Here is a 56,102-nt window from a genome sequence, read left to right on the forward strand (position 1 = left end):
AAGAAAAGGAGACAAACAAAATGAAAAAGAGTCTTAAGTTAAAGCAACAAAAAAAACATCATTTCAACGAGACCACTTAACCATCGCAATCAGAAACAACTTCCAACAAAACATCATAGCATCGTAAAACGTTTACGTATATGCGGGATGATCAGTGTAATGAAAGTATAAAAATTAGGGAATGTTTGTATAAGTGTAAAGTGAGGAATGGTTGGTGTAATTTCACTACTACTCAGGGGTGTGAGTGTAATTAACTCTAATATTATTATTAAATGTTTACATTTAGAGTATTGAAGTAATTAAAGAAATAAATTGTTGAGTAATGGTTATCATGATTAGATGGCTTCCCTAGGTCCTTTGTTTGGTTGAAACTTGAAATGAAAGTTGTAATATTCGGGTCATCCACCCTAACCCTTGTCTAGTCATCTAGGCCTAAAGTCTTACATGTGAGTTGGGCCCTTGGGGCAGCTAAGCCCGATAATAGGTAGAGCTGAGCAATCGTGTACCCTCAAAATTCACATCAAATTTTATAGTGGAATAATAATTTTGGACTTTCGTTTCTCACTTAATATATCACATTTTATTTTTTCCATAAGAAAAGTACAAAAAATTAGTGTCAACTTTGAATGTACATATAATATTGAGTGAACTCAAAATTATTGATTTGGAGTGAACTCTTCACTTATCAAATCTAACTTTGTAGACTCTTTACTGGAGAGAATCTCATCAAATGTCTGGTATGTACGTTAAGAAAGTGTTATATTGCAGCTTTGAGCTTTACCCTAAGCATTAATTTGTGGAGAACACTTGACACAACATCCATAAATTTAAAACATGGGACACTTGATATGTAAAGATTTATAAACACACACTATATCATTCGCCATTCATTTGTATCAATTAAATGTACCTAGTCTGTCATCTACTGAGTACCTCTGTTTGAATGTCTGTGCTATAGAATTGAGAACAATGAAAAGAACCACTATAAAATTTCAGAATACGCTTAAGCATATAAAACTTGAAGATAGCAGCACACCAAAATGAATGGTCATGACCTCTACCAATTGAGTGTGAGCAATTAAAAATGGGTGAGGATCCTTTTGAGTAGCGGGGACTACATCAATTTAGCTCAATTCTAATGGTTTGAGATCTTGCTATAAGGGAATTTGCAACCAAATGGATGAAACGGTCCACATGTCATAAAATCATTGTCAACATAAACTATACAATAACTAAGAAGAAAAGTGAAACAACAAAAAGTAGGGGAAAGTTAAAGAAATAAATCCGAAGAAAAAGCAAACTAAGAATAATATAGAATTATCCCATTCTAACTACATCGATCTTAGTCAAGACCGCAAGACGAAGAAAAGGAGACAAACAAAATGAAAAAGAGTCTTAAGTTAAAGCAACAAAAAAAACATCATTTCAACGAGACCACTTAACCATCGCAATCAGAAACAACTTCCAACAAAACATCATAGCATCGTAAAACGTTTACGTATAACTAGTTGATCTTGACCGTCCACATTGTGAACTTCTCTTGTAACATATATTCTATTATCATATGATTCTTATGGTTACTCAATGTTCTTCTTCATCATGTAAAGTCGTGAACGAAGTTTGTTCTGTCTGTGACGTTAAGTCTCCAAGACAGAAAGGGAATGCCATTATCGGAATCTTGATCCCCGTCATCCATGAACCGGAAATCGTTCCCCATCGCCGGCGAGAGGCACTGCATCTTCTGGCTCTGCGAGTGTGCGTACCATGAGTTGTTATGGTGGCTGTACATCTGCGATGAGTCCACTACACCGCCGGACGCCGCCGTGGGCGTGGCAGCAGCACTCGCTCTTCTCTCTTCTTTCTTGAATCTTATCCCACAGGCATTACAGAGTGACTGCAATTCAAGTCATATATAAGCATTCAGTATTCTTTAATCTTTACTATTAAAAGGTAGGAAGTAATCCGAAATGATTAGGCCTAAAAACATAAGAAGTTGAAATTTGAAACACGAAGCTTTAAAAACATTATTATCTTGTCTTGCTAAGTAGCACAATGGAACATGTATCATATATAACTTTGGAAGTTACGATATTGGAAATATATTCAAAGTGAAACAATTTTTTTATGATCAGTGAAAATTAATTTGATAACTCAAAAAACAAACAAAAAATTTAATGGTGGTTTAGATAGTTAATGCAATATCAAAATAAATGATTTATACTGACATATGGAAAATATCTAGACAAATCAGTATTTTTAGTAGTTCATAATTCTATGTATTAGTTGTAAAAAAAATGCTTGATATCAAACTAAAAAATGTAGTATGTTAGATTTTTGATATCAAACTACTAACATAGTTGTCTATACCTTTGGGCCTTGAGGTCCATTCCTCCAAAGAGGTGTTGAAGTAGTGTCGCAGTTGGCGCAGCGACGAGGAAGGAGAGAGTCATTGGTATTGTTACTACTGCTATCTTTCCTGGACTTGGTTTGTGACTGAGTGCTGTGGTTGGGTTGTACTAAATCCCAACAAAAATTTGAAACGGGTCGACAGCTTCTCTTCTCTTCATCTTCTGTGAAACGTGTAGAAGGGGTTCCAAGTGAGAGGGTGCAGTCCACATTAGATGAAGAGGGAGTAGCATTGTAGGAACACATATCAGGCTCATGCTGATCATAGTCATAGGGTTTGTGGTTTGGCATGGAGAATAGCATAGAGAATGAACTTGTTTGGCTATGGAACATACCACATGTGCAGTGTCCCATCACGTGTCCCTGATATGAGTCATTGCAAGAACGGTGCATCATTACCTTGTTGTTGTAATTGAAGATAGCAAAATGGATATGTGAAGGGCTATGGAGAAACAAGGGTAGTAATAGACCAATAGATAACAAATAAGTAATAATAAAATGTTTGAAATGTCAGTCAACACTTGCAGTCGACGTTGTCGTTAATCGCAAATGGAGCAATGTAGATACATTTATGATGAGAGTTATAAAGATTAAAAGACAAAGAGAGAGAAAGGGAATAAGTGTAGTGTAGGTGGTGTTGGCAGAGAGGGTAGAAGGGGAGTGTTTGAGTTAATATATAAGAATGGCAGTGTTTGTGACTTTGTATATATAGGCAAAAGAAAATGTTTTATTGGTAATTGAGGTAGTCAAAAGAGGCCACGTGAATCTATGGATCAGTCTTCTCCGATCACGAGGCTTTAATAGTGAATATATCTCTCAACTCAAACCCAATTCATCACAATGCTCTCGCAGTATCCGTATCTTTGCCACTCACATCCTTCGCAATAGGGAAATGGAATAGTCTCTCACTCTCCCATCTCTTTTCTTTACTCCACGCTCTAATCCTAGTACCTAAATTATTTTTTATTATAATAAAAATATTCATTGCTAAGGAATTATTTTTATTTTGTTTGTCTAACTGTCTCAACAAATATTTTTTTTACAAGAATTGAATAATTAACATTTTGATATACTTAAAGATTCAAAAGAGTCTTACACAACTAGATTAATATTTATTGATCTTGTAATTATAATTAGATTTGACTAAACAATAAATAGATATGATGGAAAAGTTTTAGTCCCAATTAGTTTTTTTAACTGTGCAATTAAATCAATACGAGTTTGATTTTTATGAACAACACTCTAAACACGATTAGTTCCTTACCTGTAAGATAAATTAATATATTTAACAGTACAAAAAAATTTAAGTACGGAAGTGAGTTTTAAATATTCCACATCTATTCCAAGTCATGTTTTTTCACTTTATTCCTTTTCAATTTCTTGGTGTAAGATCTACTTAATTGTATAAAGAGTACTTAAATGAGGAGGTGAAAGTTAGTTTCCCCATAATAAAACTATGTATACTTAGGATTATGTTTTCGGGTGTCACGTACATTGATGAGGGAGGGATATGTAGAAATTAGTGGTGGCTAGTGTCTCCGTCAATATGTGATGATGCAAGAGTAATTTCAATGGAACAATGACTACTCTCCAAACATCCGGCGTCCAATCCATCAAATCTGCAGCAACAACAACCAGTTTTTGGAGCTGAGCTTCCACCAATTGTGGCTGGCCGTACCGTGGTAATCACGTGATTCCAATACAAAGCCAAACTTGTCATGATAGTAACCTCATGCACCGAATCTAAACTTCATCACTACATTGCTTTTTAGGAGCAGGTTGCTTATGCTAGAACAGTATTAGTAGTTGTAGTAGAAGAGAACATCCCTTAGCTTTTTTATTCGATTTTAGATCACAACAAGATAAAGATAAAGGAGGGAGAGAAAGAGATAAAGGGTATCGCAAATGAGATATTCTGCAATCATTAAAGCAATCTTGCTTCATACATGGCTTACCGTGTTTGTCTAACCCACTAAATTCACGATTCTTTGGGTCAAGCATAGAAACAATACCTTAAAAGAGAGAGAGAAAAAGTTATATTAACCTGAGTACTGGATAACTTGGATAGATAAATGATACATTGAAATAATCAAAACGCTCATGTATTTACTATGTAGTTTTCTAATGAAGAGTGTCAGGAGATTAAATCTAATTCGATCTAAGATTAAAAAACATTGACGGACATTGAGATTGATGAAGCAGAGTTGGACATTCCAAAAGATGCTCTCTACTATTCTCTTCGTAAACTCCTCCGTACTACTACAACCCAAAACTCTCGTTACCCCAACACGCATAATGTTATTACGTTGTCATCTACTACTACAATTACAAACACACATTTTCTCTTAACTCTTCACGCGACATTTCATTACGTCAATATCACACACCTCCAATCACATTGCGCTTGTATTATAGATATTAGAGAGAATTACTAATATATAGTAATTAATTGAAATGAATATAGGAAACAAATTCCCAAGTCATTCATTATTAGTACAATCTCAAGTAGAGAAACTCTTAGATTTGCTTAACCAATAAAATCTCGTCCACCCACGTTCCATTCGTTGATTCAAATCAAACCCAATTGAGAGAGCGTGAGAGTGTGATCGCTGTACTAGTCACCGTCGCACAACCTCAGATTTGCACAGTCTCTTCGTTAATCATGATGTTACATGGCTCGTTGGATTTGGTGGGACTCACTTGCCATAGTGTTCCACTTTCCCAATGTATGGACCAAATACTAATAAAACTATAAAAGCCTTAGTAATTGGCAAAATGGTATCTAATGCCTAATCCTAAAATTAATCAATTCAATGATAATACTAAATAATATCATCAACCAAGATGCCAAGTGGGTATCGTGTAAGAGATGTTCTTGCATTGCATGCATGCAAATGTGTTCAACGATGCCTGGAGCCACACTTCCATATTTTATTTGAATATTGTATAGTATTATATAGTACTGGTAGTACCTATTGATACAAATCATACATTATAGTATAGCATATTCATATAAAAATTAAATTCGCAATTATTGTAAAATAAACTTCGGGAACGAATAAATTTGCATTCCTCAAAAGCAACAAGATACAACTGGAATGTTTGTCCCCCTCATACTTAGGGGTTTGAGATATTTTTACTTTTATCTTTGTGGGTTCCATTTGATTTAATCCAATCGAGATCAGAGAGGTTGAGACCTTTTCGTTAGAGATTGGATTGGTCCATTCACTAGTGATTTTATGGTTGACTGAATCTTCTTTGGCATAGCTAGGTAAGGTTTCTTTGAGAGTAAGTATAAACATTGAATAAATGGAATTTGAATAGGATTAAGGAAAAGAAGGAAGCACAAATTAAAGTAGAAAAGTAGAATGTATTGTAGGAATCGAAACCCTGATAAGCTGTCCCATCTAAGAAAAGTTAACTTCTTGTCAGTATCAATATTTGAGACTACACTCCGTAACCTCTAATTGTCTCCTCTATGCTGGTCTAACCTTTTTTGGTCAAAGGTTGGTCTTAAATCCATCCACTATATATATTTTATGCGCCTTCTTAAAAGAACATCTCTTTATCTTTTCGTTACTTATTTATTATTATTGTGATTTGTCGTACATGTTTGGAGTAATTGTGTTAAAAATAATCAAAGGAGTTCATTAGGACAAAAAGAAAAAGAAGATTTAAAACCTGGTGAAGCAATAATTAACTATTGGCGATGGTGGTGGATGTGCTAACTATCAAGTTACCAAAGAATGAAGCGTTGGATCCTATGTACTGTGTTATATAATCTTGATTTGAATCTCTTTTCAGGTGATCACGAGATTAAAGTCTATACTCTACTTCTCTACTATTGCTGAGTTTGGTCTTCCAAGTGCCTTATTCCAATCATTTTGAATATATTCGATTGACACATCTGGTACTGCTAATTAACTTTCAAAATCTACTTTTTTCTTCGGATACAAATATTTTTCAATGAAGCTATCGGCCTTGAAACTACAATTATTAAGGATTTTGAAATCACATCCATGTTGAAATCACCCAGAATCTATTTTTACTCTAAGTGATGTTGCACATGAATTCACTAATTACTTGAACTACAAACTCACATGCAGGAAACAATAAGAGAGAAAGAGAAACAACTCAATATATTAATTGAAATTGATATAGAGGCAATAGTGATAGAAAACATCTAATATCACTGCTATATTGATATTAATGTGATAGAAAACATCTAATTGTAACTCTTATTTATATGATAAAATAAATCATAAAAGACGACATTCTTAACTACTTTAAACTAATTTAAAGTACATTTGAGACATTCTTTCAATATCTAAATATTATCTAGATATCTTCTTAATCATAGATAATTGATAGATATTATCTTGCTTGCTTTATTTAATTACCTACATTGCCTCATGCAGTGACTAAAGCCTGAACTTCAAATATTAGGGCGAAGATAACCCACAACTACAAAAAGTGGGACAAAACCAACATATAAATACAAATGTGTATGGGTTAAAATAATAAATTATCATCATATAACAACTAAGTCCACAACTTTGTTTTAAAAAATTAAACATGTCACATCAATTAACCCCATTTAGTAGTATGTGGATTCTTCCTTAGCCTCATGTTCTAGTAGGGTAAAACCAAAAGTTGTTAGAGACATTAGTCTAGTATAAAAAAATTGGAAAGATTTTGTATAAGCTCAAGTGAATAAAAAGAATAAGGCTACAATTATGATTATGTATTTATATTTAAAGATGAAATTTTGTAGATTGGTATATGTATTTTCTTTTCCACCAACACAGCTCGGCAGCTTAAATAGGATGTAGGAGGTCTTGATTCTTTTTGATAAAGTTGATGTAGTATGGTATATTCTATGTACTTTTTATGGTATATTATTTATGTATACAAATTTGTCAAAGGAATGATTGAAATGCTGTGTTACGTTCTAAAAGAAATACCCTTTTGTTGTACCTAAACTTATACTGATATTTAATTTAATAATGTTTTCTTATGAACATAATATCTTGGTTTTTAATATGCATCTGAAATGCAGTTTTGTGAGGATTTACCTTTCACTGCTAAGTTGCATCTAGTAACTAACAGTTCTATCACTTGGCTATACTTGTTTACTCTTTCTTAATGCTCAAAACTTCTAGTCAAGTGTGATTTTCCTTTACAATTGATTTTGTGGCTCTGTACTCTGTAGCTATCATCTTAAACTGAAGTCAACAATAACTTCCTCTGTTCTCAACATTTAGCTAGTGTAGAATTTCAGTCCTTATGAATTATCGTATACTAAATGCTCAAATTGTCAAAATAAGATGTTGCAGTAATGCTTGATTAACCTTTTCCCCCACTCTTTATAACAAAAAGAGGTGATCCAAAACATTAGTGAATAGTATTTATTACATACACAGTCACTGATAGTTCATTGATACTCAAAATTCTAAAAATGGCTTCTCGAAAAATGTTGTTTCTCTTTGCTTCTAAGGTCCTTCCTCAATAGAGTTGTAAATCCCTCAGCCTGCATATACCAGAAAAATTAGAAATAGCAAAATAACAGGAAATATTATCCACTGGTCTTGCTTTTTCTCTTCTTAGGATGGTGTACTTATTAAACATCACCATGAAATAAATTGATCATTACTCCATTTAAAAGTACAAATGATGATGGGTGGAAAAGTTAGTCCTTCAGGCATAAATTTATAGATGGGTATTTGTAGAACTGGAAGATTCAAAAAGAGTTTTAAGATTACACTGAAAAAGAAAAGAAGTTTTTAAAAAGTGTGGTATAACAGTAATCAATAAACTCATACTTCACAGAAAGTAATAGTTTCATATTGTTTTTATTTTTTTTTATTTGGAAAGTTTCATACAATGTTGTCAATGGAAGAATCATGTTTATTACCTCTTCTCTGCAATGCTAATGTCATTTATCCTGTAAGAAGGGAGAGGAACCTTTCCTGACACGATGTTTTCGATTTCTTCCACAAGCATTTCATATCGTCTCTTGATTTCCACTTCAGTTGTGCCTCCAACAAACATAGCTATGTTGTACCAACGATCTGGTGTTTCCTTATCATATATTACCAATGCTTTTTCATTTTGTTTTTCTTGCTTGTCCAATTAGGAGAAGAAGTAACAGTGTTGGATGCCATTGCAATAAAATCAGAGGAGGCTATCAGATAGGAAGAAATAAAGTTATGCTGTGATGAGCAACTACTCACTAAATTAGGAAGAAATCCAATGGAGTAGGAAACTGTTATCAAAGAAAATGGCACACTCTTGAAGTGAGCAAGAAACAAGTAAAGAGTGTAAACAACCCGAAAAACACAAGAACTCCAAAGAGATGAAAAAATACTTGATACTCTTTTATTGAGAGATGGAAAAACTGAATTACAAAAGAAGAACTAAAACTATATATATACAACCAGAAAAATATACCCTATGGTAAAACAGAATACTCAACTAACTAACATGGTTAACACATTTAACACATGTCTAAATTGCCTAAAACAAGGGAATGAATAGCTTGTATCAGAATTGCTTGCACCATACGTAACAACCTCACTATCCCTGGGCTTCGTTAACTTATGGCTGAGACAGCCGAAAGGCATGAAATAGCTTCGGCCAAGAAGGCTGCACTGATTGTGAACACATGCTGCAGTGAGGGCGGCATTGGTCTTGAACATTAATGTCCTCATCCTTGCTGCACTAGTCCATGTCCTTATCCTTGCTACACTGGTCCATATGATCAATGTCCTTGCTAGTCTTGATGAGATGATCCATAGAATCCTTGGTTAAGGAGTGTGCATCACCTTTGGTCATGACCTGCATACAAACATGATCAAAATCAGATAAATCTTGACACATCATGCTTATGCCTTGACTTATGCATTGGCCTAGCTTGGCCTGCACCTGGTGCAGTGACTTTATCAAGCAAACCAGTTTGCTTGAGTAGCAAGTTAGCTTGCTTAGGCACATGTTGCATAAGTTTATTTGATATGTTAGTTGAATACTATAAGAGATGACACTACTTAACTAGTAATTGGTGCTCCACTTTAACTTTATATGGAAAGTTGGCAAGTTGTGAAACACAAGTACATGTTTATGAATGCTATGCTTATATAATATGATGAATGGGCTTCTCATATATTAATTAGAAGGATTAGTTCTGGAAATTAGTCAGAATGCTTCCTTTTCAAGTCTTCTATGAATATGTTTCATGAACATCTCGGGAGTAGTGTGACACCGTTGTCCATTTTACATTTCCTTGTCTTATCAAAACATGAGAAACAAAAGAAAAATAAACAACTATGTAAGAGTATAGAAAACGAACAAGGATCTTGTCTCTCCATTAATGGAAATGATACTTGTCTCTCCATTAATGGAGAAGATCCCAACTCATAGAAAATATAGTCTTGATGCTTAATTTTGCTATAAAAACACGGAAATCACTTAAAATGGGTTTTTCTAGTTTCAAGATTTCCTTAAAAGGAAATTATATATTTATTATTAAAATTTGACATACGTATCTTCCATACGAGAACATGCATTGGAAAATTCTTAAGAGAAAAAGATTTATACACTAAGTGTAAAAGTTGAATTCACTATTACTATATTATCTATCATTCATTTTCAATCATCATCAACTTTTCAAAGAAAATTATAAATGAATGATGAATATACCAATTATATATAAATTTTAGTGGTCTTAATATGTAACTACAGGTAATATTAATGTTTTGAGGTTCTTTTAGTTTAGATAACAATGATTAAGTATTTATTTCTTTAATTAAAAAAAATCTTTGTATATGATCAACATGACCAAGGGAAATTCAAGTTTATTGGATATTGAAATATAGCATGGAGATTTGCTCGATTTTCTTTTGTCCATTTCCTTCAAGACATGGCAAAAAAATATGCCGTTGGATCTATTTCCTTCTTGATTAAAGAGAAACATAGGATGGAAACGGACATAAACTAGGATTGTAATATCAAGAACTTATAGCAAACATAGGTAGTAGTAGCTATGTTCCTTCAATAATATTTAATTAAATGATGTAGCTAACATTATTGCTATCTGATTCCTCTTGCAGCATGTAAGAGTGCAAGTGACAGCAAAGATCATGATCGGTGAGGTTATCAGGATGGCAACAACTACCTTATTCTTTTTTAAACTTATCTCATTGCTCTGATTATAGAAACATAGGTAGTAGTAGCGTATGAAATTTAACTGACATTTGGCTATTGAAATAGTACGGCACAGAAGAGAAAGGAGGGCAAAATCTGCTTCCTTTCAACGTTCAAATTTCAACGAATTCTGTTCATAAGAGGTACGAGAGGTACCCCAAGTATTACATAATTACAGGTTCACGGGGTATATCAATCCATTACACCAATAAGATTAAGATTCTGGAAACAATAATATAACTATAATCCTTTCCTAAGAAAACTTTGAGGGAGAAGACTTTTTTGGGTACAAATCTGAACAATAAACAAGATTTAAAGGCCTAGGAGAAGTCTAAGGTCAAGCGTTGTTTCGACAATGGTAAAGGTAGTAGAAGACACGGTTACCCTCTTGGCTAGAAAGTTTACGTAGGAGTTTCGCTCATTGAGGGAGAAGATTAATTTAACTATAAACCAACAATTAGTTACCAGTATTAAAAAAAGAATACATAATTTACAGGTCACTAAAATTTATTTTAAACTAATCACATATGAATACATACATAATGACTCCACTCCTACACAATAAGACACTATCCAAATATTTATCACAAAAGAAAAGAGAACCACACCACTCTGTTGATACATAAAATCTCTGTTACCAAAAAAATGAAATAAAATCTCACTTTTCATACAAACAACAAACTGTAAAAAAGACTTGTCATCACTCATAATCCACCACCAGCATGTACCATAGGTAAATAGACACTCGCACAAACCAACTGGACCACCAATTTTTAGGGCCTTTTATTTTCATAATCGCTTCCTCAATTGAGATCCCTTGGCTACAGCTTTCATGTTTTGAGAATCTCTGAAACAAACAAAGTGCACCAGAGTGGCCCCATTGGGGTAAACTGCAAAAACACTAGTCCCTATTTTCTTCCTGCACAAAGAACACATGCTATCACCGGTTATCTTCACAACTGCTTTCCTCTGGCTATACAGTTCATCTCTCACCTGTGAAAAACAAATTGAGTCATGCTAGATACTATCAAAACCGAGGTATCCGAATTGAATACACGAGAGCAAGTGCTTCATTGACTCTGCCTCATTGCATCCAAGCATACAAGTTTCCCCAAAATATTAGATAAATTAAATTTGATTCTAGGTGTATGTTTTACCTGAAGGTTCTCACTCTGTCTCAAGCTCTTGACCACTGAGCAATTACGGTACATTTCACTAGATTTTCTCAGAAGGGGTCCGAGAAATGAATGTAGGTCCTGTAGATTACCAATACACTTTCTTTTACCAGAATGAAGAAACTAAATAATGTTTGATACAATATAATTTTTTTCCTAACAGAATAAAACTCCCAGAGGCAAAAGTTAGACCAGTTAAGACAAGTAATGGGTGGTCTCTAGCTATGGTGCACAGTGACTACCAAAAAATTTATACCTGTAATTTGGTCTCTCTTGGTAGAAGTTTAAGGGCCTGAGCTCCATTTATTCTATCCCACCGGCAACTCAACAAATCAAGGACCTCATCAAGCATGATAGTAGAACCACCCTCACTAAATTCATCTGCATCACCATCACCATCACCATCACTCCTGCTGCTGTCTGTGCTGCTCAAACTAATTTTTGTTTCCTCAGCACCCTCTATTGCAGCAATTTTCTTTGTTCCTCGGACAGCTTTAGTTTTTACTGATGTCAATGAGCCAACTTTTGGAGTGGTTGTATTCTGTAGGGATAATAGGTTTGTAATTCTCTTTTCAAAGCTTGCGGTTGTCTTCATAGGATTCAAGTAGATTTGCATAAGTGTAAGATATATGTTGCTGCCATATTTTCCAGATGGCTGATGCATAGACTCGTATACTCGATCACAATAAGACAATGCCAGTTCTGGAACGTGAAGCTACATACAAAAGGTACACTCATTTATTACCATAATATTCACCAGTAAGAGATTTATATGATACAATCGCACATGAAGCTGTGAACTAAAGTAGTGTGTTGACTGTTAGGGTTATCAGCAAATGACTACATTACTGAACTGCCACTTCATAGTAAATAGAAGATGCTATATACTTGGGGTCCACATCTGTTGTCTCACTTGTTTGTGTCACTCCATGTGCCAGGAGACATGATTGGTCAGAAAATTATTCAATAATTACATTTTTAACTTCAATAATTTTTTTCAACCAATGAGAGATGATAGTACATGAAGTGGTACAAAAAGTGAAACAGCAAATGTGCTCCCATATACTTGATATACCTTATGAACATACAAAGATAATGCAAGTTCATGTTGGTTCATTTTCCCCAAAAGAATTGCACGTTCTTCATATAAAGCATCTGATGGAAGACGTTTCAGCAGAGCCTCTGGATTGTATCCTGATATACTCTCTAAGGCAGACAATAATTTTTTCCTTGTTTGGGAATAAGCTTTCTCATCCCATTTCTGTTGAGCACTTAAATCAGCGTACCAATCAAGTACTTCAGAAAGATATATGTTTACCTACATAGTAAAACAGAGCAAGTAAATACAGAATTTTCTTTTATTATTAATTATTTATTAGTCATGCTGACAATAAACCAGCTGGGGTAGGAGCAGCATCACAAAATGCCTTTCCAGATGAGAAACTATTTTCATGAAGTCCTCCTCCCCAGTGAAATGAGGAAGTAGATCTGCGTTGGTCCTTAAAGTAAACAAATAGGTCGCAAGAGGCCCTTACCATTTCATTTTGCAAATTGCCAGATATGGCATTCTCATTCATTGCAAGCATGAGCTCTAAATATTTAGCTTGCATGTTAGGAGAGTGCTGCTTCAAATATGAGTTCACCATATCTGCTGGAATATTTCCGGACAGAAAGAGATCAATAGTTTGGGATGGACAGCTTTCAAGAACAAGCATCGAGAACTCTAGAACAAGTATGGGGTCTGTCCCACACAGCGGCTGCAACAAAAACCCACCGAACTAAAAGCTGAGAATCAAAATTATTATTTTTCTCATCTGTGCACAATGGAGATTAGATAACTTCAAGAAGGATTTCTTGTCCCAGCAAACTTATTTCATGCATAACAGAAACAGAATACAATTTTCTAATTATCCCCGTAAGGGACTACACAAACAACATTTTCCAGTATAGCTAGATTCCTTAATAAGGAAAATAACTGAATTAGCCAATGAGGGAAAAACCTTTAAAACAATTGTTGTCAGCATATCAGTGTTGTAGAATAAGTTTATATGTTTAATGACAAAATGCCATCCAATCAAAACATTATTAAGTAAAGCAGAAGAAGGTGCATATCTATAATCTCAATTACGGCTAGAACCTAATGTTAACAATGCCAGGCCCAATAAATACGCCAACAATTGCGGCTGGGTGTGGATTTACTATCTGATTAAAGGTTATCAAATGACACTACTTCCTAAATCTCAAGGACTATCGTAAATCAGTTAGTTACTCATGAAGGAAGTTTAAAAAAGGAAAATGAATGAAAAGTTATCAATCAAATAGAAAGTTTACCTTGAGATACTCAACAATGTCCTCTGGCTTGAACCTATGGGTAATTTCAGACTGCTTAGACTTTGACTCTTCCACCAATTTATGAAGCAGTTCAAGTGCTTCCCGGTGCAACGAGTTGTACTTGAAGAGTTCTAGTAAAACAACATAATGGTTGCCTTTTCGAAGTATCTCTTCACATATTTTCAAATCACAGTAGTTAAGACCTCTCAGTAATTCTAAAACCAATGAAGATTGTCCAGTAAAAAGCAATGCTTGAAGTAGAGCAGTATCCAAAATTGAAGCCATCTCCCGAGCTCCTGAACTAACAGGACCACGACCCTGATACTAATAATTTCAATAACTGACAAATTATTACTATTGAACTGTTTTAATAATTCAAAAACAATAAAGGACATCATATGCCCACAACATTACCACCAATCCAGCAGACATCCTATAAAGAAAAACCCAGTACTTTAGTTGGTATTTTTTTACATATAAACCTTTATTTAGGCATCACACTTACCTATCATCCAACAGATAGGATACGTGTTGGTTGTAAGTTTTATCAAATCTATCCATAATCATTGTATTCAGATCACACATTATCTCTTTTTTATTTTAAGGGGGAGAGAGACAGAGCACATTTGCCTTGACTCTTGGGGACTATCACTGACATAGTTGGCCTCCAATAGATAGATATAAGTTTAGGTTTTACCAAATCTACCCAATAATGATTGTCGTCGCGCATTCGAGATGCAATAGTTAACCAGTAAAACAAAAACTAAAATAAAATATAAAAAAACTAGTTTACCTTACCTTGTTTGTTTTCTTGAACCTATTATAAGATGTAAAGTTATCCCCAACTGCATCTAAAACAACTTCTTCAGTTCCTTCGGCAGTGGCCTTCTCAATAAAACTATATCTCCTCTTGTGTAAATATTTTATGAGAGCCATAAGCATATTATGGCTCACTTTTTTTGATATAAGTGATGCATTCTCATCAGGTTCTGAAGTATGAGATGTTGATAAGGGTTCCATATCATCTGACATACCCAAAGAACCTCTGGAGTGATTCGAAGCATCCCCATAAATGTCTAACTTCTCTGATTCATGAACAACAGTTGTTTTTGGAAGGATAATGGACGGATACAGAGAAAGTACATAGGTTATATCAACTTGAGAATCTAGAAAATGTTCCATTGCATCCTCATAGCTCCCATTCTCAAAAAGATAGTGGGCATATCTGTAAACAACATGTGACAAACACATCAAACAGCATTAACAGTCCATTATCGTTGCCTGCTGATATTCTGGTGCAATAATACCTCGTTGAAATGAGCTTACTCACTTCATCTCATTTTCCAATACCCTAGTTAAATTTTAAAATTTGTAAATCCAAAGCATGGACTCTCACACTTAACTCTTCGGCACTTTGTAATATTATAACCTTTTTTATAAGTAAATTTGGGAAAAAATACATGACTCCTGTAAACACCCAATTTTGAGGGGGTAGCGACAACTGTGGTGAGTGTAACTTTTGAAACAAGAGGGTGTCAGGTGTAAATTGTAATTACATAAAATCGCAAGGAAACCAGTGTAACTTTCACTTAAATTTAAAATGTTATGTTTATAAAGAGATGATTTTTTTTTATAAATATAAATAAATTGACCCACCTAGTGAGGTTCTCGGTTGTTGTATAAAATAAGAAATTTCATAAGGAAAGAATAGAACAAGTACAACAAAAGAGAAAACGATATCTTCCCAAAGAACAAAAAGAAAGAGGAACCACCATGCTAGGAGGTAGAGTGATGCATCAAAGCATGCCAATCTCTTCAGAAATCTACCATATTTACCCCACAAAAGGGACAAACTTAGATCATAGGAAATAATTTCAATAGGGGCAAATTGTCTATTTTTTCAAAAGGAATAAATTAATAATCTTATTATGGTAAGTAACCTTATATGAATTGACTCCTCCTTTGCAACACGCAGACTTGAATCTTCAGGTGGAAGGAGCTTGCACAATGACAAGGCCTCTTCAAAGTTGCCAGATGCTGTTAATTGGACAATCTGTGATGAAATATCAAAATCCTTGCCTTATAATCTTAACAACATAAGACGCAAAATTAATAAGATATTGTAAAATGAAGTGACATGATCCGCTGCTTTGTCATTTGCATTAGAATCCAGCAATATGAAACATGGCAAAAGATATGTATACCATTTGATAATGTTTGCAATACCTGGGCTCCAAGAGAAACAGGGATGAGGGCATGAACAGAATTATCCAAAGCAAGTATCACAGAATTATTGCTTTCGCAAAGATGATGAACGTTTCGAAGAACAATGGTTTGTATCAGAGGATATGGATCTCGGAGAGACCGAATCTGCAAAATGCAAGTGATATAAAATTATAAATCATAAAGTTCATAGAATATTCACGACCTCTTTTACATTAAGAAGAGGAAGAATACATTTGAAAGAGTCCGTTACCTCCACAAATCTGGGAAGTAAAGCTATAGCATATGGCTTCTGAATTACAACTTCTAGGGGGGGCTCAGACCAACAAATCCTACCTTCTGTAAGAAGCTTCCCATTTTGGTCCACAAAGACCCCAATGTTCTCCTAAAATGCATAAATTAGAAGTTAAAAACATGTAGCTTTCTCTAGCCAAAGATAATGAACAAAAAGAATTACAAAAAAACCAAGTACCACAGATATAATTGCATGTGGTTTTAAAATGAACTGAAGTACGAAACAATTTCACCACAAACACATTTGAAGAATATAATAATACCTTTCCAAGAAGAAGCTCTCCAGAAGGAAGAGGTATGACCAAAGGTGGCGCTAGTCTCCCAGAGGTAAACACCTCAGACAATGTTCCATTTGAAGAATTCAAAATCACATACTCTCGTCTAATCCCTAAACATATATTCTCACCGCACCAGCACATGGATTTCACCACATCTGGAACACCAAACTCTTTCACTTCCACAAATCCTCTACCACCTACACAACACTTGACAACTTCAATTAAGGTACAGTGATATAATTACTATTAGAACTTAGAAGACATTTAGAAGAGCTTATTATTTGACCTTATCCTATAATACAAACACTTAAGCAGGTACTTGTAAGAACTTGAAAACATAAGTTATAACCTTCTACAAAGCTAATCAAATAAGCCAAAAAGAGCTTATAGGTCATAAGCTATCGCGCGGCACTTTACTAAGTCGTTTACACAAATGTGCCCATAGCACAGTAAGGTTAGTTATAAAATTAAACTAACAGCTTATACGCTATGATCTAAAACCTAAGAATTAATAAACTAACTAATCGAATTGGAACTGATTGGTAAGATTAGCCGATAAACCAGCTGATATGCATAAAAATCACGCAGCACGTATCTTATTAGCTATATATTGTCTCTATCAGCTAATCAAATACAATTTTATAGACTAATAGCTTATTCAAATAAGCTCCTTCACAAAACAACAACAGGTTGTTTATTATTTATATTTTTGTCAAATAACCTAGTTGTGTAGCCTGATGATGTTAACAAATACACTCTAATTCAACAAATCTTATAACTAACCAAACTGATCGTACAATACAACATCCTAAGAGCAATTAATGCTATCAAATTTTGAAATGCGATTTATATAATTGAGGAAGTGATGATTACCGTCGTGTCTGAATATGCAGACACGTTTTTGCCTTGCGAAGCATAAGAAGCCTCTGCGGTGGTCCCAGGAAAAGACATTAGCGCCCTTAGCTTTGGTAATAACCGCAATGGTTTCAAAAGTAGGGAGCCTATGGAAAGCGATGGATTCAGAGAGAGATAAGAGGAGTTCTCGGGATTCAAGAACTTCCATGGAAATAAGAGGCTTCTTTGTGAAACCAACAATATTCTTTTCGAGAAGGTAAGGGGAAGAGGAATTGGAAGATTCTGGAGCGTAGATACGAAGGGATCCATCGGTGCAAGCGAGGAGAAGTTTGGAACCGTAGGATTCGATGGCTTCGATTTTGGAAGGGGAATCGGAGACTACTTCCACGCGATCGTAGGCGCTGTGTACCATTGTCGCGGCTTTGATCGGAAAATGGTTGGACTTCAGGCTTACTAAGGAAAATGCCACGTTCAGGTCAGATAACAGGAAATAAAATATACTAATATTAATAATATAAAAAAAGGAAATAATAGTAATATTAATAGAAAAAATGAAATAATAAAAGTAGAAAAATGGTCCCGGCGGGGCTCGAACCCGCGACCTTCGGCTCATAAGACCAACGCTCTAACCAACTGAGCTACGGGACCACGTTTAAGAAGGCTATCAATATAATATAAATTCTATTTATTATTATAAATGCTGTATATAGTGAATTGTTGACATTATATTACATTCAATTAATAAATAAACATTAAAATTTCATCACAATTCATACACATTATATTGTAATTGCGAGTTGCAGATTACATGAGCTTTGCTCGTATTTAGAAGGACGAAACTGTATGTGCAATCTTAAAAAAACTACATTTCATCTATCTTTAGAAAAGACTTAAAATTTATTTTTCTATAGTGTTCTAAAGAAATTGAAGCTATTTAATAAATCACAAATTTATGTTTTGCTTTAAGTGTATAACCATTGACAATTTTCATTTCAGTATAAGTAATCACAACTTTAGTAATAACTAATAAACATTCTTTTATACAAACTCCTTGTTTATTATTCTCTAAATGTTTAATGGTTGATAATGAATCCTGTAGTCGGTTAAGTTTTTTAATGGGAGATAGAGATATGTGATTAAAGGTCGTAGAAGTAATGACATTAAAGGTTATAACTAATTCAGTATAATATATATATACACTAACACAAATATTAAGTCATCTATTATCTGTGTGAATTATTTTATGAATAATAAATGATGATTAAATATTAATGGTAGGTGATACAATAATAATGTTTAAAAATTATACATTATTGGTACATACAATAAAAAACTCAAACTAGTGAATAACTTAAGAGAAATAATAGTGCGAGAAACGAGATGAACCACATAGCTTCGCTAGTTCTTCTGGCCATCATGAACATTCCAAAGACCAACACCAACGTGATTAATAGCTATACTTGACTTAGAGGAAGCAATAAATATTTTTTTGAGTTTGTAAACTAGTAAAAGGGAAAGGCTACCAAGCTAAAATAGGCTTTCAATAATATAGCCTAGTGGTACATGTTTAATAGCTATACTTGACTTGAGAATAAATTATTTATATTAATTACAGAAATTGAACAGAACAATAATTCTTAAAGCAAATGTTTGATAGCATATCCACAAGAGAAAACTATTAAAAAGAAAATAAAAAAGTCATGACATCGAAAACTATTAAAAAGAAACTAAAAAAGTCATGACATCCTGCATCTAAGCCCACAACTATTCTCACACTTGAACATACTTGCATTCATGAAATACCAAAAGTGTTAAAATTTAAATTTAGTGACATCATTATTGTTGTTGAATAATTGAATCCAACTATATTTATAGAAGATTGATAGCTTTTAAACTGAATTGCAATTCAAGACATTTATCCCTCTCATTATTAACATCAGTGAGAATTAGGTATCATACACTTATATTAAGAAGGTTGTGACTAAGTTTATGAGTGTTGACAATGTAGTATTTATTGTTCATATAGTGTCAACTCTTCATGTGTCTCCCACTATAGGTTCATTCCAAATAATGTTAGTTCCAATAGTAAAATAAAAATAGGAAACATATTTTTTACTCAATAACTTCTAACTATGCTTACACCCGTCACACTATTGTATTAATACTTGAAGACCTGGGGAGATAAATACGCTGTCCAATTATATTTAGCAAGAGTTGTGGACTGGCTTATCCCTGGCGGGACTATAATAGCAAATACTAATGCTATGTCCAAATACTAAAATCCATGAAAACCTCTGCATAAACTAACTATTATGGTACTGATACTAATTGATGAAGTGGTAATGCATATGATTGTTTTATAGAGTGATCAACCAACTGTGTACTCGTCAAAATGTGTCTTCATTCTTCCTCATCATTTTTATTAGAAAAATGTATGCATTATATGAGTTTCATACATTAAAGATAAAACATAATTATTTTACAGACAAAACTCAATATAACAACAATATAAAAATAACGAGTATAAAAAACTCAAAGAATAATTTTTTTTACAGATTAAAGCATAGAATATGCATCCTATTTTGAGTAATGAGAGATGATTTTTGGCTTACCTTACTTCCATTCCACTGCTTCGTAATTGAAATAACAATCTCATTGATGTTATGGATGCAATTCAAGTTAGTGCCCCATAAAGAGAAACAACTGCGTATAGAAATTATTAGCACAAGCATACGTAGAAAATCATAAAACAATTATATCTCAGTTTTTTCAACAAAAAAGTTATATGCAATGGAGCAAAACACAACAATACAATAGTTAATTTTGTTTTAAGTTTTAAACTTCACATCAAATTTACCTTCTAAAGCAAGCATAAAACTTTTGCACAAGAAATTAAGCAATAAACCCACCACCTCTCAAGGAGATTCTAAGCCTTTGTCAAAATTGGTATTTTAAGCAATTTAACAAATGTATTTAACAATATAATTCACTTTGGCATTTCCATCAAATAGAAGGTAAGTGAAGAGGAAAAAGATGAAAACAATATATACACATCTAACTTAATAGAGGTAAGGACAGTCCCATCACATAATTGAAATAAATTTACTGCATGTATGACATTTCTCAAGTCATCTAGAAAAAATTGGTTGGAAAAGTGGATGAGGAAGAATTGAATGAGAGCATATATGTAGTATAAGTTATAAGGAGAATGAAGGTGATTTGTTCTATTCTTCATGCTTCTTTCTCGACATTTTATCCACTTTCTCTCCCAAACTTCGGTAAAACTGCAATCCATTCTTTTCATCCACGTTCTTTGGGCAGTGTAAAAATTGAATATATATCTTGGAAGTTACAAATGAGAGTAATGTACATTTAAGATACTCTAAATGTAAATAAAATTGTGGAAATAAGAAATTATAAATTGGGGAAATAGGAAATAAGAAATTATACTATTTTGACAATTATAACATGCATTTGCTTTATATATTAGTATAGAAATATATATATATTTTTGGTGCATAACGATTACATATATTTGATCTTCATAAAATGTGGATAAAACGTGGCAAGACATAAAACAGTTTTTTCACTCCTTCAAAACTTCAAAGTGGAAAATCATATATTTGATTAATATTGTATATTATGTGTGCAATTTGAAGTAATATATGTGATGTTACATATATGAATTGAAATTTGTTCAAATTATATTACTTTTGCCCCAATCTAAATTTGTTCTTAGTGATTAAATTAAAAATTAAAGTCAGAAAATAATGAATGTAAAATAAGGAACCACAAATTATATCATGATGTGGTTATTATTTTAAATTTTCCCTTTATTAAGTAACTAAAGTGTCGATTGACACCTCCTGTCTATTGACCTACATTCATATTTTTCTAATATGTATCTTTTTTATGTTACATTCTCGAAAAAAATTAATATAAAATAAGCGAATTACATAAGAAGATTAATCAAATATAGAATTAAAGAAAAAATAATAAAATAAAAAAGTGTGCAAAAACAATGATGTGGAAAAAAGTAAAAGTTTTGGAATTTTATAACGATTATTAATAGATAAGTAGTAGAGATAATTGATCAGCATTCTTTACCTCGGAAGATGCCCTATAATTTTATTAAATTCGAAATTAAAACGAATAAATAATGCAGATCCAAGTGGATTCGAACCACCATCCTCTCAAAGCATTGCTCCGAGCGCTCTACCATTTTGAGCTTACAGATCTTAAGCGCTAACTTGTAGAAGTGTTTTCAAAGTCTAATTAACATTAACATAATATTGAGATATCTCACAGGTTGTTAATGCTTGCTATTGGATTAATAAACAAACTGAACAAAATGCATAAAATAATAGATTAAAGATATATAAAAATATAACCAAAAGAGATACAAAAATTTACAGCTTAAAAACTTAAAAAGTGCAAAATTAAAAGAGAATAATAAGTCGCATGATACAACGATAATTTCTTGTTTGTAGAAAAACAATTGGGATAGTGCATCTTTTCCGATGTACAATATAATCTAAGACACAAATATACATAATTCATAATGATGAGTAATTACTCAAAGGAAATAAAAATATAGATGTACCAAATAATATAAAATAAATAATGACTACGTTTTACGTATAAAAAACAGATGACGATGCCGCCATAAATATAACCAACAATGACACCTTCATAGACTGAAGGCAAAATGAAATATCGGGGGGCAAAATTTTGGTCGCCAAGAAAAACTAAATATTGAGTTTGTATTTACTAATAATACTTAAAAAATACTAACGTGAGTAAAAATGTTCAATAAAATGACAAATAAAATAACGTTGTTATCGCAATAAACCACGAATAGAACACATTTCTCAATTGAATTTAAAATTTACACATTCTTGGTCTAAAATTCTTATATCATTCCCTATTAATTTATATTACTTTTATTCAAAATGAATAATAAATTATTTGATGATAGTTTAAAATTACAGTTAGTGTACATACGTCATTCAATCATGTGATATCAAGGAATTACCACACTTTAAGTCAGCCTACACAACCTGCTAAACCAGATTCGAAGCAGATGTTCAGAACTACTAACAAAAAATTAAGGAAAGCACATTTCAACATACCGGATGATGAACTAAGCTTAAATATTAAATAGTATTGCAAAGAAAACTCAGCTAATTAATTTTCAATGAAATTAGGCATACTTAAATCTGATTCAACCAAATAAATAGGTGATTCAATAAAAAATGTATTATAACAGAAGATTCGGTCGGGTCCTAAATCTGATTAAACCAAATAAATAGGTGATTCAATAAAAAAATGTATTGTAACAGAACATTCTGCCGGGTCCAAAAGCACTGACAAAAATAGCAGACTTTCTAACAAATAATAACAAAGCAACTGAGGAAAAATGGCTAAATTCAAATACTCAAATAACATAGCTCTAATTGTTCTTTTCCTGGGTCTCGGCTTAAAAATGACTATTAGACGAACGTTATAAGGAAAATAAAACTCCTGAGAATATAAAAGAATATCAGAATAAATTTAGTACTCAAAAATTAAAGCAAACAAAGTTCTCTTTCACCTTAATGTTGGACGAAGTCTAAAATGAGATTCTTTCTAAAACTCTTTAGAACGTTGGACCCGCGAATCGAGTCAGTTGAGTGAACTTCAAAAACTTGGTGTATCCTTCTGACTTCCATGGACTCAATTGCAACGCCACAACCCTGATAATATCATCTTCCGAAATACATCATTCTACTGTACAAATGTTGACAGCTGAATCGGTATATCTCCCATAGGATCAATTTAAACAATATACAGATTTCTCTTTTTTTGAATTGCGGAAGTAAAATGAAAAAAGATACAGTAACAGTAACAGATGAGTATTACCCTTCCATTAATAATAATTAAACCCATCAACATCTATAGAATTTAACTTCGTCAGATAAATAACAGCTAAGTATAATCTTCGAAGAGGATATAATGCCTTGAACTTAAATTGTTTCTCTAATTTATTTTAAAATGTTGGTAAATGGAATTATGATAATAGTTGTAGATTCGAGCATAAACATGTAAATAGTTATCTTATAATTACAGCCAATTGTAATGACGGATGGATAATAAGCGGAGAGGATCCCAACCCCTCATAAATTGTTATGGAGTATGACAACCAATTGAGTTGAAGAAAACCAATGCAGTGAATAATGACAATACCAACGGAATACTGTGTTTGCTCACTATAAATTACATTAATAGTAAAATAAGACCATAACTTGAAATACCAGTTAATGGAATATAACAAACCACAACTTTCACCGTTGCCTTGCTCAAATTCTCCCTTAACAAACAGTTAAACTTCATAAAAACATTTTCATTTCCCATAGTAAATTGATTATCGTAAGTAAAAATAGTCAACAGGACCTGCATAAACTACATTTGTTAGCCTTAATTTCTGATTTCACTTACATACTTTCAATTTAATTGCATTTATTTGTATATATTCTAGTTCTACAGTGATTACAAATATAGATATAATTGCAATTAAAATTAGCGAAATATTAGCCCTTACGAATATAAACTGATACCTTAATGGATTGTAGTTAGCGGAAGATTGATGTGATATGCCATGCCGTCAAGTGTTGGAATAAGGAGTGGAGCGAGTAACAAGTAATAAAAAACGCAGAAGAAAAAAAGAGACCAGGACACACACCACACACGACGGTGATCCCGAGCAAATTCCCGTGCGATCACCGCCAAAACCAATAAAACTTTTTTATATTAAGATATTGTGACCTGCCATGCAAGCGCACCTGACATGGCAAAGGTCGGATGACAAGATCAATCAGGACTCGAACCTCAAAACACCTCATCAGAATCTTGAAGGATGTTTCTAGGAACTACGTCCCGTAACCTTTTACATCCACTTAATTTCCCTTCCCAAACCATCAAATCATAATTTAATTTTACAAAATTTCAAGATCTGCAACAAACGATACCACTAGGACAATATCCACGGCTTTCTCTTGTGATAATCTTTCAAGATCTGATTCTTGTGCGTCCATAACTGTCAAGAACGTGGCATGACATCAAGATCTGATATTTTCAAGACCTGTACGTTCTTATCACCATACCTGAAAAACAATATCTCAAGAGCCTTCACATATGTAAGAATAAAGAACTTCTGCTAAAAAGAGCCTGAAAGCGAGTCGATCCAGAATCTGAAACCTCTGTGATGTAGATCTAAGGAATCATGATTCAAATCTATGAAAAAACTGTAAAATAAGTTAAACATATCAGAAACAGAAAAACCATTGATGAAAGGAAGATCGTACCATAACAAATCCACCATCGGCGTGTAGAGCTCGATCAGATCCATAAAGATCCGATAACGAACAACATATCCTCATATCGGATTCAGGGATAAAAAGAACACAAGATCTGCTTTTCTAAGAGAAACAACAGAAATAAATAATAAATAATAATTAAAAAGATAATAATAGGTGAGAGGCCAGGAAGGCGCTGAATGAGTTTATCAATAGAACCCTAACCTTTGTTTTATAGTGGGTTGTGGGAAATAAACGGTTGAGATTACTTAATCTGACGGTTGAGAGTGGATGACGTGTTGCATTAGGTGCGGCATATTTATTGCGGTTTGTTGCCTCACTATTATTGGGGATATTTTCGGAAACTAATGACGTCATGACAGTGCTTTACACGGCAGGGACAGCTAAGATACGCAATTCAAATCGCGTGGTATTGAGAAGAATTTTTTATATTGATAAAAACGTAATTATTTTTAAGAGAGTAATATCAATATATCATTAGTGTAAAATTTTATATACTATTAATATATAATTCATCATTTATATTACATTTTTTAAATATTAAATAATGACTTAAGATGAACTGACATTATATAAAAAAATTATATTATTAATATATTTTTTTTTTTGCCCTTATTTTTATTTTGATTAAAATAAGTTATCAAGTTTTTAGTAATATGATTGTTTTTCAAAGAGACTAATTCTAGAAGGTATATATGATCTATTTTCTAGTTTTGTGGATTGAATATTTCTGGCCTAGTAATACACGTCTCTATTTCAGTATTCACATTTTCCACGGATGAGAGAGAGGAAGCAGGAAAAGGGAAGGATCAAATGAATGGAGAAATTATCATTGTTTTTCCTTTTGAGAACTAAATATCTCGTTACATCATCAGATAATTTATCTCAATAAAAATATAATATATATTATGTTGTTTAGTTTTAGAAATATTTTTATAAAATTATTAAATATAATATATATCATGATTTTAATAATTAAATTAGATAACTTATCAACTTGTACTAGGACATACTTTACTCTATTTATTTTTTAAAGTTGGCTTGCAATATACTTTTTATTGTTTGTTATTTAAAAATTATAAATGTTTAGGGTATTTTTGCTTTAAGAAATAGACTAGAAAGATAGGAGTAATATAATGGGCAGTTGATACATTTAAAGTGTTGTATTAAAACTCAATTTCACAAACATGATTACTAAATATAAATAAATGTTTTATGGATTATAATTCTTAATCTTTAGATAAAGTTACTAGACATTAAACTTTATTTTATGAGCCACTAAGATATTACGTTTATAACTATTGAGGTCCTCTTGTTGGGAAGAATCTTATCTTAATGGATAAGTGGTGTGAATCAAGTATGAATGGATGATGAATAGTAAATTTCAATCATAACATCTTCATCCCACTTGTTTAATTAAATGAAATTTTATTTAAGAACATAATGAAATAAACCAACCAACCTAAATTGATACCAAATTGAAATACTAGTATCAAATAAATTTTTTATGTATAAGACAATGTTTTATACTTGTTTATTACAACCTAATTTAACATTCAGTTAACCAATCAGCCAAGTAGCAATAGTCATTACCATTAGGGGTGAGTATGGGTTGGGTTGAGAATATGTAGTTTGATATATAAAATGATAAATGTGTATATATATTATTAATCATGTATATATTAAGATAAAATTAAAGAATAAATGATACTTTCGACCAAAAGGGTATCATTATTCTATACAAATTTGAGTAAAAATACATACAAATAAGATGAGTGAGTGACCCTGAGACGGGACAGGCTGAGACATGTTGGGTCATGTTTGGTCTCTGCTCAACCCTAAATATTGATCAGGTCTATTTTTAGAATCCGAACTTAGACTCGATCAAACTCGACCCTATTCAGACCCAATCATAATCGGGTCATGCCTAATGAGTAGGTAGGACCGAATCTTGCTCATCCCTTATCACCACAACCTCTGAACCCACATTGGCAACGTCACCATCACCTTCATCATAGCCTTTGCATACTTTAAACCCAGATCAACAATTATAACAGAGTTAGAATTGGTACATTTCTAGTCTCTTGCTCTATCATGATTTCTATTTTCTAAAAAGTAACTACAATTTTTTTGTGTAGGCACAAAAACCGTTTGATTTCGAATTAGTGTATCATATAGGGTAACAAAAAATCTGACCTATGTATAACTATGAAAATAAATGAAATGGATATCCGTAATAATAGCTTATGAGTTGGAACGAGTTATATGATATTTATTATATGCGTATGCAAATTTATTAATTTAGTTTTTAATTAAATTTGTATATATTATAGATTTTTATTATTGATTGATGATTATATCATATACTTTATTATTATTTTATAATAAATTACATGACTATAATAATAAATTTATTATATAAATATCATATTATTTATAAAATAATTATATTCACAAAATAATTATATTCACATATTGATTATTACAAATTATATAAATATATAATTTAAAATTAAAAACTCATTAAATATCTACAAATTGTGAGTACTTCCATCAACCTTTATGAAAAGAAAACGAGAAAAGCTTAGGCAAATTTCGCAATGTGTGCGGTATCATTAGTATGATCATGATTAATAGAGGTTGGACCGAAAACCAATTAGATCAACTGAATAGAAACTTGGTGTGATGAAGTTTCTGGACCTTGTTTTTTAAAATGCATCTATAAATGTGAAGATCTGTTATCCTTACATTTCTTACAATTTTGGTCAAATGGAGAGTAAACTATATTGTTTAGTCTTTCACTTGAAAAACCTAAATATTATGTGGTGTGTGCATGGAGAAAAGAATGTTCAACATAACTTGGAATCATCATTTGGAGTACATTAGGTACCAATTTCCATTTTCATTCTTGTTAAATGTTCCTTTTTTCATTTAAGGTTGTGAGAATAAGGCTATATATATGCCCTTCTCAGACCTCTTCAGTTGGTCTTTTTATTATTCTCCTTAAATGTTCTACTGGTTTTCGTTTTTAAGGTTCATTATACTTGATGTGATCCCTAACAGAGAAAGGCAACCTTGTGACAACACTTTCATTCTCAAGAAGTTGTTGATTTAATATTGGGAGAACAAGTCTATTATAATTCTGGGTTTGTTTAACCTTGAAAATTGTAGACAGTTGTACTTTGTGGTGATGGTAATTATATATGAAAATGCTGCAGAAGAATAGAATCAAGCCACTAGTGACCTACATTATAACAAGGGAAGTATTGAGCATTTCTTGCGTATAAAATCTTTTACCCCTCCTCACATATCCAATGTGAGATTCCACACTAAAATAAAAACTATTATTCTTTAGTTCATAGTTAATAATATCCTCATCTGTTGTTGTATATGTTTAGTTCATAGTTAATAATTGCTACAAAGTTTTATCTTGTAATCACAACATGAGTGTGAGACATATGATTTTACATAAAAACTATACTTGTTTGGTGGTGCTACCTCAAGAGAACGTGACACTTGCTCGCTTGTTCCCACAAGCACATGTACGTGTTGAAAGTTAAAGGGTTTTCATGCAAAATAGCTCATAAAATCTCTCCGCATAAGACACGCAAGGATTGATGTGGAGGACGTGCGTTAAATAAACCGCACCAAGTGTCTTGTCAAGAAAATGCCCGATTTTCCTGAATCACTGAGGACTAGGATTGAAGTGTTTTTTGTCTTAGGATCTTGATTTGCGCCTCTTCTATAAGTTTTAAACAACATCTCAACATATAAAAAACATGCTTCACACAATCAAGACAATTCTTACCTATCCACCCCGATCTCTCCCTTCTAACCTTAGTAGGAAAACTTGTACAGTTAGATTCTGCACCAACCCTGATACTGATAGTACTGATAATTAAGATGGAAAAGAAAAATACACAGAACCCTAACCAGGATGCTAGTCATGGGTGAGTTCAAGTATCCCTTATATCTTTATCATGCATGTACAAAATTTGTTCTAATTAAGATCTATAATGAGAATATAATTGATTTAATGCTATAAAGGGACATGATATCTCATTCTTTTGGAGAAGGGTATGCGACGAGATCTGATGAAGAAGGATTTGGTGGGATTTATGGTGGAAATCAGTCTCTTCCTGATAAGCCCATCCATGAAAATCACCCAGGTTTTATATATTTATATAGATTATCAAACTGGCTTGGCTTATTTTTCTGTGTTTGCATGATTGAGACTCGGCACTGATGATTTTAATTTGTTTGTTTTGATTGGGATGTTCATGAAGCTTATGACAAGACTCAGGGAAGTGAGGTGAAGGAAAAGGAAAAAGCCAGGCACCAAACCAACGCTAATGCTTAGATTATTTTACAACACATGTATTGGTTTAAGCATGTAGTATTTTTTTATTTTATTTTAGAAGTTTAAATTACGAATAAACAACATATATCTTTGATGCATTACTAGTATTACATATTATCCCAGAAAATGAACAAGTTTTCTCCCTCAAAGGGAAGTTTTGTAAATTGGTGATTCTCCATCACAGCAGAATTTGTTAAGATCTCGATCTCATCCATGTACCCGAACATTTGATTTTGTGTTCTTCTCTTCGAACATGGGAGAAAACACAAGAGAAGAATGGGAGAAATCTAAATAGTTTTGTTTGCTGTTTTTTATTAAAAACCACTCACAAGTAAAAAAGAAAAAAACCACCACCTTTTATGATATCTCACTTGATTAAGATTCAAAAAATGGAATATAGTCTTCAGCTGGGCTGGTAGAGATAATTTCTAAGAAGAACTATCCTACACATTTATACATTGTGTTATATTCATTAATTATTGATGGTCTCATAAGTAACCTTATGGAAAAAAGTATTGCCTTAACTTTTTTTTTATTAAGCAAAGGAAAAGAAAATTCATTAAGAAAGTATAAGAGATGCTAACCTAATAGACAATAATAATTGGCAATACAATCAAGAGAATCAATACACTAACTAGAATAAGAAACAAATCTAGAAGAAAACCATAACCAAGACCTATTATCAGCGTAACCACACCATACCACACCATACACCAAAGATGAAACTTAACTCATTCTAACCAAAGTTTGACACCTAATAAAAATCAGGGTGAACATCTGCTGTCCCATAAAAGTGTACCACTCCATGTGCCATTATTTATGATTGGTCAGAAAAATATTTAATCATTACTTTTTTAACTTAAATGTATTTTTTACAACCAATCATAAACAGTGCCACATGGAGTGGCACATTTTATGGTACAGAAGATGTGCTTCCTAAAAATCAAGAGAGACCAGTAATGAAATCCCCAGGTGATTCCGAAGCATTTTTTATAGAGAAAACCAGTAATCTAAGCATTTCATTAAAAGTTAAAAGACAACAAAATAACAAATCATACAAATAGTAGTTTGAAAAAGAAAAACAGTAATAGAACCATATCATCGAGTTCCTTTAATTTTATGGATAGTGGATAGCAGTTTATTATGTTTCCCCATTGTACTTTCAACATAATTTCATTCATCAGGATGTGACATTGTGATAATCAAGGCTATATTATATGAAAATCACCCAAGAGTAATTCCCATAAGATCTGTTTTTTTTTTTGGATATATCAACCAACCGTGTTTTCGTTAGGCTGCAACTGCATCATACCAAGCCTTTACAACCGTTGCTGTATTAAAATGGGTGGGTTAAAACTTTAAAGTAACGCTTACGGGGAAAAAGAAAAAAAATATAAATAGTATAAATACATTTTTAACTTTTCAATATAAACTTTGTAGTTTAAATCTTTTCAGCCAAAAACTATGACATTAGATAACAACTCTTTCAAATAAGCTTAAATAGTAAATCAAAGGTGACAAGCTGTCTAGCAATATTTTTCCACTAGCCACTTATGCTAAAACAATTTTGAGTAAAACAGATACGAGATTTCTTCTTAGGACCGCATTAGTTTATGTTTCCTATATTCATTAATAATTAGAAGCACATTCTATTTCATTAATAATGACTAAAAGCACATTTTTGCATAAAACTAAATATTTATTATTTTAAGAGCAAAAAAATAGAATGAAAACATAGTAACATATTTATGCTCTTCAAAAAAAAAAATAAGAAGGTAAAATTTGTAATTACTAATGAAAACATATTGTTCCTAAAAAAACAGGTTTTTTTGCGTTCTGCAGAACACGAAAAAATATTTGTTGCTACAAAGGTGTTCACAACTTAACATACAGACGCCAATAAAAGTTGATAAACATACTAACAATTGCTGGAATTGTGTTGCTATTATTCTCTGCTGCACATACAGATGTTAACCGATGAAACTGGGAGTATCAGTTAACATTGATGATGAATGCTACAATTATCATAAAAAATCATGTAGGACACTTTATTGCAGTTTTTGTTGTTGGTCTTTTTCACTGGCACGATTTCTTCCACACAGAAACAATATGCCACGCCATTCACTACTTTTTAATACACACGAGCTTTAGGAGGGAATGATTCAACCTCATCATCCAGTGTATTCATGTGCACTGGCCTGTAATCTAACCGGACCTTCTCGTTTTCCCAAAATCTGCAAATTATTGCTCATAGGATTAGCTGACAGAAGAATTTTGGTGACACCAGTATTTTTCACTTCAAAAAGATCAATATAACAAATTCAGCTAACCAAAAATCGTTCTTTGATGGTAGCCAACTCTACCTAATAACTTAAGCTTACTAGAATAGTTGGTTTCTTAATATGTTATCAAAGCTACAAAATAAACAAGTGGTCAAAAAGTTCAATCCTTGTTAGCCATAGATACGACATGAGTATTAAAATGAGCCCATGCTATGGGGACACGTTCATGACTGCTGGCTGCTTCATCATTATAAAAGAGCTAAGAACTCTACTACCCTCGACGATCAATAGGGTTAAAATGATCAATTCCCAGGAGAAACTATGACCCAACTTCAACTCAACTACCATAGTGCCTAGTACTGTAAATACCAAATTAAAATTGATAAAAACTGTATATATTGAAACATGACTTACCCAACAGTGTGTTTCATCCAGTTCTCATCATCTCTTACCTGCAAAATGCAAAAGAATATATTCAACTACCACTATTCATATTAATGGAGTGAAATTTGCATGGAAGGGAAAAAATATACTAACCTTGAAGTCCTCACGGGCATGAGCACCTCTACTTTCTTTCCTGGCTTCAGCAGAGTGCATTGTGATGCAGGCATTTATTAAAAGATTTTCCAACTCAATAGTCTCAATCAAGTCAGAGTTCCTGTGAATATTTAGCCAGTAAACTTTTAAAGTGAACAAGCAGATTCCTTAAAATATTAGGAATATCCTGAACATTTGACAAAAAGAAGTTACCATATCAAAGTTCGGTCTTCAACCTTGACATCATGGAAACTCTCCCATGTTTTATCAATTAATTGACAACCTGCCATGCAGGAGGTGAAGTTCAGAGGAAAACAGTTCCAAAATAAGCAAGAGTAGGAGCACTTAGGGAAAAGAATGGGTTGCGGGGTAAAGTTTAATTGATGAGAAATAAATTACCTTCTTCTAATGTTTCTTGCGTACGGAACACAGCAGCATTGTTTTGCATTACTCTTTGCATATTCAACCGAATTTTAGAAGTTGGCAACGAACCATTTGAATTTCTCAATTTGTCCAACCATGCAATTGTTTTCTGACCAGCATCCTTCTCTAATGGTTTTTGTTTCTCCCCTGCAAAATGGATAATAGAAGTATTTTAATCACACTCATTTCAGTACATACAATCCATTCTAGTAGCTGGAAAAGAATCAATCATGCCTGGCCTATGAATTTCTGAAACTCTATTTGCACAAGCTCTACCAAAAACAACAATGTCCAGAAGTGAGTTAGCACCAAGCCTATTGGCACCATGGACTGATGCACATGCCGCTTCCCCAGCAGCCATCAATCCAGGAACTATTGCATCTGGATCATCACCTTTAATGGTAACAACCTACATAACAAAATGACAAATCAGACTTACATTTTACATTTTTTTCAATGAAAAACTAAATTAACTAGAAATATGCACAACTGTGCAAGATTGCAACTCTTGCACTTACTGCACAAGTGTCAGGATAAAACACTGACTAATTACTCTAAGAAAATAGCCAGGTATACCCAATTAAAGTGTGCAAGATATGACAGACTACATGGTGAACATATATTGGGGCAATCACTGCCAGATTTTGTGCTGCACCAAACTATATTAGTAGCTTTTCTGTCAAAGTTGGAATTTGATACTCACAAAAAACCCATTCATTTTCTTCAGTCTTTCTCAGTTTTACACCAAAAACATGCCTAGGTTTTGTCATAATGCTCTCTCCATTATGTAATAATATTAGATAATTAGTTTAAACCCAATCAAATCTATTCACCCAAATCTTCTCCTTTTGGAGTTGCACAAACAAAGGCCAGTAAGCATAGTCTGTTGTCAGAACAATCCCAAAAAATTAGTATTACTAGTTTTGTGTATGCTCTTGCTCAAAACTAATGTATGAGTAAAGCTGTTAGGTGTTCAAAAGAATGTCGTAAAATAAGCAGGGGGCACTAAATTATCAGTATTAAACAGCACTGAACAGTTTCTATATAAGAAATTGGGAGGGGATCCACTTACTCCAAGAGTAAGTTTTTTAAACTTGTTCCACATCTTAGCGACTTAGCCATCAATTCTAGGGAAATTCAATGGTTTGAATTAGTGAGAAAATCTAAACCATTAGATTTCCATAAAATTGATGGCTAAGATGTAGAGTAATAGCTAGTTTCCTTTGTTTTGTATATTACTTCTTTTCAATTAAAAACCTCGCCTCCAAACTGCTTGTTTTAACTTCCTACCTCTCCATGGTGATTTGTGGGAATACCACCCATGTTATAATGCACAGTTGGCAGAACAGGAATGGGTTCCTTTGTTACATCCACACCAGCAAAAATAGCAGCAGTTTCAGAGATACCAGGAAGTCTCTCCTTCAGCACATCTGGGGGTAAGTGATTCAAGTGGAGATAAATGTGATCTTTATGGGCTCCTGCAAATAACCTCTGGAATCAACACGAGCTTACTTGAAAAGAATGAATATAAAGAATTGCCAATTTAACATGAAGAACAAAATTTTCCAAAATCCAAATACCAATATAAGTAGAAGAAATAGAAAGGTATGGTTCTTATTGAGCTCGGATAAGTCACTCATTTAGGATTGAAAAGTAACATGTATCTCTTAAAAATCAAACCTGATACATCTCATTCCCACTTAAGAATGTAGAAACAATTACCTTCAATCTTGTAGCATTACGAATTCTTATACATTAATATATATTTTTTAACCAAGAGTTGGATATATCGAGATAAGCCAACATACCTACACCACGACCTTCACGAATCTCCATAGTCATTGATCTAGAAACTACATCTCTTGATGCGAGATCCTTTGCAGTGGGAGCATATCGTTCCATAAATCGCTCACCCTCACTATTCCTAAGAATTCCACCTTCACCACGAGAACCTAAAAGGTCCAAAAGAGAATGACAAACACAATATATTCCACCTTAATTAGACAAAGTGCAAGACAAGGCACAACCAAAGGCAACCCCAAGTTGCAAAATAAGAATTTAAACTACCAACCTTCTGTGATGAGGCAACCTGCTCCATATATACCTGTTGGGTGAAATTGCACAAACTCCAAATCCTAAAAAATTAATAGTATGTGAATAATACAACTTATACAACACACTGCATAGGAGATAATCTGATATTAAAAAACCTCAAGTGGGATCCCAGCACGTGCAGCCATGGCATTGCCATCTCCAGTGCATGTATGTGCCGAGGTAGCAGAAAAATATGCTCTCCCATAACCCTGAAGCAGAAAAGAAGGTTGATACTATCATGTCATATCCATAATATGGGTATTATAGTAAAACTTCAATGTCAACATCCAATACAAATCACATACCCCTGTGGCCAAAATTGTTGAAGCAGCTTGGAAACGATGTAATGTTCCATCCTCCATATTCAAGGCAATTACTCCTTGGCAAGTGCCTGCATATTCAATATGCACATTAATTAACATTATCATGAACACAACACAAACAATATTTTCTTTAAAAACAACCACCATATACATGTCTGGGCACAAACAAGAGACAACTGTTTACTGCGTCTACAGGTGATAGACCACAGGTGACCAAACTCTATACAAGAAAAAAGGGAGGAAGGAAGTTGAAGCAGCAAGAGGGTGTTAAGGCAACGAAGGTACATAGACAGCAATTGATAAATGAGAATAAAGGTAGGAGCTTCCCTAACATTACATTTCCATTTCACTTGGAAGCTATTTTCCACTTCATCACTTTCAATTTTATTTTATGAACTACATAAATGAGAATTTGAACAACTGACAAAACAAAAAAAAAGCAATTGATAAATAATTGACAGAACATGAAATTGTAGTTTAAAGCAATCTTTTTCCAGCAACATTGTGCGAGCAGTTTTTTAGTTATGACCTACTTATTAAACCCTTCCCTACGGATGCAGAGACCTTTTTAGATTAACTGATTCCAAATTCTATTAAGTAAGGTAAATCATTTTTCGCAACAACTTACCATCATTGTTCATTAAAAGATCCAATGCAAAATATTCCACAAAGAACTGGGTATTATGTTTCATGGCTTGGCCATATAGAGTGTGCAATAAAGCATGTCCAGTTCGATCAGCAGCACATGCACATCGGTAAGCCTGACCACCTGTACCATAGCAACAAAAGAAAGCTGATATCAAGACTTTTCTAGAAAGAAAAGGCTGACAATACTATTCCAAAATCAGTATTTACCCTTTCCATAGTTCAAGCTTTGCCCCCCAAATGCACGCTGATATATTTTTCCTTCCTCAGTTCGGGAAAATGGCAATCCATAATTCTCGAGCTCAATGACTGCTTTTGGTGCCTCCCTACACATATATTGGATGGCATCCTGATCTCCTATAGAACATACAGCTTGCTCTTTTAGGACCACAAAAAAAACAAGGGAAAAAGGATGCATATATCTAAGGAGCCTTTAAATTTTCAGCAGAAGTCAAAGGCTACAAATTTCCTTTTCATTCTCAGGTAAGCAACAACAGATCTTCTATATGGGAGGTAGACATATTTAAAGGTGAAATACGAAATGATATTCATAACGGTGAATTACTTTACTTATAATTTATAAAAAAAATGTAGGACATAACGAGAATAAAAATTTCTGAGATTGAGCAAGTTTATACCTAGCCAATCACTTCCCTTGACAGTGTCATACATGTGCCACCTCCAGTCATCCTCAGTCATATTTCCCAATGCAGCATTTATACCACCCTATACAGAATTTTATTCTCATGAATGAGCATTGACATTGTGTTCAGACAAAAAAAAACAATGTTTGACTTACGAATCCAAGTTAATATACTTTTGTTTATCATTCTATATTTTTTATTTCACAAACTAACTGTACAAGCGGACAAAACCACAAGGATATAAGATGATCTCAAAAGTTAAGCTTTTTTAAGCTATAAAAAAGTCACGTTGACAGAAAGCTGATTGAATCCTCATTCATCTTTGAGAATAAATATTCTACCTTCAAAAGTTTGAAGTGCCTTTTCATCCAAAATAATAATATTGATGATGATATCGATGATGAAACGTAAAACAGGATGAAATTATGCTGTAATGGTGTTAAGGTGACCCAAGAGACAGTACTTTGCACTAATTAAATGACCAAACCAACTACAAGAGACTAATGAAACATTTATAGCATAACTGACTTCTTCCAGATCAAAAAAAATCTGCTGAATACAATCATCCAAGAGATAAACAAAAACTCAAAGAAGTTAGTGGTGTCGTCATGATTTCATCTGGTCGGAGACATCACCAACAGCCCTTATTTATTCATACATGTAGTCCTATTGCTTAAAAAAAGGATTTGTTAAATTTATATTCTTGCTTTCTCTTTACTTGTTTATTTAAATTATATGTTATACGATGAAATATATGTTATGGAATGTTTATGTATATAATTTATAAAACATATGAAAAATGATTGCTTATCATGTTCCTTAGGATGAGTGACACAAAGGCCATCAATTTTATCCATTTCATCATCTCTGTGTAGGTTGCATGTTTGCAACAACAGGGACATTATTTTTTTCAATCAGAACGACCAGGTGTGTTGCGTTTATCCTTATCAGTAATATATCTGAAATATATATCTTTAGTCTTTAGTCTTTACCCTTGGCCATGGAGCTCCTTTGGATTTTTTTATCCACTTAACTCTTCCATATGGAATAATTTCTACATATGCATCCTATTTGTATTGAGATATAATAACCAAAAGGCCAGCACATTAAGTGTAAAGCAGAACAATAGTCATAACACAAATTTAATGGAGATATGTCTATATACATATGCATAAGAAACAAGGCAAAAAGGTGTTAGTGAAGAAATTATACTTGAGCTGCGACAGTGTGTGAACGAGTTGGGAAGAGCTTGGTAATGCAAGCAGTATTGAAACCATGTTCAGAAAGTCCAATAGCAGCTCTCAACCCAGCTCCACCAGCACCTACCACAACTGCATCATACTTATGATCCACCACCGTATACGACGACGTGCTTTCACCACTCTACACAACAGAAACAAAACAAAAAAACACGATTCGGTTTCTTTCAATAATAAACATAATCGGATAAGGAGCACGATAAATTATACATACTAGCAATCACAGAAATACAGTAGAACAAATATAATTAGGTCATGAGATAGAAAAATGAATGAAAAATGAAACGGAAAACCTAAGATAGGTGAATAAAAAGAGAGAAAATATCATACAGAGAAGAATCTAGAAATGATCGATCTAGGAGAGGATCTGTTAGAAGCAGGTGGAGCACCAAGTCTACGAGCCACGCACCGCCACATTTCTGCGCTCTGTTTTGGAATTCGCTAACACTCACTCTTTCTTTGCTTGAATGAATGATCTCTCTGTTGTTTATTTTTTCTCTATTTGTTTTTTGTTTGAGGAGTGGATGGTCTGAATAAATAGTAGGCTAATTCCAAGTCCAAACACGCGACGTATTCGCGGAAGTGTTTAGGGTTATATGCAGTCCACGAATACTCCAATTAACTGGTAATTGCTTCATTTATTCCATATCAGCATAATCAACATCATTTTTTAGGATTAGGATTCATCTCTGGAAGGAGGAGAAGTACATCAAAAATAAAAAAAAAATAAATAAATAATATAATATGATATTTTTATTTCTTGTAATATAATAATATAATATTTTTTCCTTGAAACTAAGTGTAAAATGATGAACTTTTCTCTCCAACACGAGTCCATTCCATTTTTTGGGGTCGCTAGTGATCATCAAACGCAAACTCTACAGGGCTATAAGCATTCCACGTTGCTTGCAAATTCAAGTGCAAAAAGAGGAGCTTCTTTCCTTTTTCCCTCGGATACACAATTTTGCTGCGCCACAACTTCCGTACTATGAAATATAAGGTGATTGAAGTGATGTGCAAATTTATGCTTACAAGAAATTGAGGAGTAGAAGTTAATTTTGGAATTTAATTTCGATATGCTGATGTCACAACATTAGATAAATTTAATTTTGATATGTTGATGACACAACATAGAGACTATACTAGATCCTGATACTAAATATCTTGTGTTTCACAAGTATAATTCATCGACAGTACACCTATTTCGTAAAGATAGTAAGGTGAGAGGATAAGTAATGAGAACATATATGTTGTCTCACTTTTTGTACTATTTCATGTATCATTAACTTTAATTGATTAAAAAATATTTACGTTAAAATTATAATTATTAAATATTTTTCTGACAAATCAATCTGACACATAGAATAGCATAGCATAAAGTTGTGGGACAATAAATGTGTTCATATTAAAAGTTTAGAATTTCTATCTCAATTATATACTCAGCCCAAGTATTTTGAGGCCTACTACATAAGGGCCTTTCAGAACCCAACTGTGACAATGTTTTAGTTTTTATACCTGATGATTAATCTCTAGTTGATGTATCATTAATAGCCCAGGGATTAAATCTAGATTTATTTTTGGATGAAAAAGTTGTCTTGTGGCATATTTATGTAAAGACTACATGCAGTAAAATATTAACAATGCATTACATAAATCTAATATTAATTAAAACTTAATCATAAATAATTATGATTAATGTATGTTGGTTCAAGTAGTACATGTTTGATTACCCTTAAGCAAGAACTCAGATTCGATTCTTGTGGATGGAAAAAATACTCGTTGGAAGAGTTAGCCCCACATACCTGTGGATGTTCCCGGCTCAGACAGGATTGCCTCTAGTGCGAGGATACATGTAGGAAACAAAAAAAATACAAAAATCTTTTTCTTTCAAATATGATTTGTAAGCATGGTAGCCTCTAAGGGTGTGCGTAGCACAGAATTTATATTCTTACATAAACAATTAATTTTATAATATATATATATATATATGATAAGTGTGTTATTATTAAAAAAAATTCAATTTGTTATGTTGCTAATTATTATTATGTTATACATAAATTAGTTCAATAATTTGTGAGTTGTAATGATCTTTATATTTTATATTATCATATATTTTTGTATAATTGAAATAAGAGTATGATCCAGAGTAAAAAAATATGAAATCGTAAGAATCCAAAAAAATATATTTGACTTAAATCCTTATAAGTAAAAATAATAGTAAATAAAGTATATCCTACATTATCATAATTTATGAGACATATTTTGTTTAAATTTTATTATAAAAATATTACATACTTAAATTAATTTATATACAATATACACATATTTTTATTTTATCATCACAACTTATTTTAAATCCTCAATTTTGTTTAGAAAAAAAACTAGAAACCTAAACTTTTTCTCATTATAAAATATTTTTTTTTGATAGATCTCTCAACAATAACATTTGAGTAATATTTATGCAAAATGGTGCAGTAATTCATACATTTTAGGTGGCAGAGGGTGAGGGTCTCTTTAGACTAATATGAATTATTTAACTATAAAAAGAAAGCATGAGTAATACGGCAACTTGTTAGAGATATATGTTCGTTCATAAATTATGACAAAAAGCATTGCTAGTTTTTTCTTCCTTAATTGATCCATCCCATCCTTCTTTAGGTTGGATATTCATGTAGTTTTATCTTCTGAACTTGACTTCACAGTAGTAGTTGTTGTTGTTATTGTCATCATTAGGAGTTATAAACTTATCTCGGTAACTAAAAAAACAGTTATGTTTTGGCTATTATCTAGTTGAATATGAGGCTTCACTACCCTCCTTTCTATATTCCTTTTTTCCCTTAAACTTTCCTATACACCAAAAACTACATACATACATATTATTAATTTAGAATTAAGAATCCACATTTTTATTTCCAGGGATAATAACTTCTCACACCACAATTATTCAAAGAGAAAACGAAGGCAAATCAATGCTAGCAATGAGAAGTAACATAACCCATATCTATTAGAAAGCGAAAGTCAACCTAACAAGGATACTAGGCAAATATAACCTGACAAGGAGGTTGTGATATGGCACTATATAAGGAGTAACCGCAAGATGTGTTTGTGCACCTTAATTATTATTTTGATTTTTGACTTGAACTTGATTTTTTAATTGTTTGAACCACATTCATTTTTCATGGAAGGTAATTGGATTTTCCCTAAGCACTTACCTTCTTACAGACTCAAACTTAAGATCTTTAATTAGAAACAACTCATGCCAATTTGATCTAAAGTGTTCAGTACTTGATAGTTAATTTTAATCACAGATACAAAAATATACTTTTTACTGGAAAAAACAAAAGAAAATGTCTTCAATTATTTATCTAACTGGGGGTTTATGGTACTGATGAATTATAGAGTATATATGAATAGCTGAATACTATACTAGTTTTTCTTCAATAAAAGAAACTCTAACAAGGAGTGGCTTAACTAATAACCCTAACAATACTAACATATATGAGCTAAAATAAACTCCTTTGATTAAATCCACAAAACAAGTGTTATAAAGTAGTAATTCAATTGAATATGATTCATGAATCCAGTTTGCATGTGAATAAATTAAATGTTAAGAATAAAGAAAAGAAAGAAGGAAAGGGAACAAAGTGATAGTGTCCGACATTCTGAATGCTGATGAATAAAAGAGTCTTGAGTGGGGACTGTGGGGTCTTCATGAATTCTTCTTTCGCTGTCAACTTAATTAATCCCATTACAGCAAAGGTCAAAATGTGCAACTTGTGCCTGCAACATTCATCATCATTCACCCATTCGGATCTCATTTTGGTTTGAATTTTGTGATTGTACTAAATTTCCAAGATTGGACGTGCGTGTTCAACCAAAACTCCGTGACAACAATTAACAAAAACTGCCTCCCAGATTGGAAACCTACCTTTCTTTGACTCTGCTATATTTTTACTCAAAAAAAACATGTAATTATTTGTTTATCAAGGGTATCTCAATAGTATAAGGGTACAAAACTAATTTTTTTTTCCGAAGTATATTACTTTCATTAATTGTTGGGAATCCTCATTAATTGATATGGAAGTAAGACCAATTAATCTTGGTAGATGAACCATTGAATAATTCAATAATGACTATTTCAATGTCTTGAAATTATTCTTTGAGTTTTGAGAATTATGAAAGTCTAACTTAGAAAGTTGGAGTAACACTTTTCAAAGTGTCTTGAAAAGTATGATAACAATTAATCATATTCACTATGTGGAGCTTTCCTCCGCTTCACTATATATATAGGGAACTTGTGAGGAAGAGATACAATAAGCAAGTGAGAAAAACAACATAGAGAGAAAGTGAGAAAATTTATATCCAAATAGTGTGAGATTTGTATTCCTAATGAGATACTAGAGAGTTTGTATTTCTATCTTTTTTGTGTGAGATTGGGTGTTATCCTCTTTATAATAAAGAGTCAAATATTGTAATCCTACTTTGTATAGTAGAGATATTTTTTGTATCACGTCTCGTGGTTGTTTCCTTTTCATATTGAGGAGGTTTTCCCACGTTAAAATTATTGGTGTTATTCTTCTACTCTTCTCTATTTTCTTTGTCCACTTGCCGCTTCCGCAAGTGCCCATTTTACATCACACAGAGGAAAGAATTTGGTTCTGAATTTCCAGATATTAATATTGTATAGTTCAAAGTATCGAATGGTTCTTTAATATTGTATGACACTTAAAGATCAGCAATAACTTACACATGAGTTAATTGCAAAATAAAGTTTAAACTTATAGTATGTCATGACAAATTTCCGAATTAGTGGTATATTTTGTCTTCACCTCTTCTTTTCCAAAATATATATACAATTAATTTAACTAAAACTACTATATAATTTGGAAGGAATATTACAATATAAATAATAATATGATATAAACAGGCTTGTATTCAAATGTGCATAATATTTTTCATATAGTCATAATTGTGTCTTTCAGGAGTGCGCATAAGTTACAGACACGGTGATGTTGGGGACAAAATGACATCGCTTAAAGAGTACTAAAGGAAAGCAATAGAATGTAATAAAGTATACATAAAAGATAATTAGATTATTATATGATATATCAGTGCTGAGATAATATAAATGAATAAATATTCACTCATCCTAGCCTTTCGGTAAAATATATTATATAATATATAAAACAAAAATGTACAATGTGGTGGGGTACAGGGTAGTAAAAATCTGGTAGAGCCTAGAGGGTGGTGGATAAAAGGGTAGTACGTGGTCCTAAAGCATGTCTTTGTACTTGAATGGTCTTTATTGGTCCTCCATTCGTACATGTGAGCTACGCCAGAAAGTCAAAAGACTTTAATTCAATTGGATTTTGTATGCAACAATGCAATGCTATTGGAAGATTACATTAGAGGAACATAAAAACTCTACATGTAGCTTAGGCTTTTTGATTAGATCTCCAGGCTCTATAGTTGGGGGTTTGTGTGACACATGGGTTGGAGTTATTACATTATGGGAAGGTGTATTATTTTTACTCAAAGCAAAGAGTGAGCTTTAACTTTGATGGGTAGGCCTTTGGGAAAATCGACAAAAGGGTAGGCAAAAGCTTCATCAGTATCAGTTAATTCCCAATGGTAATTAAGGATTAAATGGTGAATGAAAACAGCCATTTCAAGCTTTGCTAACTCTGATCCTGCACATAATCGTGGTCCTCCCCCAAACGGTAAGAAGTTATTGCTCACTGTGCTCATGCTTGGACAACTTCCACGACTACCATTGTTCTGCACCACCAATTTCAATATCAATATCTAGTTAACTATTAAATACAACACATAATAAGAATACCTTAAAACTTTGTAATGATGTGAACATTTCATTTGATTTATGGAAACTGTCTATTTCTAATGAATAATGATAATAATTTAAGATATATGTCATGAGAACGTGGCATTATCCAAGAACACAAAAGTGGCTGAGGATAAATATTTTAAGATTGTTGATTTATAGTGCTGGAGCGGGGTAAGGTAGTAGTCACAAATCACAATCACAATCACATTGTTATCCTCTTTTCCACTTGGCTAAATATACAATTAGATTAAATTAATAAAAAGGCAAAGAATAAATAAATGTGGGTGAAAGAGTTAGGACCAGGTTGAGAAAAAAGAAAAGCAGAAATGCACGTGGAAGTGAGAGGCCCACATCCACATGGGCATTAATGATCTGGAATCTGAGGCCCTGCCCACACGTTCACAAAAGGAGCCATGCTCATCATCATCGCATCCATTGGGACCTACATTCCTACTGTTAACAACATCCCCTTCCATCATCAGCATCTAAATCAATTTTATATATATCACACTTGCATACACACACAATGGATCCAAAGCTCCAAGGGTATATATAACAAATATTTTTGGAAAGTGTTTTTTTTAGTAAAAATATACTCCTATATATTAGTAATTTTAAAAATTGTTTTTGATAAGGGTCAACGGTCAACCCCTACACGCTACAGTTGCCGCTTCTAGATTCCATCCCTATATAGACACGTATCTTATTCATGTACCATCCTATTTTGAATATTTTGTTAACAATTCTATGATTAATTTTAGAGTGAATATTCACTTGCTTCTAAAAAATTTCTTGTCCCAAATTGATCCTGAAAAATAAAATAATACTAATATGCGAAAGTGAGCCAAAATAATTTGTCATACAAAATTTGCTAAAAATAATTAATTTGATTTATATTTAATATTTTTAGGACAATTTTGAGTCTCGAATTGGAGGACTCAATTCATTAATTTTGTAATAGTGTGGTAATGCTATCGCTAGTGGCTATCTGCTGTCACCACCAAGCAAATGATCCTTTTGGTCCCAACTATTACGAGGACCTCTTGATGAGTTCACCATCCCCTTATCACATTCCTATTTGTGAAACTTGACACTCTCCAAACGGCTTCGATAAAGATAGCCACTGTTGTTTTAGTTGCACGGTATGGACCCACTTGATCCTCTATTGCTGTTGTAGCACACATCCTTTGATCATTTGCCATTTTAGACAACGATTTCTTGCCCAGTAACAATCTCTTAACGAAAATCAAATTTAAATAACTTCATGTTGCAATTTGATGCGTATACGTTTTTTACCAGAAAAGTATGTTAAACAAGAGTGGTCAATAATTGAATAGAGATGTGAACTCTAATCATTCATTCAGCATTGTTTTTGGGTATATGGTATAAAATCATTCAATTGTCTTCATCCAAAGGCCTTAAACTTTAGGGATAGTTGATATTTGATATATGCATATATAAAGTGGTCAAGAGTTTAATCCTCATTTTGCTAAACAAATAAAAATTAAAACAGGAGTTCAATTTTTACCTGAAGACTAAATGGCTATTGCATGATGGGGTGAGTTAGATAAATGGGTTAGGTGTGTAAGCATACGTGACAACTTTAGAACCACGTGCACTAGTGAAGAAGTGTGCGTTTGGGATTAGCCATAGACTTAATCAACAAAAAAAGATCAAAGGATGAAGGATTTTGTTCCGTTTTTTGTCAAAGCCGTAGTACGGCGTGTGTCCCTTATATGTTGGGTCTGATTCTGAAGCGCCCAACGCTAAACCCTGTTGTGTTATGGAAAGGTAAGGTAACTCACGGAACTAAGACTCCAAATATATGCAACAATAACAAAATGTCGGGATGACAATGGGACGGGATCAGGTCGAGTTTTACCTTCCCCAACACCGAAACAGCAAACTTGAATTTCTCGGTATTGTAAAAAGATTTCATTCCCGATCCCGTCGAGTTTCTCTAACTACTTAAATATATAAATAGAAATGAAATTCGGATTGGATTCGAATCGGGAAGGTATCATTCTCACTACCCATACCACACCTCCAAGGAAAAGAGGTCAGTGAGGTAGTGATTGCACGTGGTGTTCCACCGCAGGGACCAATTGAAGTGCTTCGGGACCTATGATAATTATTCCTTTTCTCTTTTTGTAATATATATTTTTTGGTGGGAGACCCCAAGTCATATTGTATCCAACTAACACTAGTCAATCCAATAAAGTGTCTTTAATGGGGCAAAGTTTTTCAAAAATGATATTTTGAATCACAAAATTAAAATTAAAACTCCAAAGTTTTTACTTGAAAGAAAAGCAAGCATGGTATCTATGGTTATAAGTAGAACTAACCTGCCATCTCCATGGATTGAAGTGTTGAGGTTGGTCAAAAAGTGAAGGATCCAAATGCACGGCTGCAATCACTGGAAGGACTTTCCATCCACATGGAATATCATAACCTTTCAAACACAAACAACATTTTCAATACTTAAAAGTCCTTCGATTTTAGGCAACTTTCTCATTCCTATAACACCTAAATTAACCTTTTTCCTTTCCTGCTTTTTACCACAAAAGAAATTATTATCTTTATATTAAAAAATTATACCATACCTTTGTATCGAACATCTTTAATAGCCTTCCTATGAAGGAACCTCACAACATTTCCTAACCGAAGTGTCTCGTTCACAACCTTCACAAAGAAAGAGCAAATGATTTTATACAATCAATATTTAATACTTCTATCATCTAATTATTACTTTATATTAATATTATATTATTCTGCTTTTTAAGTGTCATCGAATCATATCATTCATGTTCTGATAATGCAGTTTTGCTGTAAACACTTTAAGGCTTTCATCATCGAATATAATATTGATCACTGCTAAATTAACTATCAAATAACGATTATTGTTTATTAATTAAAATTAAAAGGGCATTAAGAGCCCATAGTTTATTTAACATATGTGACTTACACAGTGAGTAAATTCCATTTTTTTATAGTCATCCCAAGTCAGTTCAACTTTCCCTGCTTGTTTCTTGGCTCTGGCGATTTCTCTGTGCTCTTCCTATCATTTTTTCCGCAAAAATCAAAACATAATTATTATTATCAGTAAAATTTGTGTGTCACAAGTTCCAGTAGGAAAATAAGTACATATTCTTCAGAAAAGTTAAGATAGATACAATATTGTACCCAACAGTTTCAGTAAAGTTACCTTTAACTGCTGCATAGCTTGTGGGCAACCAGGTAAGAAGTAAATAGCTAGAGCTATGGATACTGATGAAGTTTCATGGCCAGCAAAGAGCAAACTTAGAATCAAGTCAAGAATTTGCTCAGTTGAAAGACTTGAATGTTTCAAAACCCAGTTTAGAAGATCTTCCTCTTCCAAACTTTCATTTCCCTCTTGGATTCTTTTTACTCTTTCTTCCATTTTCCCCTCAATGAGTTTCAGTATTGTGCACCTAGACTGTAAAAAAAACATAAAGAAAATACATTAAAAATTGAATACTACTAATGAGGGTCTCTAAATTATTATTACCTTTAACGCCTTCCTGTATGCAGTTCCAGGTAAATTCAAAGGTACTGATACCACTCCCTTCATGAATGTAACATACTCTTTCCTTAGTTGCTCTGTCTCTAGATTCCCAGGATCCAAGTTCAAGATATGTTTTGCCACCAAATTAAAGGTGAACTGCAGATTAAAGCAAAACAAGCACCCCTTAATTAGTTTACTCCTTTATTTCACAGGTGTTTGGTGTGATATTGTACTGTTTTTATATATTAACAATATGAAAAGAAATTAAAGTTACCTTCTTAGCTTCATCTTGAGCTGAGAATGTAGAATTTTCTTTCCAAGACCTTAAAACCAAAAGGGTATGTTTCTCCACGTCTTTCATCATATGTGTTCTGAGCCTGGCATGGCTTAGAAAATTGAGTGATATGGTTCGCATGTCCCTGTGCATGTCACCAACCAAGACCAACATAGACCATTTTCCTAGTATTCCACCAATGCTTCTAGGATAGCTGCACTCAAACAATTTTCCTTCGTTTTGTAATATGAACCTATTCAACCCTGCATCTGCTGACACTATTGCTGGCTCTCCAAACAGTTTGGACTTGTAAATTTTACCATACCTGCACATATTGGGCATATTGAGTTTACTATATAGTTTTTCTTTATATAAGTGTGAGTTTTTTATAATTTTATCATACCTTGCTATGTGCTGGTCCATGAATTCTCCTATTGTAGTAGCTGAGTAAGGTTTCAAGTATCCAATGGTTTCTCCAATAAAGGGCCAGCCCATTTTGCCAGGGGGAAGGTTAAGCTTGGGTTTGGTTTGCTTTCTTTTGAAGAGAATGAAGATGAGAAGAAAAGCTAGAATGAAAGAAGAAAGAGAACATAAAGTTAAGTTTGAGACAGACATGGAGCTAGTCTGTGCCTGTCTAATCTTCCTATTTTATCTTCTGATTTTTTTTCTATTTCTCCTTCTCTGTGCTTTAAGCTACAAGAAAATGGAAGTGGTGTGTTTAGTTTCCTATAAGAAAAGAGAAGTAGTACTAGAAATGGTTTTGCATCTAGTGAAAAGGAGCTTCAATTTTGTGGCGTAATATAAAATCACCAAAGCAGGTGGTTTCAATGAAATAAGACCTATAGGGTGCTTTTATAAGCTTCTCTTCTTTCTTTAAGCCAAAACAGCGGAAAGTAGCAACAAAATTGGCTTTACACTTGGAAAATCATGCGCTTTACAAATCAATTTTAGTATATTATTACCTCCTTAATTCTTTCTTTCTCAGATGGTTCTACGTTGATATTATTATGAAAAGCAGGTTTTCATGTGAATATAGGGTGTGTTTGTTTGACATTTTTTTTCTTCATAAAATCTATTTTTTAAAATAAAAATCACTTATAAGCTATAAACATGCGTTTGGATAAAAATATTCAATAATAAGAATAAGACTTCCAATAAATATTTTTATTACTATATAATCAGAATTTATTTTAGTATGTTAAATAGATGTATCAATGAACATTCTTTATAATAATTTTTTTATATTCTGTGTTACCTTTATTCTCTTCCAATATACTATTGGCTTTTATAGGCTGTGTTTTGCTCTCTTTTTTGCGCTCTCTCCCTATTGTAATGAGTTCAAAGCATGCAAAGATTAATGAAATAGTTTGTCTTTTCCTTTCTGCTTCTTTCTTTCTTCCTTCCTTCATCTTTTCTTTTTTCTTGTCTTTTTTAAATGGCTGGATGAATAGAAGGTTGAAACGTGTCATTAAGATAATGATATGGCCATGGGCTTATGTTAACATGCTTTTTGGAAATTTCACGAACAAAAATACCCACCTAGACAATGATGGGAAGGGCTTCAATTAGTTCTTCAGCTTTTACTACTTAGGACTTAATTAAATGCTCCAATTTTTTCCAAGGCCTAAGTTATTACAAGATTTGCCATATTCATCAAGAGTGTTTAACAATGAGTCTAGATCCTTTCCACTTGCTATTGAAATGAATATATAGATTAAAGTTAATTAAATAAAATGATAAAACAATATTTATATGGAGTTTGATGCTGAGTATTGTCATGGTAAAAAGTTTAATAATAGGTTGAAGAGGAAGTATACTGATATTATTTTTGCCAGGTAAACTATTAAAAGCTAAAATAAAAATATATATAATATAGTATTCTTGATATTTAACAGAATTACTTCAAAGTTTTTTTTTATTATATGCATTTTACTTTGAAAAATGACAGACTTAGACACTACCACTTTCATTGAAAAGAAATCCTCGGGTGACACTTGCTGTTACAATTCTCCGGGTTACATAGACCCCAAAGTTGCCCTCTCAATTGAATACTGAAATAAAATCTGATATAAAATACTTCATTATGATCTGTTTCTTTCACTGCCTTGAGTTGTTCTGGAAAAATCACTCTCAGAACTGCTTTCAAAGAAGCAAAGAAAGAAAGCTAATAATAACTTTAGTCCTTAGAGTAAGCATCTCATTATTTCTCTACAAATATTTTTCTAGACAATGGAACATATTTAGTCCCAGTATATGCTAGGATGTAATGTTTGATTTATCTTTATTAATGTTAATTAACATAGTTTATGGTGAATTGAATTAGATATTTCTTTGCCAAACTAACCCAATGGTTTAAATGTTCCGCCACTAGCTATCAAACTATGTCCTAGAAATAATCAAGAGCACTAGCTAGTTGGATGGTAACACACTAACACTTAAAATTAGGCATACGGTATTGCTAAAGAAAGTTATAACAAGACTGAACTGAACCAGAAGTCATATACAAGTAGGAGAAATTAAGAATAATAAAGACAAACCTAGCATATGTAAATAAAGCATGTTGATTTTGCTACAAAATATATCTCAGTGAGAAACACGTATAATTAGGTCACTACAACCTAAGAAAACTGCTTTTTTCACTAGAATAAAGCATAGGATTAGGGCCCAAGATGAAACTGTCTTAAAAGAGATTGAGACAAATGTAACAATTCTCTTCCCAGGGCAACACATGGTGATAAGGAATACCAAAAAATATCAACATAACAAGTTAAACAATTCTTAAAAACCAACTCATATGGTGATAAGGAATACCAAAAATATCAACATAACAAGTTTCCAATATTTTTCTTACCATTAGTCATAAGACAACTAGCACATAAATTCTCAAGTCTAGAAGTAGCAAGTAATAGGGTGTACAAAAAATCCAAATGATCTGGTCTGGAAATTGAACTGAACAGCACCATCAAAAAGGGCATTTTCTAAATCAATTAGATACAAATCAGAGAAGGAATCAAATTTATTAGAGTCGCATTTCCTTAAACTACATCATAGAGACACTAAAGCACTTAAACTAGTTAAGATGCCAAAGAAAATACACTAGCAACTAGTAATATAGAGGATGAATGCACTGTCTAAAATAATTTGACATAAGCTCATAGTAAAGATCATTTAGAAGAAACAAGATATTAATTTAATGTTGTGAAGCCAAGGGTACCGGACAAAGATTATGGAGCTCAGGTTTTCAAAGTTCATAAGAACTGGTTCTTTTCGAATATTCTCAATACCTTCTTTTCTACATTCGTGATTTGTCAACCCAAGCATAGACTTTACAATCAGCCAACTATTGGTGGTAGAGAGCTCAATCTACAAAGTGTATATAGATTCAAAAGAGTTAATTTGTTGTCCATCTTTATAAACAAATTTGTATGCTATTGTTCAATACAACATACATGTCCCACCACACGTTCAAAGCATGCAATCCCCGAAAAAACTTTCTTTATATTCAAGCATCAGTGTGCCATTAGATTTAAAGCTAAACGCAAAAACATGTGGGAGTAGCTAAAGCATTTATTACTTCAATTAATTTACATTTACATGCCATTTATGTGATGCGTAATAAGAAGAATGAAAAGCAATTGTTCTAACGCTGCTTAAATTCTTAAGCAGTAGTCTTCAAAAGTACTGAAATTTCAGAGTGCACTTAAAACTCAAAGTAACATTGCAAAGTTAAAATTCTAACCACGACTCTTAAGTCTTAACTAGAGATGAGATACCATTATAAAACTATAAAATGGACAATCAAATTATTGAAAATGTTAGCTCGTACTAGTGGAAGTAGAAGAATAATTTGACTAATTTCCGAAATAAAAAAGCGCAAACTATCTAGTCTAGTACTTTCTCTCTATTGGATTTGAGGGTCGGTGGTTCCTGATCAAACTGGTCGCAGAATTGGAAGAGGGGCCAACAATTAATACGAAGCAGTATCAAGCAAAAATAAATAATGTTGACAGTGGCAGACCTAAGATATAGGTAGGGAGAACCCACGTGTGACTTATTACCAAAGCGAGAAAAGGGTACTTCAAGAAAAGTAATTTGGCATAACAATTTCTTTTTCTTAGGAAAAGACAAACTCGCATTCCATGACGATACTGCGTTCGAATTTATTGAGCATGGTCTAGTTGTAGAAGAAAATGAAAGACGTGCCACCAAACCAAACATCTTCATGTACATCGAATCCCACTACCCCATGTTCCTAATCAACATTTTTTGTCCTTATTTCAAGCTTAAAGTCATGTTTCCTTTAAACTCTTTTATTTGTTGAGAACCCAATGCCAAACCCTCTACATAGACAATTTTTACGAGAAATCATTCCTAAGATAAAAACAATACTTTTCTCACAAAAAAACTACCTTTTTTCTATATCCAAATCTAAACATGAATATATCTGGGAGTACACATTAATGGTGTCAGGCTGAGGAAGAAAAAGTTCTGTACGCATTGTAATTGAGGGTGAAGAGGTGCATTAGGGCTTCTTAGTGCCGTAGTACTAGCAGTTTGACTTATTTTGACAAGATCTATCACCATATAGAGGAGATCTTTAAGCCCAATAATTTAAAGGGGGTTGGTTGTTCACAAGTATATCTAGCACATCGTTCAAAGAACAAAGAATAAAAATAAATTTAACATATTAAGAAATAGTTCACTTACATTTTTCCACTAAAGACATTCTTTGTCAGTAGAATAAGGAACCAATTCTTTTTTGACATGTGACTATTTCTCAATTTTCATGCATTAAATTTTAACTTTTAAGTTTACATAATAATAATATATTTTTTTATTAAATCTTTGTACGAATCTTTGTCACTAGTTTCTTGAGGATACTAGAATGTGGACTAATAACTATATGATGATCTAATAACCCTTGCTATAGTTGTATTAATGGACGACCATGTTGGTGAATGACTTGGAATTTTAGTGCGTAGATCTTGGTCATCTTATATTCTTCTTTAAACAATAGTACAGCTAGCAATGGCAACAAATAATCAACCTTTTTAGGTCATTGAAAGAAACAATGTGTTTAATTTGTATTGAGTTGAAAGAGCAGTGATGTTATAGTTGTTGGAAGAGATGAGAAGGTGGTTGAATTGAAATGGTGAGAGAAGGGAGAAGTTGAAGAAGTAGTTCCATGATTGAGTTGAGCAAACCAAGAGGGGCCTCAATCATTGTTCACACGCGGGAACTGTTATTATATTGTCAGACATAGATTGTCAGCTATTTAATCATAGACTTCCTTCCTAGGGCTCTGCTTTCCAAGTCACAACCTTTGACCAATTCAATTTGCCTTTTTTGAATCACTTAATACATAAATAAAGAATTTCAAATTTGTGCAATGTAAATATATAAATTTTTATTCTATCACTGTATTATTTATCACTGATTTGTTTTAATTTTATTTGAGAGTCAATAATGATTAATAAATCAATGATGAATAATTTACTAACAACATAAAAAACATATTCACACTGTCAATGTATACATTTTAAATCCTAAATAAAAAAGGAATGAATATTTCCTATTTCATACCGTATGTAAATTTAAGAATATAAATTATTATATAGGATGATGAGACACTTTATTCTCTAATAAAAATTAAAGGAAGTTTCCAATTTTTACAAAGGGATCGAAAGCTAGGTTCTAGATAAATACTTAAAAATAATGTTCAAAGATAAAAAGAATTTTCTATAGTTTTTCTACTAAATTTATGATTCAAAATGTTTTAAAATACATTAATTACCACTAACTACAGAAATTATATTCTAGTTTAATAAGTTATACAAACAACTACAAATTTTTAGTTAATTTCACAATTATGATTTTATTTGACAACACAGACTTTTAGTTTTTCATGTAGAATGTGGTTTTCATAATTATGATAAAACTTTTAGCAATATTGCAGTGGATATTGTCTCACAGTGGAAAATTTATATGAGATAAAGCAGTTTGATTACTTTATTATACATTTGGTGTAACTTTTGGTTTATTGTCAATACCATACATTTTTACATAAATTGTATTTCATATCATCACTTTTATACAAAAACTGATTTTATTTTTTAATACTCATGGTTACAATTCAGGATTATACTTTTTTATATATTTATTTCTTAAAGTTGTGTTCATTTAACATGGTTTTCATTGTAAATCAATAACAACTTTATTTTTATTTGTAGGTCTAATGGTAATTGTTTTACATGCTAAGGTAAAGATACATAATTTAACACTCACCTATTATAATTTAACACTCACCTATTATTTTTTTATAACTTTGACATATATTATCTGTATAAAAACTCTAATCCAATATAGTTAGATTATATTATATTCACTACCTAATTTTATACCTTTCTATTTTAGATTGTATATTTAGTTTTTTGTTTATTGTATTATTAGAGTCATTTTAAATTCGCAAACGAAAATGTAGTAATTTGAACACATAATATTCAAATAATCGTACAGTTGTGCTGAAGTGTTAAAGAGTTCCTATTTCAAGTAATCTGAACCCACAATACTCGTTTTTATTTTTGTTAAAATGATATATTTAATATCTACCTAATATTAAGTTTATCATTTTTAATTTGAGATTTCTATTATCCACTCTTGTTCTTAGGTATGAATTAACGTGCTCCTTTCTAATTTTTAACAAATAGTACATCGAGTAAGACTCATTTTCATTGATGAATAGATAAATTGTATTTTGTATTATATAATTAAAGTTAAAATTGTAACACCAATGAAAATCAAGGGTCATAAATGTTATTATCTTTTAATTTTTAGTGCATTTTATTACAACTTATCTTTAATAATAGAGAGGAGTCTGACTCATATCACAAAACCACTTCGTCTAAGTAATTGAACATCTTCTTTGAGGGGAATTAACTTAGCTAGTTGGTGATATGAGAAATATCTAAACATCCTTTTCAAAAATTAGTAAATAATCAGATTAATATACCTTTTTTAATTGTGTGGCCGATGCTGCCTTAACAAAGGAAAACATCTTTAATCACTGCGAAGTTACTTACGTCCACCGATTGGATTTTATGATTAAAAAAAGTAATAAGCAAAGAAAGGCTACTTGTGTTGTTTAGACTTGACATTTGAGACATTCTTTTCACGTTGTTACCTTTTTTTGTTACTTTGAATGTTTTCACATATTTCATTAGACACGATACGACAAGTAGACAAAGTACTTATGATTGACAAGAAAAGTGGTCATTAATTATTATCCTTAACACACTAATAACTTCAAATCTCTTACTTTTATTATGCAAATAGATCCTCTAATTTTATGGTCCATATATATCGTAGTTAAGAGTGGAAACAGGCCAGGCCAGGCCCGGCTTTGCCTTAAACAGGCCCAGCCTATATAGTATGTAGGAGCCTGGGCCTGGCCTGTTTAAAAAAAATTTCAAAGCCTAGGCCTGGCCTGTTTAAAAGCCTGGTCTGGCTGTCAGCCTGTTTAAAAACCTGTTTTACTATATCATCTTGAAATAGGTCATCATATCTACATTTAAATAGGTTAATATTCCTACTTTTAATTAGACTCTTCTAACCCTAACAATTAAATTATATTTTTTATATTAATATTACATATGTATAATAATATTACTTATATTAAAATTGTATAATATGAACATATTACATAATATAATTAAATAGGCTGGCCTGTTAGGCTTAATAGGTCTTTTGGATGGCCTACAGCCTGACTTATTTAACTAAATAGGCTTTTCAAAAAGCCTGCGCCTGGCCTATTTACGAAGAAAGCCTGGCCTGGCCTGTTATTGGCCAGGTAATAGGCTCCTGGTAGGCGGCCTGACCTGTTTCCACCGTAGTTAATTGCTGGGGTACATTTTCTTGTTTAATACTTTTCTTTTCGGTGGATACTGATCATTGTACGTATGTTTTTTAAACAGAGACGATTTTAATTATTGTTGTTTCTTGAAGGGCTGGCTAAAATAAATATAAAAAATGATGAAAGGAAGATCTTCACCAACTGGTACGATCGTATGGAACCCACCTATGATATGATAGAGTATCTTCTACGTATCACAATATTTCGATCACTCTTTTATAGTTTTATTACTACATGAAATTTGCAACATAATTTATATGTTTATAAAAAATATATTAAGTTGATAATAATAATTGTAAATTTACAATGAGAGATGTAGCTTAGAAGCTACTTTTCATTATCATTTACAATTAGGAAAACTAGACATGTATAAGAAGAAACATGTAGATTACAAGTAGGAGTTATAAAAGTGATCAATATATATTTCCTCTACAAATTAGATTTTGTTTTACACTGAACCAATGATAGCTAGTTAATGTAGTGCATGTTACTGTTTTTAAGGTATACATCAGTGTGACCCGTGTAATAACCGTAATGATTCTTCTTTTAGAGAAAATAACACTATTCGTTATGGTGAGGTCTTGGTTTGCAATGATATCGCGTAATAATTAAAATTGAACGTTAACACGAGTGCATTGAGAATGATATAGACAGAGATGTGAATCAGAAGTTTATATTTGCCTGGTTAAGGGGAAAGATAAAAAATGAAAATAGAAAATTTATAAAATAAAATGGAGATTATATATGCAGTAACAAAATATGATAGGAGTACTATATATCAGGGCAGATTCCAAGTAAGCCTTTTAGCACGATGAATTCATAATATACATAAGGAAGTGGTCAAATATATATATTGTTGAGTTTC

The 56,102-nt window shown here is 32.5% G+C and overlaps 5 protein-coding genes, 1 long non-coding RNA gene, 1 other non-coding gene and 1 pseudogene across 9 annotated transcripts; 1 reads left to right on the forward strand and 7 right to left on the reverse strand.

Annotated features, from left to right (window-relative positions):
* Positions 1,270-3,030, reverse strand: LOC109331012 (GATA transcription factor 18). 2 transcript variants are annotated; one of them, XM_019565295.1, is made up of 3 exons: positions 3,006-3,030; positions 2,368-2,805; positions 1,270-1,894 (listed from the first exon to the last, which is right to left on the reverse strand). In XM_019565295.1, the coding sequence occupies exons 2-3, from the start codon at positions 2,800-2,802 to the stop codon at positions 1,598-1,600; spliced, it is 732 nt and encodes a 243-aa protein (XP_019420840.1). In that variant the 5' UTR covers positions 2,803-2,805; positions 3,006-3,030; the 3' UTR covers positions 1,270-1,597. The 2 variants fall into 2 exon arrangements, with proteins under 2 accessions (XP_019420840.1, XP_019420839.1); XM_019565294.1 differs by lacking the exon at positions 3,006-3,030 and having other exon boundaries at positions 2,368-2,918.
* On the reverse strand, positions 7,803-8,649 carry LOC109331113 (protein RADIALIS-like 3). Its single transcript, XM_019565414.1, is given in 4 exon segments — positions 7,803-7,914; positions 7,917-7,936; positions 8,321-8,516; positions 8,519-8,649. Coding segments are annotated over 4 exon segments (324 nt in total). The 5' UTR covers positions 8,571-8,649; the 3' UTR covers positions 7,803-7,858.
* On the reverse strand, positions 11,085-18,250 carry LOC109331177 (vam6/Vps39-like protein). Its single transcript, XM_019565524.1, has 12 exons — positions 17,780-18,250; positions 16,892-17,103; positions 16,588-16,719; positions 16,338-16,481; positions 16,052-16,164; positions 14,910-15,336; positions 14,112-14,429; positions 13,316-13,537; positions 12,856-13,098; positions 12,037-12,495; positions 11,763-11,861; positions 11,085-11,598 (listed from the first exon to the last, which is right to left on the reverse strand). Exons 1-12 carry the CDS (start codon positions 18,171-18,173, stop codon positions 11,395-11,397), a joined length of 2,967 nt encoding a protein of 988 aa, XP_019421069.1. The 5' UTR covers positions 18,174-18,250; the 3' UTR covers positions 11,085-11,394.
* Positions 18,336-18,409, reverse strand: TRNAI-UAU. The gene has a single exon. It is a non-coding gene; the product is annotated as a tRNA-Ile (tRNA).
* On the reverse strand, positions 24,240-25,502 carry LOC109331181. The gene is made up of 2 exons (XR_002105751.1): positions 25,105-25,502; positions 24,240-24,903 (listed from the first exon to the last, which is right to left on the reverse strand). It is a non-coding gene; the product is annotated as an uncharacterized LOC109331181 (long non-coding RNA).
* Positions 28,713-29,529, forward strand: LOC109331179 (annotated as a pseudogene).
* Positions 31,320-38,306, reverse strand: LOC109331178 (succinate dehydrogenase [ubiquinone] flavoprotein subunit 1, mitochondrial). Its single transcript, XM_019565525.1, has 16 exons — positions 38,014-38,306; positions 37,637-37,807; positions 36,419-36,506; positions 35,991-36,137; positions 35,764-35,904; positions 35,118-35,203; positions 34,929-35,021; positions 34,790-34,853; positions 34,527-34,670; positions 34,009-34,196; positions 32,953-33,127; positions 32,695-32,865; positions 32,509-32,578; positions 32,296-32,416; positions 32,173-32,210; positions 31,320-31,710 (listed from the first exon to the last, which is right to left on the reverse strand). Exons 1-16 carry the CDS (start codon positions 38,098-38,100, stop codon positions 31,608-31,610), a joined length of 1,887 nt encoding a protein of 628 aa, XP_019421070.1. The 5' UTR covers positions 38,101-38,306; the 3' UTR covers positions 31,320-31,607.
* On the reverse strand, positions 42,813-48,217 carry LOC109331920 (cytochrome P450 90B1). Of its 2 annotated transcripts, XM_019566719.1 has the most exons (9): positions 47,732-48,217; positions 47,329-47,653; positions 47,058-47,210; positions 46,734-46,985; positions 46,494-46,586; positions 46,132-46,210; positions 45,874-45,980; positions 43,188-43,461; positions 42,813-43,154 (listed from the first exon to the last, which is right to left on the reverse strand). In XM_019566719.1, the coding sequence occupies exons 1-8, from the start codon at positions 47,941-47,943 to the stop codon at positions 43,216-43,218; spliced, it is 1,467 nt and encodes a 488-aa protein (XP_019422264.1). In that variant the 5' UTR covers positions 47,944-48,217; the 3' UTR covers positions 42,813-43,154; positions 43,188-43,215. The 2 variants fall into 2 exon arrangements, with proteins under 2 accessions (XP_019422264.1, XP_019422263.1); XM_019566718.1 differs by having other exon boundaries at positions 42,813-43,461.

This window comes from Lupinus angustifolius, chromosome LG17 (genome assembly GCF_001865875.1).
Source record: "Lupinus angustifolius cultivar Tanjil chromosome LG17, LupAngTanjil_v1.0, whole genome shotgun sequence".
In the NCBI taxonomy this organism is placed as follows: Eukaryota; Viridiplantae; Streptophyta; class Magnoliopsida; order Fabales; family Fabaceae; genus Lupinus; species Lupinus angustifolius.

Bases quoted from the DNA above. Each gene is read 5' to 3' on its own strand.
- LOC109331920 (XM_019566719.1), bottom strand. From the start codon at position 47,943: ATGTCTGTCTCAAACTTAACTTTATGTTCTCTTTCTTCTTTCATTCTA. The intron at 47,654-47,731 runs GTATGATAAAAT...CAATATGTGCAG, and splicing joins ATGGACCAGCACATAGCAAG to GTATGGTAAAATTTACAAGT. The intron at 43,462-45,873 runs GTTAGTTCTACT...TTGGTGGTGCAG, and splicing joins TCAATCCATGGAGATGGCAG to AACAATGGTAGTCGTGGAAG.
- LOC109331012 (XM_019565295.1), bottom strand. From the start codon at position 2,802: ATGATGCACCGTTCTTGCAATGACTCATATCAGGGACACGTGATGGGA. The intron at 1,895-2,367 runs GTATAGACAACT...CTTGAATTGCAG, and splicing joins ATGGACCTCAAGGCCCAAAG to TCACTCTGTAATGCCTGTGG.
- LOC109331177 (XM_019565524.1), bottom strand. From the start codon at position 18,173: ATGGTACACAGCGCCTACGATCGCGTGGAAGTAGTCTCCGATTCCCCT. The intron at 17,104-17,779 runs GTAATCATCACT...AGTGTTGTGTAG, and splicing joins CTGCATATTCAGACACGACG to GTGGTAGAGGATTTGTGGAA. The intron at 15,337-16,051 runs GTTACTTACCAT...TGTTGTTTACAG, and splicing joins GAGGAGTCAATTCATATAAG to ATATGCCCACTATCTTTTTG.
- LOC109331178 (XM_019565525.1), bottom strand. From the start codon at position 38,100: ATGTGGCGGTGCGTGGCTCGTAGACTTGGTGCTCCACCTGCTTCTAAC. The intron at 37,808-38,013 runs GTATGATATTTT...TCTGTTGTGTAG, and splicing joins TCATTTCTAGATTCTTCTCT to AGTGGTGAAAGCACGTCGTC. The intron at 32,866-32,952 runs GCATGATTGATT...TCCATTTTGCAG, and splicing joins TTCAGAAATTCATAGGCCAG to GGGAGAAACAAAAACCATTA.